This window comes from Notothenia rossii (assembly GCF_949606895.1).
Source record: "Notothenia rossii genome assembly, chromosome: 7".
Lineage (NCBI taxonomy): Eukaryota > Metazoa > Chordata > Actinopteri > Perciformes > Nototheniidae > Notothenia > Notothenia rossii.
This window is the reverse complement of record NC_136905.1, coordinates 34,545,076-34,617,164: the sequence shown is the minus strand read 5'-3', so window position 1 is coordinate 34,617,164 and position 72,089 is coordinate 34,545,076. Positions and strand designations below refer to the sequence as shown.

Below are 72,089 nucleotides of genomic sequence, written 5' to 3'. Positions count from 1 at the left end.
GGGGGCCTGGGAGTACGCTTATCCAGTCTACATGTGTTTTGTAGACTTGGAGAAGGCGTATGACCAGGTTCCCAGGGAGTCACTGTGGGAGGTGCTGCGGGAGTATGGGGTGAGGGGGTCTCTACTCAGGGCCATCCAATCTCTGTACTCCCAAAGCGAGAGCTGTGTCCGGGTTCTCGGCAGTAAGTCGGACCCATTTCAGGTGAGGGTTGGCCTCCGCCAGGGCTGCGCTTTGTCACCAATCCTGTTTGTAATATACATGGATCGGATTTCGAGGCGTAGTCGTGGGGGAGGGGGTCTGCAGTTCGGTGGACTAAGGATTGCACCACTGCTTTTTGCAGATGATTTGGTTCTAATGGCTTCCTCGGTTTGCGACCTTCAGCACTCACTGGATCGGTTCGCAACCGAGTGTGAAGCGGCTGGGATGAGGATCAGCACCTCCAAATCTGAGGTCATGGTTCTCAGCAGGAAACCGATGGACTGTCCACTCCAAGTAGGGAATGAGTCCTTACCCCAAGTGAAGGAGTTCAAGTATCTCGGGGTGTTGTTCTCGAGTGAGGGAACAATGGAGCGTAAGATGGGTCGGAGAATCGGAGCAGCGGGAGCGGTACTGCAGTCACTTTACCGCACCGTTGTGGCGAAAAGTGAGCTGAGCCAGAAGGCAAAGCTCTCTGTCTACCGGGCCATTTTCGTTCCTACCCTCACCTATGGTCATGAAGGATGGGTCATGACCGAAAGAACGAGATCGCGGGTACAAGCGGCCGAGATGGGTTTTCTACGCAGGGTGGCTGGTGTCTCCCTTAGGGATAAGGTGAGAAGTTCGGTCATCCGGGAGGGACTCGGAGTTGAACCGCTCCTCCTTCACGTCGAAAGGAGCCAGTTGAGGTGGTTCGGGCACCTAGTTAGGATGCCACCTGGGCGCCTCCCTAGGGAGGTGTTCCAGGCACGTCCAGCTGGGAAGAGACCAAGGGGTAGACCTAGAACCAGATGGAGGGATTATATCTCTTCGCTGGCCTGGGAGCGCCTTGGGATCCCCCAGTCAGAGCTGGTTGATGTGGCCAGGGAAAATAAAGTTTGGGGCTCTCTGCTGGAACTGCTACCTCCGCGACCCGACCACGGATAAGCGGGAGAAGATGGATGGATGGATGGATGCTTAGGGGGTGCTTTGGCAATCCTGGGGGGTGCTTCAGCTCCCCCCTGGCGCCGCCCCTGATTAGGGTCATGCAGAGTGAGATGAGATCGCTGTCCCTTTAAGAGAGAGAGAGAGAGGGGTGTGGCTTGTTCATGTGTGTTTCTGGATGGTAGAGCGACAGTGAGGGAACGTGTGTATGTTTCTGGAAGTGAAACGAGGAAGCAGAAAAACAGAGGTCTGTGCAGTAGCGTGGCGTGGGGAAAAAATTAGGGGAAGCCAATAATACGTCCTTTCTTTTGGGGGGGTGTGGTGGTCAATGTAATAACGTAACCAGATGAGTGATTACAGTGCCCGGTATCATTTTACACACATTTGTATCATACAGATGCAGGACTTACACACGCCTGTTATCTGACCGACAGGTCTGCACGTACTCTCCAGCCGAAACTCTAATAAGCATTCATTCACAAACTAATAGGGATGTAACGATACCAAAAACTCACGGCACGATAATATCGCGATAACAAGTCCACGGTACGGTATTTATCGCGATATTGAATAATAAAGGGAAGAAGAAAAAAAATTCTGATTTTTTTTTTTCAATAAAACATTTTTTTACTCGGAAAATGTTTTTTTATTACATAATAAATCTGATTTTTACAGCATTTTTGTAGGATAGCAGTATTTTAAAGTGTCAAAAACAAAGTGACAGTAACAGACTGGAACAAGAAAACCAGTGTTTTTGTACCTACTAGTAGCCTACTACCAAACAAAGTCAGCATTTTCTTTATGCCACTGCATCTCACAAATAAACAAGAACATTTAATAATCAGACCCTGCAATAAAATAAATCAAGTTTCACTTTAGTTTTTCAAGTAACTCAACTCAAACTCACTAGTCACTCACTCAGCATCATCAGACAGGTTTTTAGGCATATGAGAATGTCCACATTTCCAGGTATTTATAAGCTGGGATGTTTGGGCATTTACAATATCCCCTGCTCTGGGAAAAACTCTCTCGCTTGGTACTGATGTTGCTGGGACACCAGTGGTCGCGTTAACCGAATATTTTATTTAACAATGAAGGAAAAATCTGAAAGCAGTCTGTCATTTTGACAGATTAGAACAAACTCGGAACAGCCCCAACGTTTCCCCGCAGCCAGGCTCTGGTATTATGCTGTGTTATGCATGCCCTCCAAAAGGAAATGATATAGTTTCCAAACCGTACTTTGCCGTACAGATCAATGTCTGGGAGGTCTTGCTTTACGCTGTGCGCGTCCCGCGAGGTGCATGCACACACGGCATAACACCGCCCCCCCCCCCGTTGACAGTTCACGAGCATGCTCTATCGTGAACTTTTCAGACCCGACGGGTAATAAGGGATTATGACGGATATTTTACGATCCTGTCTGTCGAAATGACGGACAGCGAAAAAGTCTAACGCCAGGCTTATTGACATGACGAGATATAAATATATGGTTGGTACTTGTCAATGTCTCTAGGTGTGTAAATGTAGCCCTGTAAATACGATGTCCTTTTGTGTTATCTGTTGTTTTATTTTCATGTTGTAACCTACTTGCTGCCATGTTAGACAGGTCTCTCTTGAAAAAGAGATCGATGATCTCAATGGGACCACCTGGTTAAATAAAGGTTTAAAAAAAAAAAAAAAAAACTTTTTTTTAAAAATCGCGGTAGATTTTGTCAGTCTCACGACGGTATTGGGAAGTTTATTTACCACGATACCGCGATATTCGGTATATCGTTACATCCCTACAAACTAAATCAGGAGACCTTTAACGTTTTACCTCCGGTTCGCTGCTTTGTTCCTCACTGTACACAGCTACAGTTTGGGCATTGGCCTGTCATCAGAATGTATTTGTTGTTGCTGCTGCAGCGGAAGTTTAGTACAATTATTTTTGATTAAATACTCCAAATCTCCACCCTCCATAATTGCACTTGCTTCAGTTGTTTGCTACTTTCTAACGGCGGTGAGAGTGGTGCAGTGACAATATCTATCTTCTATCGATTAGATTTATGATTCGAAAATTATAAAAGTAGGGTAGACATGTGGATATTATCCGACTGAACAAAACGTGCATTTACCTAACAGGTTCGTTTTCCACTTACCTTTTTTTCGAGCTATTTTCTAAAATCCTATGGAGAAATCCCATTGCTATATTGTCGAGGGAAACCAAGCGCAGCTTACTTCCACTTTTTGGGACGCGTCACTGCACCACTAAGTTGATGCGATTTGATTGGATTGTGAGGCAAGGGAAGCCAGCCGCCTCTGGCTTCCCTTGGCATGGCCCTGACCAATCACAGGTTGGCAGGGACATGACGTGAGCCTCATCTGATTGGTCAATCCCTCCATTTTTTTTCACCAAGGGAAGCAAATTTCGGCTGGCCTCCTCTCGCAACAGAGAGTGCAATCTACTGTTTCACCCTAACATCTAGAGGGGCGCTGTTTCACTCTTTGTAAAATACTCAATGAGAATGGGGGAGAGACGGGCCGGCAGCAGCACATAACAAAGAATTTCCGAAACTAAACGAAGTGTTTTTATTTATTTATTAAAATTATAACTACAATCCGAAAAAACAGGGGAAGCCTGGCTTCCCTTGTCCTCCAGGAGAAAAAACGCCACTGGGTCTGTGATGTATTTTGTGAAACAGAAGAACAGCTAAATAAATGCAACGGCCTCACAAGAAGAGCTCGCCTCTCTCCAGTCATTTAAGATAAAGTGGGTTATTGAACCTGAAGCTTGTTGCTTCTGCCCTCCTCGACTACGGTCTGGGAGCCGACAGGAAAGTTCAACACACAGATGGCCAGTCCGCCCCTTTGTAGCATATTATTTCGATGAGAGATGAGCAGATCGCCACTGGGCTTTCAACTAAATACACAGCCACGCAAAAACTGCGGCATTTGTGCAGCTCCTTATGGGTACTGCAATTAGTGAAGTGCTTTCCTCCGTGGTGAAACGATCAGCACTGCACCACGGAGGAAAGCGGCAGAAAGTCGCCTGGAGATAAAGAGAGCGGGGCTGCGTTGCGTGCATGGCTTCCTTCTGCAGGTAACGGGGAGACGCGCCCTGGGGGCGGTCTCGTTCAGGATCCGAAAATACAATTGAAATATTTTTGCACACTTATTCCTAGTGTGCCAATGCTGGGCACGCGTGCCAGGGGTTGCCTACCCCTGGTCTAAATTAACATTGTCAACACTAATTAAACCAAAACACAGCTCCAACAGCATCATTAACTTTGCTGATGACACCAATGTCATCGGCCTGACCACGACAAGACGGCGTAGAGAGGGGAGGTCAGAGCCCCGACATCTGGGTGCCAAGTCAACAACCTCCAGGTCAATGTCAGCAAAACATAGGTAGCGACAGGGAGAAGCCCTCCTCATCACCATCAATGAGACTACAGTGGAGTCAGCAGCTGCAGGATTATATGGGTCCTCTAATGGCGCTTTTCCACTGCAGCACATAGAACGGTTTAGTGCGGCCCGGCCCGTTTTTTTGTGTTTTTCCACAAGGGGTAGTACCGGCTCACGGGTACGTTTTCACTTTTTTTCTGGCCCTCCAAAATCGAGGTTCTTACCGAGCCAACAACCGAGCTGAATATGCTAAACTAGTGACGTAAACACTCCCGACTGCTAATTGGTCAGAGAGAATCGTCACAATTCTTGGGCGAGTCAAGCACCATTTTTAAAACAGACGAGCTACCGTCAACAAACCCATAAAGAAATGGCAGCAACAACAAAAACACGCGGTGGTCGTTTGACGAGATACAAACGTTAATCCACCTCGTTGTGGATGAAAAAATACAGCGGTAACTTGACGGCGCAACGGACGCCTGGACTCGGCAACGGCCATGCAGGATGGTAAGTGTTTTGCTCACGCTCTGTTCTCTGCTTGAAAGCGTTGTGTCACTATCTATTGTACAGCTCACTTCTAACAAACAAGCCTATTTTATCCTTACATTTATGTTCGACAACCCATGCTTTTATTGAACCCTGAAGGGCTACGGTTAGCACAGATAGCATTAGCTAGAGCTATTGTTTGCTAACACCATATATTATTATTATTATTATTATATTATTGCCCTTGTGTTTCTCCTTCCCTGCCTGGCTGTTTCTCGTCTCGTGATTACCCCTCCCTGTATTTAATCTTGTCTCTTCCTGTGTTCGGTGTCGGTTCATTGGCTGTGTCTCAATTCAGGGGTTACGTCACTTCCGCCGAAAGAAGGCTGTCCCAATAAAAAAAAAAGACGAGACTCCTCCGAATGCGGCCCACGAATGCAGCCTACTTTTCCCCAATTTGACGGATACATCTGATGTACACTCCGCGGCCTACCATATCCCAGGGTGCAATGCGCGCAGGGAAGAGGGAGTTTTTTTCAAGTGAAATGGCTTCCCGTCTCCCCAGCAGAGTGGATTTAAAAGCAGCAGCGAGCGGAGGAATCACTAATAAATGTGAGTATTGGGTTTTAACTTACTTTAAATTAACTAACGTCACACACGTCAAACCCAAGGGGCATTACAACTTACATTTTTGTTAAATAATACGGATAAATATGTGACGCTAACTAGCTAGCTGGACGTACTACACTGTTGTTTACACTTATTTTTAATTCAATTCAGAAGTTTACTAAAGTCATACAGAGATCTTGGCTCTGTTATAGATAAGTTATACTTTATATTACATACATAGACCAAAGTGAAAACATTTAGACCGGCATAGCCTACAGTAGGCCTACGGTGGGATTTATAAAATGCTACCCTGAAGTGTAGCTGCTGTTTGCTTTATTTATTTCTCTGACAGTTTGCAATTTTTTACTGTTTATTAAACTTTGGGACAACATTACAACCTTTTTATTCAGCTCATACTGCTTTGAGGTAGGGCTAAAGGAAAAGCATATTTTAAATATTTCCACCAGATTTGATAATCTTTTATTTAGGTTAAATTGTATTTAATTTATCCTAATCCCATAATAATAAGACAATCACAAATAGACAGCATCCTTTAGCTTGGTGTTAGTTTGTGCTGTCAAAGGGATGCAGGTGTAATTTAATCTCTTTAGTTTTTTAAAAACCAGAACAGTAGGCTACATCATTTTTAAATGATCCTTTACGGATTGTTTGTCTGAAATGCTGAGTTACATTTTGCAATAATACTTTTGCAACCCTGTGTTTAATATGATTAATTCACTTTTTTCTTTTTCTCTTGTTTTTCTCTGTAATTAGGACAATTCTGGAGAAATGGATCTGCTGGAGAAGGATCCCTAATCTGAAAAGTGCACAGCAGATCATCAGAACAGAGCTGCCATCCACCTGGACCCCCCGAGGTGCTGGAGAAGGACCCCTAACCCCAGCGGATCATCAGGACAGAGCTGCCATCCACCTGGACACCCCGAGGTGCTGAAGAAAGCAAAACGGCGATCAGGAACATCCTCCACCCAGACCTCTGCTTACTGACGTCCTACAGACTTGTGTCTTAGTTTCAGAATTTGATTTTGTACGTGTCCTTTCTTTTAATAGATATTTAACGATTATAGCTTGAGTCTGTCCGATTCCCTAAACAGCTGCTTCTCTATAATTGCTGCATATATAATACAAATAAACAACTCCATAAACACACTTTTGCTTTTTTGATATTTGTGTTACTGCTGGTGATGTTAAATAACATGATTGATTTCCTCTGTCTCAATGATGAAAGTTATAACAATAGAAGACATGAAGCTGCAGAGAGAGGATGGATATATTCTTACCTCTACTTTGTGATAAGATCAAAATACAATATTACATTGTAATTGTTAAACACTTTGTTTATTTCATTTACAACATGTTTACGTAAGCAGTGGAATAATAGGGTATCTCTAGGTCATTAAACTTGATAGGTCATAGAAAATGTTTAATTGTGTATTTCAGCAGAGCGGGGGGGTTCACGTTGCTGCTGGACCTGGAGGGGCTGACCTGGGGACAGTGGGACATCATCTGGGCAGGTTTAGGGGAAGAAGGAGAATATAAATCACATATAATAATATAGTTATAATCACAGCTATTAAGATTAGAACACTATTATTGTTAACAATCAATCTATACAACATGATTTTGGTCATTTAAAAGAACATTGTTTTATTAGTACAGAAAAATTAAGACTTATTTTAAATATGAAATAATATGATTAAATTACATCAGCTATATATAATTTACTTATTAACTTACTAATGTAACATTACTGGGCGCTAAAGGAACAGCTTCATCTTATTTACCTGGCCATGGTCCTCTTTAATTCATCGCCGATGGTGATCTCCAAAAAAATGTAAAAGTAACGTTTCTGGATCCTTTTCAGCTGAGTTAGCTTGTAAGCTAATTTGCTAGAAGGCTGCTGGAGCAGCGCAACCGAACAGCGCATATCACGTGACGTGAATACGAAGCCCTCCGTAAGCTAGACCTTCTCATTTCGTAGGCCGCTCGGTCCAGCCTACCCGGTCTACGTGGGCTGGGTCCTCCGTGGACCGCGTAGGCTGCGTACTCCGAACGGTGCAACCCCTGAATTGAGACACGGCCATTGTTTTTCTCTCCCTTCATGTCACGCTCTATGTTTGTCCTTGAAGTTTTGGTCCTGGATTATTTACTCGTGCACCCCTGTTTTGGTAATGCTAAGTTTGTCTCTTGTTTTATTTTGTCATCGGCTTTTTTGTAAATTAAAGCTCGCTTTTTGTTAATACTGCATTTGGGTCCTACCTTTTCCACGCACCCTGACAGAATGAACCGACCAGTAATGGTCCAGTAATGGACTCAGCAGTTTCTTTGTCGTTGGCTCAACAAGCGGATCACCTCAAGTACGCCCGCCTAGAGTACATTTTTTATACTTGGTTGGCAGCCTCATCCAGACGGGCTAAAGAGGCTGCTTTGAAGGAGGCACGCCAGGAGGTTGTTCACAAGCCCCGGCTCAGGAGCTCGTTGCCTGAGTGGCTTAAAACTTTTACAAGCAGCCCTGAAAGCTTGTCTCGAGCCTCTGACCCTTTCTCTGGGTCTGGCCTGGCATTTGGAGGTCCCCGGAGCCTCCAAAGGACCTCTAAAAAACGCAAGGTCAGGAAGCCAGCTCGTACTTCTGTTTTGTGGCCAGCCGCCATGATCCCTGCTCCAGTACCGGTCCACACAGCCATGGTTCCGTGCTCCAGTGCCGGCCCACACAGCCATGGTACCGTGTTCCAGTACCATCCCACACAGCTATGGTTCCATGTTCCGGTTCCTTGCCCAGCAGCCATGGTTCCGGCTCCAGTCCTGGCTCCAGCAGCCATGGTCCCTGCTCCAAAACCGGACCTTACAGCCATGTTTCCGGCTCCAGAACTGGCCCACACAGCCAAGATCCAGGCTTCAGTTCCGGTTCCCACAGCCACATTCTTTTGTCATCTGCTTTTTTGTAAATTAAAGCTCGCTTTTTGTTAATACTGCATTTGGGTCCTACCTTTTCCAAGCACCCTGACACTTACATACTCAATACTGTGGACAATCCCCACAGGAGCAATTTGGGGTGAAGTGTTTTGCCCAGGGACAAAACGACATGCTGATTGCAGTGGGGTTTGAATCTGTGCTCCCCTTATTCCAACACCAAGGCTCTATCCACTGTGCCACTGTATATAATGGCTATTTTGCACATCCCTTTCAAGATTTTCTAAGGTTTATTCACATAATCATATACACAACTACGGTGTAGTTATGCAATGGATTAAAAACTTGGGCCGCAGGTTCCTCAACAGTGCATTACAAGATATCTATCAATATTACCTCCACCATTAAACTGTCATATTCTGCATATTTCTTCTCATACTATCTACATACATCTTATAAGAATATAATTCATATGTATAATATCAGTTAAAATAAGTGCTTCCACATAGTTAACATTGCAGGAAAGCAATATATTATACGTTAAGTACTTTGTCAGGCTTAATATTTATCTTTTGATACCCCCAAAGCTTTTTTGTTATTTAAAAGACAACCTTAACCTAAAGTATTCTTTAATGTTTAAATAAAGGTTAATTAGTTTGTCTGTTTTGCACCTCCTCCTATTAATATCTTTGTACATCCGGCACTAAACTGTTTTATTGTAGAGATCACTTACAGTATCTTCTTGATTTTTCATATTCTATATTTCTATCATTGACCTTCTACTTAATATTTTTTTCATCAAATATAACATATTAAAAAAATAATTCAATAACGTGCTTTAACCACTAGGCGGTGCACACAAGGTACACACAGCATACAATTCCATAATAACTTTTCCATGTATAACATCTGAAGATGTGTAGTTTTATTCATGTTTTCCCATAATTTTACAGGATATTGCTATACTATTTCACATGTTTTACTTCTACACATTAATATCTGATTTGTAAAACATCACAGACAGAGAGGTATATCCGTCATTTAATGGTAAGCTATTGAAATTGTGATTCCATAGATGTGTCTCCCATCACCCAAAACCCCTAACTATTCTATTACTATTCTAACCGTTATGGTGTAAATATAACCTATCTACGAATTGGAACAAATATAAAAGTCAGCCGAATTAATGTTGATACTGCAAGGAGACGTATTGTGTGAAGAGAAATTGAAGATTAATTGCTGATGTGTTTATGATCCACGTCACGTATTCAGTTTCGGCGGCAGTTCTTCCAGTTTGTCTAGAAGTCTTCTAATCAGGGCTCTATAAATAAAGAACAACGGCAGATGTGTAATATTTAATGAAGCCGAAGTGTATTACAATGCCGTTATGTGATGACTTTCAAAGAGAGAAGCAAGCACACTCGGAATAAAGTATTATTTTTTTTATTTTTTTGTATGTTTTTCGGATTTCATATCACATAAACATCATATCCCAACGTGCATTGCGGCTAAACAATCCAATCACCAAGCTTAAACCATAGCTGAGGATCTTGGGTAATCAGTTCAGTGGGTGTGTATCTGTTTCTGGTTATTTTATTTTGAAATTCAGTTCCTGACTGACGCCAAAAAAGCCAGAAATTATTGAAGTAAACCAATAAATAAAAACAAGGATAATTGTGTGTTATTATTGAGTAAATAACAGTGTGTTATTTAGAAAATAATAACAAATTAGAAGGAAAAAATATTTAAAAAATACAGATTTCAGTATTCTGAGGCTCTGAGCCCCATTTATTTTCCTCACAGAAGGCAAAAAAAGTCAGACATTATACAATTTAAAATAAAAACAATAATTGTGGCTTGATATTGAGTAAGACAATGTTTTTATGAACCACACAGCTTCCGGTCTTCCAAGACCCGACCGGACAAAAAGACGTGTTGCAGGCACGAAACATACTACCAATAGAAATAAATTGCTTTTAAAATCGTTCTGTGTGACACGAAAAAAAGAACACGAATCAATAGATTAAATGTCGTGACTATAACACGAAATGCCGTGTGAGGTAAAAAAATAGTCATGGCAAAACGACTGGAATTGTGACTTTTTTTAAACTTAAGATCATCGTCAGTAAGTAAAATAAGCAATACCACTGTGTGGAAATGCTCTGTTACAAGTAAAGTAACGTACCAAAAGTAAAAGTAGTAAGAATCACTATTTATGTTGTAGCTATTAAAATTATGTGTGACATCCTAATATATTCTTCATTGCATTGTTGGGCAAGTTACTTTTAAAAAGTAACTAGTAATAGTTATAGTTACTGCTCTCAATAAGTAACTAGTTACTGTATTAGTTACTAAATTATAAAAGTAACTAGTAAAAAGTTACTTTACTTTACTTTAAAAATAATAACAATAAAAATACAATTTTTTATGTTGTTCTGTGGCACAGTAAGAGAAAAGACAACTCCTCACATGTACATTAGGTGTTTCAGGAGATATGCATTGCTGTTATTCGATGTGGACAATGCTTTCTGGCCTGCACACACTTTACATTTTACCTTAATATTTTTTGCGTCCTTTAACCCCACAAATTGAAAATAGTGGTTATATTTCCAAGTTGCAAATGCGCTGCTGCTCTCGCTGATACTTGCATCTGCCATTGTGTGTGTGTGTGATGGTGGTGAGCGTTGCCATGTGTGTGTGTATTAGCATCAGTCTATGGTTAGCATTAGCAAGTGTTCGTGTGTGTGTATTTTCCCCATAAGGCAAGACCCGCCCAAATCTGTCTCTGATTGGCTTACCCTGAAATGTTATCCCGCGTTAACCAATCATCACTCCTCTCTGGTTACTTTCACTTTTCCATGGTGCTGTGAGAGGACATTGCTGTATTCGCCTGTAAATTACCTCCGCAGCGAGATTCGGTTCAGTCCCATCACATAATGTAACGCAGTAACGCATCCATTTAAATCACAGTAAATATAACGGCGTTACTTAATGGGAATAGGTAATTAGTAACGCTATTAGTTACCGAAAAAGTAGTGCGTTACAGTTACTTTGTAACGTCTTAGTCCCAACACTGTGCAGCAGACACCTGCACTGTGTTCCATTCATTTTGGACTGTGCTTTGTTTTAGATTGTTGCACTTTAAACGTATGGCTGTTGCTGCTATGACACCTGAATTTCCCGACGGTGATTAAAAAAGGTTTATCTTCTCTTATTGTCTTCCAGGCAAGAGGAAACGAGGACATCACAGTCCTGAGGGAGATGCACAGTGCAAATCTGGCCCAGCAGGAACGGCACCTGCAGCTGGCCATAGTGGCCTTTTACACTTGCATTTATGTATATAGTTTTGCTGTGTTTTACATTTTGGTATTTATGTTTATAGTTTGCTTTGTTATTTGCACTTGTTTGAGGATTAAACAGTTTGTTTGTAACAAGTATTTTTATCCTGATTTCATCTGTGTTAATAGTAGATCTTTACAAACAAAACAGACCACAAAACAACTTTCTTAATGTATTAGAAAGATTTTCTTTTCATGATCTGTTATTTTCTCAAATGTTCTCATTATGGGGCATTACTTAGAGGTGCTTGAAATTCAAATATTTACTAAATATTCAATTCTCTCTGGAGCAGAGAGAGGAGCTGTGGATTATTGTTATTGGTTAATGCATCAGTGAGGGTCAAAAACACTAAACTCCCAACTTAAAATGAAAGCATTTAGTTCATTTAATAAAAGAGCACATGTTCAATGTGAAAAGTGACAGTTGATATAGATTAGTTGCAATTTGGTGCTATATATATATATTACAAAAAAAATTATAATCTTTTTTCTTTTTTTTAAACATTGAATATCAGGGGGGTGCGGGGCTCCGTTGGCGGGAGACAATGGTAGGGGAAACACTGCACATGGTCTGCGGCGGCGACTTTGCAAATGGTATAACTTCTGAAATACACATAAAAAAGCATACATATTTTAATACATAAAAGTGGTAGCTAAAATTAATTAAATACTTGAAACACTCGCCATATAGTGAGCGTGACCCTACACACATTGCTAGTTAGCGAACGTTAGTAGCGTTGTCGTTTTGAAATGATCAGTCATCTTGTCGTCTCTTCTGCGTTGTAGGATTTCCCAAACTCTCCTGTTAGCTTCTTCTGTATTTTACGCAGCGTAGCTATGCTCGCCGAACAGCCGACCGCCCCGCCTACACTGCGTCGTTACAATAGTTACTACCCCAGTTACTAACTGTAATGGAAACGCAGCTTTAAGTGAGCCTGGCCTACCAAGGCCAAACCCGGCTGCTGCAGTGGAAAAGCGCCATTAGTCAGTGTTTTTCAACCTTTTTTGAGCTGCAATAGCATTTTTACATTAAAGAAATCCCGCTCCTTCTCAATCCCCATAAACTCCAAAACAAAACAATTATTTGGAATTCTTACTGTTGCAGCAAAAAAAGCAATAACTAGAAAATGGCTCAAAGCAGATATCCCTTCTCTTGACAACTGGTACGACAAAATCCATGAAATCTATGTTATGGAAAGAATTACCTTCTCAATGAGGCTTCAGGAAAACACATTTGAAGAAATATGGAAAAAGTGGAGAATTTACATATCCCAAAGACGACCATCCCTTGTTTGACTGTTTCTATACACCGATTGAATGTATATGTATAGATGTGTATGTATGGTCACATGTATGTGTTTATGTGTAATGAATGTATATATACAGTATATGTATGTTGATATGTATGCATATGTACATGTGTAGACATTTGCTATTTCAAACAACCCCTGTGTACTTTTTCGTTTTTATTATACTTTGACTAATTTTGTTTGCTATTTCATTTGTCACTTTCGGGTTTCTAAAAATATATGATTTGAAAAACTGTACTTGTACTATAATGGGACCCCAAATAAATAAAGAATTAAAAAGAAAAAAAAAAAATCCCGCGGCACACCAACAACCCCAAAACGTACAAAAAGACACAATGTAGCCTAATACAGTGTACAATATATAATGACAATTTAATAACAACTCTCTCAATCTGGCTATGAGTTCAGCACAAGTAGCTTTGAGAGATCTCTCAGACACCTTTGTGTTTTTTCTCATAACAGTTACCTGTTAATCAGTTTGTTTACTCAGGCAAATAAAAAAGTCCCTGTTTATTTATTTTGAAGTGAAGAATGTTTCGTTTGGAGATGATATTTAATCTAGCTTGGGTCCAAGGCACTGTTGGATTTAATTTGCAGCATTTCATAATATTAGTCATAGCAGCAGGTTTGATCTCTCAGTAATTGGATGGAGTATACAAGCCTGTGTCTATTTTCTCCCTATTTCCTAGAAATATACCGGGATTTATCATTCAACAGTTGCTCAAGTGAGTGGTGAAGATGGAAAAGCCAACCCTAAATGTGGACACCATTGAAAGATGGTCACAGCCATGTTAATACAGCAGCACCGCACACAGTGAGCAGAGTTCTAAGTAGCTAGCTTTGACAGCTCTCTCAGACACCTTTGTGTGTTTTTTCTCACAACAGTTAATCAGTTTATATACTCAGCAAACAAAAAAGTATGTGTTTTGTTTTGAAGTGAAGGGTGTTTCGTTTGGAGATGATATTTAAGGTAGCTTGGGACCAAGGCACTGTTGGATTTTATTTGCAGCACTTCATAATATTTGTTGGAATGATAAAGTTGGATTGGACAACTTCCCAAGGCACACCTGGCGATCTCTTGTGGCAAACTGGTGTTCCACGGCAGAGTGGTCTAAAATCACTGCTGTAAGTTAAAATGTTTACTTCTTCCATAGAGATATATTAACTTCTGCTGTACTTACCTGGTTGCTCACTAACACACGTTATGTCTGAGATAACATTTATTAAATTAGGTTTATGTCCTTTCTAAATCGTTTTTATATTTTATACATGAGTACTTCTAGAAGGAGCCTGAGATATTAGAATCTCATTTGGTCTTGGGCTCAAAGGCGATGGAGTTAAATGACAGTTTATTTTAAGGGGAGTCCTACAGACAGAGAAAAACAAGGTAGTCCTAGCACACAGAAGGCAGTCTATGTGGATGATCACTGTTTGCAGCTATAACCAATTTAACCTATAATACGCACATCAAAAACAGATATTTTTTGCATACCACAAAAAGCTGCTTTCCAAGTTACAAACTTTTCCTGTATATTACCTGCTGCTGAGGATCTGAATCACCACAGAGGAATCACCGCATCACATTTGTCCAACATATCTTAAGATGGAAACTTTGCAGGCTCCTGTCTCACCCACAGAAACTTGAAGAGTTTCCATTAAACACACACATAAAGCCAAATCATCTGCAGCCTTATTGAAATCTGCCTTTATGGCCACTGTTTGTATAAATATGTAAGGATATTAAGTGGTAAGATGACGTTAGAAACATGTCTTACCTATACTTTTGTGAAACTGTAAATTAATGGATGTAATATTTGTTTAACATTTTAAATTCTAAATTTCCCAGGTTTCCAAATGTCTCACCACGGGCTTATTACTCTTGCAACAGATTTTTCAGACCTTGGCATCCCTCTTTCTGAAGAGAACACATCTGGTACAAGTACCTCCACCACATATCTAGGTATGAGTTTGGACTCAATGTCCTTCCAGGCTTCTCTACCCTCATAGAAAATACAACACATCACTATGCCCAGGTCTATGCTGGCAGACTAAACCAAATACCAGCTACTAGCCCGCTTTGGACTTCTCAATTATACCATTTGTATAATTCCACAAGCAACATCTTTCCTGTCCAACCTTTGAATAATATCCCCCCTTTCTCCATGAGTTTTATAAAGGATGCATGGAAAACTTGGAAATGCGTCTTTGGCAAGATTTCCTGTCATCCTGGAAAGGCAACTCCTTCACTACGACTCTATCATCAAGTATGAAGATATTAAACTCTTCATGGATGAAGCTGGAATGGAGGGGGATGGTTTTCTTCATTGCAGCCACGTGTGATACTATAAGTAAAGTTGAACTTCCTACTGCAATGACCCTAACCAACAACCATGCTTCTGCAGTTTCCATTTCCTGTCATATTCGGTCTACATTTCCAGCAATAGTTAAGAAAAACACCAAAGGCTGGGTTAGTAATACACTTTACCATGGAACCTTTCAAAACATTGGCAGGTATACTTTGCTCACTTTAGAAAGATTGCTCTTGTGGTGTATTAAGGAGACGGACACCGCTATGTCGTTCACATCTTTACTCCAAGTTGAACTTCACCTTCAGACTGCGCATGCGCGCTACAACATGTTAACCAGGACCATATTCACCGAGGTCTAAAAAGTACCAGTTTGCCTTGTAACATGATAAACATTATATAGTCAATATACCACATTATAATAATAATACATTACATTTATAAAGCACTTTTCCTGGTGCTCAAAGCGCTTACAAGCAAGTAAAACAAAATAACAATAAAAGTAAAACGTGCTAAGCTAGGTGGAATAAGGGCGAGGGGTTAGTGAATTAGGAGTTGAAGGCAAGAGTGAAAAGATGAGTTTTGAGGGATTGTTTGAATGATGTCAGAGTGTTGGCAGATCTGACATGGCTGGGGAGGGATTCCAGAGTGTGGGGGAGGCTGCAGCGAAGGCCCTGTCACCCCAGGTCCAGAGCTTTGTCGTGATGGGCTGCAGTAGGTTAGCTTCAGCAGACCTGAGGTGACGAGTGGGGGTGTGTCGTTGGATGAGGTCACAGAGGTGTGGGGGGGGGGCAAGGTTGTTGAGGTGAAAAGTAAGATTTTAAAGTCAATACGGTGTTTGATGGGGAGCCAATGGAGGTCATGTAGGATAGGGGTGATGTGGTCGGAGCGTCGGGTGGAGGTGAGCAAGCGTGCAGCTGAGTTTTGGACATATTGACGTTTTTTTAGTATGAATGCAGGTGATCCAAAAAGTATGCTGTTGCAGTAATCCAGTCGGGATGTTATAAAGGCATGGATCAGAGTTTCAGCAGCGGTCGATGAGAGGGAGGGTCTGATGCGGGCGATGTTCTTTAAATGGAAGAAAGCGTTTGTTGTGACCTGGTTGACGTGAGGGAGGAAAGTGAGGGTGGGGTCGAGGATGATGCCAATGTTACGGATGTGAGTGGAGGGGTTGACAATGGAGCCATCGATGGTAAGAGAAAAATCTTGGGTTGAGCGGGTAAGTGGGTTTGGGCCGATGATTATAAGTTCCGATTTGTTACAGTTAAGTTTTAGAAAATTGTTTTGCATCCAAATGTTAATGTCAGTAAGGCAGGTGCTGAGCTGGGAGTGTGTGGTTGGAGAAATAGATTTTGTTGAGAGGTAGAGCTGCGTGTCATCAGCATATCAGTGGAACTGGAGTTGGTGTTGACGGAGGATTTGTCCAATTGGGAGGATGTAGATAATGAACAGAAGGGGAGCAAGTACAGAACCCTGAGGGAGGCCATGATTGACGGGTGCTGTGGGGGATTTGGAGTTGTTAATGGAGATGAATTGATGTCTGTCAGAGAGATAGGATTTAAACCAGGAGAGGGCAGTAACGGTTATGCCAATGGAAGACTGGAGGTGGTTGATAATGATGGAATGATTGATCGTTTCAAATGCGGCTGTTAGGTCAAGGAGAATGAGAATTGAGAGGGAACCAGAGTCAGCAGAGAGGAGAATGTCATTGGTGACCTTGAGTAAGGCAGATGCTGTGCTGTGGCGAGTATGGAAACCAGATTGAAAAGGTTCATGAAGGCTATTGCAGTCCAGATGGGTTTTGAGTTGGGAGGCAACAGTTCGCTCCAGAATTTTTGACAGGAATGGGAGGTTAGAGATGGGCCGGTAGTTATTGAGGGAATCAGGGTTGAGACCAGGTTTTTTGAGTATGGGAGTGATAGCAGCGAGTTTCAGAGCAGGGGGGACGAGTCCAATGGACAGAGAGGAGTTAATGACTGTGGTGATCAGATGAGTGAGTTGGGGGAGGCAGGCTTTGACAAGGGTGGAGGGCATGGGGTCCAGGATGGAAGTTGAGGTATTCATGCCGGTGACTTGGGCAACTATGTCCAGTGAGGTAATTTGTCTGAAGGCTGTAAAAGGGGGCCTTGAAGGAGGAGGGTAGGCAGGTTCCGGAAAAGGATGGGTGGTGGACGAGACGGAGGAGTTGGCTATGTTAGATATGGAGTGAATCCATTTCAATTTACTTCATACTATTCCAAGATAGTATATTTGTATTATTCCAATTAATTTTACACTATTCTAAGATAGTCCATTTTATTTGACTTTATTATTTTATACTATTCTAATATGGTAGATTTCATGTTGTATAAATCATTGCTATTCTAAAATAGTTTCATTTCATTTCATTTCAAACCTTTATTTAGACAGATTGGTCCCTTGAGATCATCGATCTCATTTACAAGGGAGACCTGCATCATTTTACTTACTGAATTGTTGTCTATGTTTTCTTCTGAAATCATATTAATGGGTGATTTAAATTGGGACTGGTTGAGTGATAAATCTTCACAGTTTAAGCAGGTTTGTGATTCTTTGAACTTAACTCAGCTTATTGATAGTCCCACTAGAATAAACCCTGCCAAACCCAATAACGATACCCTTATAGATGTCATTCTAACAAATGCAGCTCATAAGTATGTGTCTGTTGGTGTTTTTCCTAATGATATCAGTGACCATTGCACTATTGCTTGCGTTAGGAGCACTAAGTTGCCCAAAGCCAAGGGCCTTATTGTCCTCAGGCGCTGCTTCAAACACTTCTCTGAGCAGGCTTTCCTACACGATCTGGCGGAGGTTAAATGGCACTTCATAGCGTTAATTCCATCTGTTGCCGTCCAATTTTTTATTGATCACTTTTTATCGATTATTAATAGACATGCCCCCCTTAGAAAATTCAGAGTCAAGAATAGGAACACTCCATGGTTTACTAGAGAACTATCTGATCTAATTCATGATCGAAATAAGCGATGGTCTTTAGCTAGAAAGTCTAACACTAGTGATGACTGGCTTCTTTTTCGTGTCCTCAGAAATAAATGTTCAGCCCTTATTAAAAAAGCTAAAGCTGATTGCTATCTGAGCTTAACCACTGATTGTTTTAATGACCATTCTAAGTTCTGGAAAACAATTAAATCACTTCAGAACAAGAAAGTTTCTAGTTTCCCACAAAAACTGAAGGTCAGTGATTATTTTATTTCAGATTCAGATGGTATGTCTAATGCTTTCAATGCTCACTTCAAAAAGGCTGGTCACATTTTTGATGAGCAAAGTCATGACTCTCTAAATGGTCGTACTCACAGCCCTAGTCAAGAGATGAGCTCCCCTGTTTTTGATTTTGCTTCTTTCTCGGTCTCTGAAGTCTTACAGGGTTTGCACTCAATTGATCCTAAAAAGTCTGCCGGGCCTGACGGCCTCGACCCATTCTTTTTAAAAATTGCAGCTCAGATTATAGCACAACCAGTAACTGATATTTTTAATCTCTCCCTGTCCACTCCCACACTGCCAGCTCTGTGGAAGCAAGCTCTGGTATCGCCCCTCTTGAAAGCTGGTGATCCCACTGAGTTAAATAATTATCGTCCTATCTCAAATCTTTCTGTGTTATCAAAGATTCTTGAGTCCCTAGTTTCTACTCAGCTAAAACTTTTTTTAAATTCACACAACATCCTTAACCCTATGCAATCTGGATTCAGATCAAAGCACAGTACTGTGACTGCCAGTCTGAAAGTCTTAGATGATATCAAGGCTGCTTTGGATAACAAATCTGTTTGTGTTGCATTGTTTATTGACCTAGCCAAAGCATTTGATACTGTAGATCACCACATTATGTCTAATGTTATGTTGGTGTCTCGTTTCGGTCATAATGCCATTTGCTGGTTTCAGAGTTATCTAACCGACCGTACTCAATGCGTCAGGTTGGGTAGCACTGTCTCTGACCCTGTCACCTTGGAGAAGGGCGTTCCTCAGGGCTCTATTTTGGGGCCTTTGCTCTTTTTATTATATGTAAACAATATTTGTAATCAGATGCAATTTTCTACCTATCATATGTATGCTGATGACACTATTGTATATTCATGTGCTCCTTCTCTGGACATGGCCGTTTCCAATTTAAAATCTGATTTTATCACGCTGCAGCATGCACTTCTTGATTCCAAACTGCTTTTGAACAGTAAGAAAACCAAAGCAATGCTTTTTGCTCCCAAGTCAGCGTCCTCTTGCCTCTCCATTGACACCCTTGATGGCGTCTCTGTTGAGTTTGTTGATATCTACAAATATCTTGGCTTTTGGTTGGACAGTAATCTGAACTTCAAACACCATATCGAAGTTCTAACAAAGAAATTGAAATTCAGTCTTGGCTTCCTTTACAGACTTAAATGTTGTTTTTCAACTTCATCCCGTAAAAGGTTGGTCTCTGGCTTATTTCTGTCCCAGCTGGACTACGGTGACACCATTTATAGATTTGCCTGTCCCACTGTCTTGGCCAAACTTGACCCACTCTACCATGCTGCACTGCGTTATATATCAAATGCACCCTATAGGACTCATCATTGCACACTGTATAGCCTAACTGGATGGTCCTCACTCACTATGCGTAGGATGCAGCATTGGTTTTTATTAATGTATAAAGCCATTTTAGGAAATCTTCCACTCTACATATGTGCCAGATTTGCTCCAGTTCGTGACTTTTACAACCTCAGATCCAGTGCCTTGATACGGTTCCAGGTTCCTGCTGTGCGGACTGAGGCTGGAAAAAGGAGTCTCTTTTATTATGGTCCTTGGTCTTGGAATGACCTTCAATCACGCCTCAAACTGACGGCACTTGTTTCTATAGCCTGTTTTAAATTGAAGTTGTCAGAAGTCCTTACCACCAGCTGCTCTTGCAGTAATAAGTAGTGCCTTTCTTACTGTCCTAATGTGCACAATGTAGTAACTGCTTTTTTTCGTCTTTTGTTTTCTTAGTTATGTTCTCTGTATTTTATATGTTTGTGTTATGTGTGTTATGTGTAACGTTGCTGCGTTCTTGGCCAGGTCAGCATTGTAAATGAGATTTTATCTCAATGCTTTTTATCTGGTTAAATAAAGGTTAAATAAATACAAATGTAGTTCCACATGAAACATAAAAACAACAAACAAACAAACAACAGAGGATATCATATTTACATATTCAACATTTACAAATACCCAGAGTGTCAGAAAGCATTTCATTTAGACGTGCCTTAAATACATTCAGAGAAATAAAAATGCTCAATTTCAATTTTGCCTGTAGACTGTTCCAAGCAAGTGGAGCTGCGCACATAAAAGCTGTCTTCCCTAAGACAGTCCTTACTCTTGGCACATCTAACAAGACTATATCCTGTGATCGCAGACAATAGCTGCTTGCAACTTTCTGCTTTATCAATGAACAGATATAATACGGGAGTTTGCCCAACATAGCTTTATAGATAAAAGTGTACAGTACCAGTGACTGAGCCTCCGTACAGTGAGTGATGGTAAACCTGCCTTGGTATACAGTGTACAGTGATGAGTAAGTGCTTTACAATTTGTGACAAATCTCAGAGCACTATGATACGCAGCATCTAGTTTGCTCAGGTAGTTGGCAGGTGCATTCATATACATCAGATCACCATAGTCCAGCACAGGTAAAAAAGTCACAGTGACTAGCCTTTTCCTGGCCTCAAGCGAGAAACAGGACTTATTCCTGAAAAAAAAACCTAGCCTAACCCTCAGTTTTTTAAGCAGGTTATTGACATGAAGTTTAAAAGAGAGACAGTCATCAAGCAAGATACCAAGGTATTTGTAACAGGCAACAACTTCAAGTTTTGTTCCTTGCGTTGATACAATATCTAAAACAGGCTCTGGTGTCTTTTTTGCTTTTGAAAAAAGAGCATTATCTTGGTTTTATCCACATTTAAAAGAAGCTTTAGTTCAGAGAGCTGAGTCTGAATAATGTTAAAAACAGCCTGTAATTTAACAACCGCCTCCTGAATGGAGGGACCTGCACAGTACATCACCGTATCGTCCGCATAAAAATGTAAAGTAGCTTCATCCACATTTTCACCTAAACTGTTGATATATATGGAGAATAAAAGTGGACCTAAAACAGAACCTTGAGGAACACCATTAGCAATGGTTAACCACTCAGAAGACAGCCCATCAAAGTGAACACATTGGGACCTTTCAGAGAGGTAGTTCACAAACCACCCCACTGCATGGCTGGATATGCCAATACTGAGTAGCCTCTGTTTTAAAACGCGATGATCAACGGTGTCAAACGCTTTGGAAAGGTCAATAAACAGAGCTGCACAACTCTGTTTATTATCTAGCATACTAGTAATATCATGTACCACTTTCATTGTTGCAGTGATGGTGCTATGTTTCTTCCTGAAGCCTGACTGATGTTTAGAAATGATATCATTTATACATAAAAACTCCTTTACTTGTTCACTCACAAGTCGTTCGAGCACCTTAGCCAGAACTGACAATTTAGAGATTCGCCTATAGTTATTTAAAATAGTTGCCTCCCCTCCTTTCAGTAGAGGCAGGACATAAGCAGACTTCCATACTTTAGGAATTGTATTTGTGCTGAGGGAGAGGTTAAAAAGAGAAGTAAGAGGTGGAGCAATAAAATCTGCAGCTATCTTTAAAAAGAAAGGTTCTACGTTGTCCGGGGCAGCCGGTTTCCTAGGATCTAACTTGGATAAAGCTTCAATACCAACAGTTAAAGGAGTAAAACTGAAAGGGTTTTCCAGACCACATTGTTCAGAGTCAAGGACTGGAGCGCTCACAGAAGCAGAAGCACAGTCAGTGACAGAATCAAACAGAGAGCCAAAAGAGACAAAATGCTTATTAAAGCAATTTAGCATAGTAGCCCTGTCTGATATAATGCCAGATGCTGTGGTGAGGCACGGAGGTAGCTCATTTGGGATATCACTAGTGGAAATCGATTTTATGGCTTTCCAAAATGTCCTAGGATTATTCAGGTTTTCTGTGGTAACTGACAAATAGTACTTTGACTTAGCACTTTTGACATGTGAAGTAAAGCTATTCCTTAGCTGCCTAAAGCGTAGCCGTTCTACCTCTGAGCCGGATTTCCTAGCCTTTGCCCAGGCATTGTTTCTCTCATGAAGGAGACTGGACAGTTCAGCAGAAAACCAGGGATTGTTTCGTCCCTTCACTCTAAATTTACGCAGAGGTGCATGTTTATCTATAATTTTAATAAAACCAAGATAAAAATAAGACCATGCAGTTTCTACATCAGCACACAGATCGATTTTTCCCCAATCAAAATCAAACAGATCATGTAAAAAACCCTGCTCCACTAAGTGTTTTTTATCTCTCTTTGTGATGATGCGTGGTTTAACTTTTTGGACCTTAGTGTCCCTAATTGTGGCTACAACACAGTGGTCACTCACATCATTTGCAAATACTCCCACAGATGAGTATTTATATGGAACATTTGTTAAAATGAGATCAATTAAGGAGGATTTATTTGGGGACTTAATATTTGTTTGTTTCTTTTAACTTTGTAAAAACAAGTGCCTTAACACTGAGCGTGGTATGAGAACGGTTTCTGTGAAAGGAGGGAGGAAGAAATGTTCTAATACCAAGCCATTGCTGCTATTTTTAAGAATGATATTGAATGCAAACACTACAAGTTATACACAAGGGAACACTTTTATGTTTGAGCACAGGCAAATAATTTATTTTGTATTTTCATAAAGTTAAGCCTATTGAACCATTCCATTTAGATTGCATGTTTGTAATAGGAGATATGTACTATGCGAAGTTCAGATGAAGAACTGTTGTTACGTCCCCACTAAGGTCTAGGGGACCTGGAGACAATAACATACAACCAATAAAAATGAGGGGGTCAGTGTAACAGTTGACAAAAGGTTTATTTTGTGTAAACCCAGAATCGAACAGACATATAATTGAAACACTCTGTTGGTGAGGAGGAGGAGTCAAAGGATTGTGCCAAACAAAAGAAACAAGCATAACAAAACCAGGCCTATCTTTATCTTTTGAATTTGACAAAACAATATACAGGGGTGGCAACAATCCGCTAACCTAGTGTGTCTGAACATTAGTTAGCTACGTGGTGAGAAATGTACAGGGTACCCCAGACTTACCTAACTCCTCCACCTCTCAACACACACACTTTCAAAAAGGTCAGACAATACAAAGATCATGAGTTGCCAAACACTGCAGGCTCCTTCATCAGCAACAGGCCCAGAGTGAGAGAGAGAGAAGACTTCCTGGGTGCCTCGTTTATGGTCGGCCCTGGCTGCTGATAGGCCAGCTGAGGGTGAGGGGATCCAATCAGCCATCAGATTCAGGTGCATAGGCAGATTCCGATCAGCTGCTGATTAGCTGTGCAGAAGACAGGGAGAAGAGAGAAACACAGGAGGGAAAGAAAACCCCACAAGTACAGCCTGCCTGGCACGTAACACCCCCACACATATAAATCCAAACAGTATGTTTGGACCCGACAATATACATTTTCTATTTACATAGCACGAGATAGTGCATCGGCAAGAACATTATCGGCCCCCTTTAGTAGACAGAGCAGAACCAGGTACAGGCAATAGAACCAACACCTTGTCACCTGGCTGAAACAAGCGTGTTAGCGCCTTCTGGTCGTAGCGTTTCTTCATTTTCCCCCGGGTAGAGGTCAGAGCTTCCCTAGCCAAGGAGCAAGCACGATGTAGACGATCCTTAAGTTTGGCGACATACTCTGGGATACTGCAAACTTTTTTCATTGGCATGATCAAATGCTCTTTAAGAACTTTTAAAGGACCTCTGACTTCATGTCCAAACACTAGCTCAGCAGGACTAAAACCTAGTGACTCCTGAGCAGCTTCACGGGCGGCAAATAACACTACAGGAACACCGTCATCCCAATCTTTATGAAAATTGTGGCAATGTTTTCTTAACATGCACTTCATAGTCTGGTGAAACCTCTCTAATGCCCCCTGACTTTCAGGATGATATGGGCTGGATGTCACATGCTTGATCCCTAAGGTGGCAAGTACCTGGGCAAACACTTTAGACATGAAGTTAGTACCTTGGTCTGTTTGGACTACCTTTGGTCGACCAAACGTGGAGAAAAACTTCAGAAGTGCCTTGGTGATGACCGGGGCAGTGATTTTCCATAGTGGGATGGCTTCTGGGAACCTAGTGGAGGCACACATGACAGTTAAGAGAAACTGGTTTCCAGTTTTAGTTTTTGGCAAGGGTCCCACACAATCCACAATCACCCTTTCAAATGGCTCTCCCATTACTGGAATGGGAATGAGAGGAGCAGGGTGTATCACCTGATTTGGTTTACCAGCAACTTGGCACACATGACATGTTCGACAATAAAGAACTACATCAGACTTAAGTCCTGGCCAAAATAAGTGTTTTAAAACTCTTTCATACGTTTTTGTTACCCCCATGTGACCTGACCACGGATGATCATGAGCCAAGGACATCACCTGAGAACGATAGGCTGTTGGCACGACAACCTGATAAATTGCAAAGGAGTCTGACTCCTCACAGGCATCACTAATAGTAATCCAGCGACGCATCAATAGTCCATCTTCCATAATATAGGCCATCTTCTTTGACTTGGCCTCTTTCTGACTGATAACAGAAGAGAGACATTTAGAAAGTGTTTCATCACTTAACTGGGCTGCCATGAATTATTCCCGAGTGGCAGGCAGTTGTACAAGCTCTGAGCTGCTACTGGGTGATCCAGCATCAGCAGACCGGGCCTCCTCTGGCAGTCGGTCCGTCGCAGTCATGTCTTCAAGAAACTGCCCTGTAGCAAGAAAAGAATCAGACAAGTCCTCTCCATATTTCTTTGACTGGGCCCTTTTAACAACACAAGCAGGAAAGATTTCGGGAGGTACTTCAGCTGATTTATCTGCGTCTAAACTTAGATCAGGAGAATCAATGACCTCAGTTACTGGCTTAACTTTGCCTCCAGCCAAGTCATTACTGAGGATGAAATCAACAACTTTGATGGGCAAGGCAGGGAGAACAGCTACTTTAAAGAATCCTTTGACAAGGGACGAGTGAATATAAACATTGTGCAAAGGAGCCGCAACTAGTGTCATGTCTACCCCTTGAACAACAGCACTTGATCCACATGATGACCTGGAGGTTAAAGGTAAGATGCCTTCCCTAATAATAGACTGAGAACCTCCGGTGTCCCTAAGTACCTGTACTGGCAGCTGGTCTTTAGGATCCCCTGTTAAAGAAACAAAGCCCTTTGAAATAAAGGGTTTGAAGCAGGGATCAGGTACATCATCTTCCTGGGACATTTCTATGTCTGATAGGGAAACTCCTTTAATGAGTCCCATGCCTTTTGGCGTTTGAAAGCGTTGCGAAAATTGTTGTTTACGCTTTAAGAAATGACACCCTGAAATAAGGTGTCCTGTTTTATGGCAGTAGTTACACTCACGGGGCCCCCGTGGACGGGATGGTGGTCCTGTAGACCTTTCAAAAGTTGTATGGCCAAGATCAGTCCTTCCGGTTTGCGACTCTGTAGCTTTATCTAGGCGCAAGGGTGAAGAAAACACAGTCTTGTGAGTAATCATAAATTCATCCGCTAAAACAGCTGCCTTAGCCAGTGAAGTGACCTTCTGTTCATTTAAGAATATCACCATCCTTTCAGGCAAAGAATTCTTAAAATCTTCCAAGAGAAGTAACTGACGAAGACTCTCAAAATGATCCTTCACTTCATTAGCCGCACACCATTTATCAAAGAGAATGCCCTTCTCTCGCGCAAACTCAACAAATGTCTGAGTAGCAGACTTTTTATGGTGTCTGAACTTTTGTCTGTAGGCCTCCGGCACAAGCTCATAAGCACGCAAGATCGACTCTTTAAGCACTTCGTACTGCAAGCTTTCTTTCAAAGAAAGTGAAGATACCACTTCCTGAGCTTTACCTACTAATTTGCACTGTAGTAGGATTGGCCACATGTCTTTAGGCCAGACTAGTGCGGTAGCAATCCTCTCAAAAGCACAAAAATATGAGTCAACTTCTGACTCTCTAAAAGTTGGCACCAAAGCAATATTTTTACTAACATCAAAACTTTTTGTATGAGAGACTGTATGCGAAGGTATTGACCTCTCAAATGTCTGCTCTGAAGAGATTCTCAGGGCATCAACTTCAAGCCGTTTTAACGTGATTTCTTTCTCAGCTTCTATCTCTAACTTGCGAATCTGCAGTTTGTATTCATATTCCGCTCTACGCACCATTTCCTTCTCCTGGGCCTCCAACTGAAGACGGGCAAGACGAACCTTCAGTTTGGCATCACTACTTGCACCAACGCTACCCGGAGAGAAAGCCTCAAACCTAGGAAGCGTTGAGGAGGAGCCTCAGGATTTACCTTGTCAATTCTAGGTGTAGCTAATACAGCCAGACTCTTCTGTTCTATAAAGAAAGCACCAAAAACACGTTCCCTATCATCATCATCATCAATAGATACATCAGCCTTAGGCTGAATTGACATGCTTGGGATTACAAGAATCTTTAACTCCTCTAGTTTTTGCATGATTTTCTCTCTTATCTCTTTTTTTACTTTATACTTGTCTACTGAAATGTTAAAGTGAGCTGCAATACATAACATGTCATCTTTGCGACAGGAATACAACTTATCAATACTTGGACTTTCAATAAAGTCCTGTAAGTCAAAACCCATTTTTCAGCCAATGTACAACACCTACAATGACTTCTCAATTATTGGTTGTTTTTTGTTTAGCTCAGGAAAATAGATATCCCGGACGATGCCCCATTTCTTAAGCATAATATTGAATGTGGAAAGTACCAATCCTCTGTTTAAATGCAACAACGGACATGAGAGACGAGGCGAGCTGGCTGGCGGGGAGGAGCCAGATCACAGCTGTTTTCTGCCGGAACAATATTCTGTCTGTAACACTACCGCGCCTTTTTTAATTAAAGTATCCCATTTGAATCTTCTCAGAGACTCCATTTAGTCTCATTTTAAAGCTTCTCTCGTGGACGCGAGAATAAAGAACATATTTAACACTATGCAGGGCATGCAAGCGAGCAAACAAGAGCAAACAAACAAGTGAAATGAAGAATAACATTGACATTTTACAATATAATATTGTGGTGGTTCATCTTATAATTCAGTCTAGAGAAGGCACCAGACAGCATCTACAGTAAGACCTGGACAAATCTTAATGTTCTAGGGGGAGGCCCCCCAAACCCTTCGTGCCATTTCGTCCGCACGCATTTTTCAGGGCAATCTCTATTGGGCTCAGGGCCATCTGTAAATTAGCTTAGATGGCCCACAGGGCCATCTCCCAAAATCCTTAATGTCATGCACTGGTCCTACATGTGCAAGTCATGAGCAAGTCTCAAGTCTTGACCTACAAGTATCAAGCAAGTCCCAAATCACTATGGTGAGAGTCAAGCAAGTCAAGTCAAACGAAATTCTGATGAATAAGCCCAGTTTCCGCATTTAAATCAGTTAAAAGACAGTGGTTATGAAAATGGATTCAACCCACACTATGATCTTCATTACATACACAGTTAATCACTTGAAATCTAATTTAGACCGATGACAATCATATTAGATTCATATTAACCCCAGAACTGTAGACAATATAGCTAGGACTCAAAAAGTCTGTTCAAAAAGGCAGAATTCCAGGTTAGAAAATCTTATATGGCATTTTCCATTACACATATTTAATTAAAATGTCTGTTAACAATAGAACCGCCAACAGCGTCAGCACCTACATAGATATCATTTTCAAACCATTTAATTTGTTCCTCTTCATAATTTCCTTATAAACTAAGCAGGACGATTTAAAACTCACTTAATTGGGTTCATTTAGAAATGGCTTCAGTTTATCATCATAACAGATCAAAAAGTTCAGATTCATTTTACAATAAATCAAGGAATGATGCACTTCTACAAACAAAAACAACATAATTAAAACATTTAAACAAACTACTAAAAGTAGATGAACTACATTATTCAAAAGTTTCCAGTAACTTCTGATAATAACACAGGGGAAATAAACGAGGCATCTCTTTTCCTCTCTCTCTCTCTCCTGACAGCCGTCAGTATAAGGGTTAGTCAAAATTAATCCCTTGGCGGTTCTAGTGTCCATTTACCCCGTTTTGTCTTCTCTGCTTAATCGATTTGAAACAAAGTCTAACGTAGCTTAAACTTAACGTTAGCTTTCTAGCTAACACAACACAGTCACGTAGCCTACCTTTCTCTGTGGGTTTTTTTTGTAGTGACGAATGAAGTTGGATGTTGTGGTGGTCCTGTCACTGATCTTTATGCTGCAGACCCTGCATACCGCTGTTCTCTTCTTATTAGCGTCATCGACAACATAATCCTTGAATCCAAACTTAACTATTTTTGGAGTAAAGCTAGCCGCTGCCATGTTAACTGACACTCCTGCCGTCTAGTGGGTTGCCAGGTTTGTGCGCATGGCGTTATAATCACGTTTTTCAACGTAATATTCCACTACAAAAACAAACGTAAATATTTAATTTTAAACAGTCAAGTCCTTTCAAGTCATCTGTCTCAAACTTAAGTCAAGTCTCAAGTCATGAATACCAAGTCAAAGTCAAGTCAAGTACTTTATCAATGTTAGTCAAGCAAGTCTCAAGTCAAAAAATATGCGACTCGAGTCAAGTCATGTGACTTGAGTCCCCACCTCTGGCGTTTTTTATTTGGGGGTTCATCGGAGCGGTTTTCCCCTCCTGAATGATCATCCTGCAAACCGGGGCCTAATCGCCAAACATCATTTCATTCACTTGTAGTAATCCGTCGATCACCATTCCCTCATATCAGGCGTCCCGGTAATAAACATGTATTTCATACATCACGTCTCTCCTGATTGAAATGAGGCTTAGTGCAAGTTCAATGAGGAAGACCAATCCTCTGGTGTTACACGTCATTTCAATACTCTCTCCCAATAAGTTATCGGGGGCGTTACTCCCCAGCTAGCCAATCATCGCACCCGCTACCCCTTTAAATCTGCTCTTCCCTCTCTGTCAGTCGTCATTTCAGACGTCAACGCACAACCCTCCTCCACCCCTTCGCCTCCTGTCTCCTAATACAGGGCCAAGCTAAAAACTTCTCCCTTCAGACCAGACCGAACCACTTATCACCACCACCAGTGTCTAGACTCCGGGGGGTTCATCGGAGCGGTTTTCCCCTCCTGAATGATCATCCTGCAAAACGGCGCCTAATCGCCAAACATCATTTCATTCACTTGTAGTAATCCGTCAATCACCATTCCCTCATATCAGGCGTCCCGGTAATAAACATGTATTTCATACATCACGTCTCTCCTGATTGAACTGCTGTTGGTGCAGTCTACACATGTATTTGTGGATAGATAGACCAGTTCGTTTGGCATGTCTTTCGAGCTGGCGACCTTTAGTTTTGAGGCAACGGAGAAGATCTACCAGGGGGCCGAGTGAGTGAAAGAGACATACTTGGTTTTTATTGGAGCGAGTTGGTTGAGACAGGAGGAGAGAGCATTGTTGTAGGTGTTGAGCAGGTCAGTAGGGGAAATATTCTGGGTGACGGTGGAGTCAGGGATGGTGTCAGCCAGTAGGCAGGAGAGGGAGGAGGGGTGTATGGACTTGATATTCCGGAATTGCCGCCTTCTTTCATCTACGTAAAATTGCAAAAATCTAGCATATCTTGCCTCAAAACGATTCAGAGAAACTAGTCCATGCATTTGTTACTTCAAGGCTGGATTATTGTAACTCTTTATTATCAGGGTGTACCAAAAAGTCAGTTAAGTCGCTTCAGCTAATTCAAAATGCTGCAGCACGTGTACTAACTAGCCTTAATGGGCAGGCGCCATATTATGTTAAAGAAATCATTATACCCTGCTTTCCAACAGGGGCGGATCTAGACAAATGTTCATGGGGTGGCAAGAGAATTTGAGGGGTGGCATCCCCTGGCAGAAGTATATGCTGATTTAATCGCAGTCATATCAATCAATGTTAACTTGGAAAGCCACAATATTAATATTTTAACTCAATAACATAGGTGACATTATTGTGGCACATCAGTAAAGCCTTACATATAAATATATAAGGTGGCATACATAATTTAATGAATTTTAACTGAACAATAACTGAATGAGTTTGTCTCACTCTTAGATCAGCAGGGGTACCAAATCTATGAAGACTGCTGCAATAAGTACATTAAGTAACTGTCTCATCGATGTTGTCTAAATTAATATGATATTAACAATCATATTATTCCTATCAGCTGTCAATCACTGTTATGATTTACATATTCATTTATTATTGAATAAACTATATTTTTTGGAGGGGTTAATGATGAATGTTCCTCAAGATGCTTGCTCAACCTCCTTTAAATTTGAAAGAAAAGTACAAGTAAGAAGTAAGGAACAGAGGTGGGGACCCAGATAGCAAAAGATGTTAAATCAACGTTGAATTATGGTAAATTGATTTTGGTTAAGGTTGAAGATTGATGGTGGATCAACCTTAAATGTTGAAAAGATGTCATTGAATCAACGTTGTATTGTGGTCGAATTTAATGATTGAAATGCCAACATTGAATCAATGTTGAATCTATGCTGTTTGCCTTTTCTTTTTTTCTTGATGGGGGAGGGAGGGGGGTACTCTGTAGGGGGGGGGGTGTATTCTGTGTGTGGTGGTGGGGGGTGTGGGGGGGGAGAAATATCCCCCATAAATCCGAAAAATTCATTAAGTGTTGAGGCCAAAATTGACCACCCAAAAAACAGTTAGGAGCACGTTTCAGGCAATTTGGATTGGTAGTACTTTGTAGTGGCACTATTGTGGGTCCCTAACATTACAAACTAACGACAGGGAGGAACAACACAGAGAGAGGGACCAGACAATACACAACGAGGAAAACATGACAGAGAACCGAACAGGAAAATACACCCAAACCTAGACATACAAAACTAAAAACGTGACATTCAGATCTCCGCAAATCTCCTCCGAATCTCGCATGTCATGTGTTAGCCCTGGAAAATAACTAATGAAGTTTGTTTATCACATTCTCTAGCTGGGGGAGACCGGTGAGTCATGTTCCTATATATATATATACACGTAATAAAAATGCCTGGGAATAACTTGTGGAATGATGTGCATCTAGAAACAGATGTTTGAAATGTTACCTATGACTGCATCAGTTATTAATATTCCTAATATTTGCAACATATACAATATCTCTGTCAGCCCTCTTTTTTTTAAGAAATGGTACCTTCCAATGGGAACCGCGAAAAGGGTCCGTTAAAGAGCAACTTCCAGGTTAAAGACACCTGTGAATAAATGTGTAGGAAAATGATGAATACACTAGATTTTCCAAAAAATATACAGAAATATACACTACAGTGACATCTGGCGTCGTTTTTGTAAGAAATGTTCACTTCCGCATAAAAAAGCCTCGGCACGTGACCTCCTGCGTGTGACGTAACACGGGGGACACAAGGGGGAGAGCGTCCGGTGTAACGTATTTATAAACATGGATCCCAATGCTAGTTTCGACACAGAAGAAGATGAACATGAATATTCGAATGCATATGACGGACCACAACCTTATAATTATGAGCCTGCTAGGCGTCGAAGAGACCAGGAGCAGCCAAGGATTAGAAGAAGTAACGGCCATCGGAGAGAAATTGAGCTGTGGTGTGAGGAGAACCAGTGGAGAACTGGGCAGCTATCTTGGTGAGTGACCGGCGTTAGCTACAGAATGTTAGCTAACGTCACATCACAACATTGTAAAGTTAGCTATCATATATCAGGTTATAACTAAAGTAGCATTGATAATATAGTAACGTTACTGGCAGGACTGTTGATACTGATCCATAACAGAAACTAATGCGCAAGTATCAGCCGTATCTCGCGTTACCTAATGCAACTCCACACTACGGTGCTGTGTACCGGAGGAGAGACGCGAGATACGGCTGATACTTGACGATCTGGCGGAGAAAGGTTGTGGAGCCTGCGTTGATATGTCGTTGTAAATGGCTTGATGGAAAGCAGGTGTGTAGTCGGGGAGGGTGCAAAGTTGATTGCAGCAGGTGAGTGGAGGTTGAGCCGGGAGCCAGGAGTGACACAAACAACACAGACAGGGGGAAACAAACAAACACAAAGGAGACGGCTTGAGCAGTACAGCCACCACAGCGTTACCTAATGCAATGTTTTACGGTGCCGTGTACCGGAGGGGAGAGAGAGAGAGCAGCGAAGGGGGGGGGGGGGGGAGAGAGAAGTAATACGGTTTCCTGATAAAGCTGTGGTGTTGCAGGGAGGTGGATGCACAACGCACCCAGGAACGAACGCTAGCTCCGGTCCTTTTTACTGTGAGCTCGATGTCCTGACAGGCTGGTATTTGTGCAACCTGCACAAACACAATACTGCACCATGATTAAAAATTGTGAAATACAATGTAAAACTACCGAAAAATACCAGCTCCTTAAAACACAACCGCTCTACTCAACGCAACTCCACTATACCCACGGTCAGAGAGCGGAGATGTGTCCCCTGCGTGATTTAATATGACGCGTTTGACGTATGACCTTACAAAAAAGCAGTTTTTAGGAGCAGAGCTCAAAATTGCTCCTTTCCCTCTGAATTCCTGCCCTTATGTCTCGTAAAACATATCAAATCCTGCATTCACTTTTTTAATTGTAATTTTCAAGCAAGTTTAAGCATAAATGTAGAATAAATAAAAACCTGCAAGATGCTCTTTAAGGGCGTGTGTTAGGTCAGGTGCACCACTGCACCTAGCTTCAGGGTTGCCGTCTAGCTTTCCTTCAGGCAGAAGATTGAACCTCTGTGATTTCACATTTAACTACGCCATCCATGAAAATGAAAGAGATATTGTTAGAGATTAAAATCAATGTTTTGATGGTATAATGTAGCTTAAACATACCGTCAGTTTAAACGCTCTTTTATACTGAAAAACCAGAAATTCTTGTGCACAAGCAGTTAAGCTTTTATTCTGAAAATCCTTCATCTACGGTTAGCATGTAGCATGTGGCTAATATACGATTTCCTAAAGAGGTGAATTGAGAAGCGAAATGACTTGGTGTGGTGAAAACCGAAACCTACTGATTTAACACTACAACGATAGATGTCGAGATACTACCATGTTGAATATTAAATGAAAGTACAGTTTATTTGAATACATTATTGTTTACAGACGAGAGTAGCATGTGACAACATCCGGAATGACCGGAAACCAAACGAGCCGAGAAGTATTGTTTAGAGTATTGATTACAGCGTTTAGAATGTGTTAAATGAAAAGTGATGAAAGAGAATATGAGGAGAAACGGCGTGTTAAGCATATATTGAATGTGAAAAGAACCTATCCTCTGTTTAAATGCAATAACGGACATTGGAGACGAGGTGAGCCGGCTGGCGGGGAGGAGCCAGCAGAGGATATATATAGCAGCGCCGGAGGAGAGATCCGCTGTCTTCTTCTTGCTCAGGAGAACCAGATCACAGCTGTTTTCTGCCGGAACAATATTCTGTCTGTAACACTACCGCGCCTTTTTTAATTAAAGTATCCCATTTGAATCTTTTCAGAGACTCCATTTAGTCTCATTTTAAAGCTTCTCTCCTGGACGCGAGAATAAAGAACATATTTAACAATTGGCGAGCTAGCCAGGATCTCGCAAAACCGGGAGAGACTACAGCAGGCTGCTTGCTGGACCCGCTGGCATCCGTTCAACACACAGAGAGCTCAAATCAACTAGGTAAGGAGAAACCTGTTATATCGAATTCTTCAATAGTTAATGTAGGACAATGTTAGTTCTGTGTGTTTGACGGCGGCCAGCGGATCCTGAAAATAGCTGTGCAATTTAAGTTAAAACAAGCCTAAATTGATAAATATTAGTATCATACGACGTGGCGTTGCTTTGTTACAGGCAGGGTGAGTTCAATTTCTTTTTTTCTATTTAACCCTGCATGCTATTCGTTTGTCTGTTAGTACATGTCGGCTAGAGGCCAATCACTATATGTGTCTTTTGTTGCGTTTTACGTTTTACGTGAATGGTTTTAGGCCATTAAGCAGTCGGGACTGCTTGAGGCAAAGACACAGCCAAAGTTTGAAGCTAAGGTTATTGGAGTGAGTGTTTTGTGTAACAACAGTGTGAGGCTGTTTTAAAAAAGTCCTTTTTCAAGGAAAAGGCCTGAGGAGTTTGAAGCTTTCAGTGGTTACTCTATTTCTGTTTTTCAAGACATTGCGTTGTGGATTACGGCAGGAAGTGCGACATTCGTGCGTTAGATAGACGATATTCTTCTGATTGTGTTTGCTTAGCGTCCTATTTGTCCCATAAATAGCGTGTTTAAACAGAAGAGATGACCATACTGGCTCTTAAAGTCAAAACATTTACGTACATGGGTAGAGGGCTATGACGTAAGGGCAGGGCTCTCGACTAACTTTTTTCACCATCCTCCCGGAACCGTCCCGAAATACAATCTAAGCCGTCCCGAAATTAAAATATTAGTTTTTCTACTACTTATCATTAGTTAAAATCATTCAAAGTGACCTTTAACATAAATAAAACCTCATACAAATCATTAGATGATAATTCATCAACCTTATTATTTGAGTAAATCAGTCAATCACATGACAAAGGCCAAATATATTTAAACAAACACACAAACGAGAAAATTACTAATATTGAATCAAATCAAGTCCCATCCAATTAACAAAAAAAATCCAACACTCTGTCCTGAAGACAGAACCCAGAGTAACCACTAACCAGGAGGACAGTCTGTAACACAGTCAGGAGACCTTTACAAACTGCCCCGCCCCCTCGCACACAGACGGGAGAGAGAGATCTCGTCTGGATTGGAAAGCTCGAAAATACATCATAGACGCATGTTGTAGTCTTATTGCATATTAGAAACGGAGTTGGATAAACTAAAACTGCGATATAATGTTTATGTAGCAATACTACATATGACATATATTTTTTAAATGTCTCCAGTACCGATAAAAAGTCAGATAACGTCGGAGCTTAACGTTACCACTGTCTTTAATAATTCCGGCCCGGGCGGAGCCCGTTTAATACCGGGGCTCGGTACCCATCCATACATGGGGAGAGGCGCAGCATATTGCTAAGGACTAAATACGATGGAGGGTTCTCCTCTCAGCCTTATTACCCATAGGGGATGAAGTGGAGTAAGTAAATAAAGAGGCCGGCGCTCCAGGGTCTGGTTCTGCTGTGCGTTTTTGTGATGTAAAGGTAAAACATTTCAGAATTCCTCCACGGGATACCATTGTCATTTTACATCACTCAACCCGCGAAATACACACACTCAGTACATAGCCTACTGTAGATAGACCCGCGAATTTGCGGGCCAGGAATTCGCGGGCACAGCCAGCTGTGCGGCTGGCTGACAGCACATGGACACAGTTTGTGTGTGTGTGTGTGTGTGTGTGTGTGTGTGTGTGTGTGTGTGTGTGTGTGTGTGTGTGTGTGTGTGTGTGTGTGTGTGTGTGTGTGTGTGTGTGTGTGTGTGTGTGTGTGTGTGTGTGTGTGTGTGTGTGTGTGTGTGTGTGTGTGTGTGTGTGTGTGTGTGTGTGTGTGTGTGTGTGTGTGTGTGTGTGTGTGTGTGTGTGTGTGTGTGTGTGTGTGTGTGTGTGTGTGTGTGTGTGTGTGTGTGTGTGTGTGTGTGTGTGTGTCTAGCATATCTTGCCTCAAAACGATTCAGAGAAACTAGTCCATGCATTTGTTACTTCAAGGCTGGATTATTGTAACTCTTTATTATCAGGGTGTACCAAAAAGTCAGTTAAGTCGCTTCAGCTAATTCAAAATGCTGCAGCACGTGTACTAACTAGCCTTAATGGGCAGGCGCCATATTATGTTAAAGAAATCATTATACCCTGCTTTCCAACAGGGGCGGATCTAGACAAATGTTCATGGGGTGGCAAGAGAATTTGAGGGGTGGCATCCCCTGGCAGAAGTATATGCTGATTTAATCGCAGTCATATCAATCAATGTTAACTTGGAAAGCCACAATATTAATATTTTAACTCAATAACATAGGTGACATTATTGTGGCACATCAGTAAAGCCTTACATATAAATATATAAGGTGGCATACATAATTTAATGAATTTTAACTGAACAATAACTGAATGAGTTTGTCTCACTCTTAGATCAGCAGGGGTACCAAATCTATGAAGACTGCTGCAATAAGTACATTAAGTAACTGTCTCATCGATGTTGTCTAAATTAATATGATATTAACAATCATATTATTCCTATCAGCTGTCAATCACTGTTATGATTTACATATTCATTTATTATTGAATAAACTATATTTTTTGGTCTCCAGTACCGATAAAAAGTCAGATAACGTCGGAGCTTAACGTTACCACTGTCTTTAATAATTCCGGCCCGGGCGGAGCCCGTTTAATACCGGGGCTCGGTACCCATCCATACATGGGGAGAGGCGCAGCATATTGCTAAGGACTAAATACGATGGAGGGTTCTCCTCTCAGCCTTATTACCCATAGGGGATGAAGTGGAGTAAGTAAATAAAGAGGCCGGCGCTCCAGGGTCTGGTTCTGCTGTGCGTTTTTGTGATGTAAAGGTAAAACATTTCAGAATTCCTCCACGGGATACCATTGTCATTTTACATCACTCAACCCGCGAAATACACACACTCAGTACATAGCCTACTGTAGATAGACCCGCGAATTTGCGGGCCAGGAATTCGCGGGCACAGCCAGCTGTGCGGCTGGCTGACAGCACATGGACACAGTTTGTGTGTGTGTGTGTGTGTGTGTGTGTGTGTGTGTGTGTGTGTGTGTGTGTGTGTGTGTGTGTGTGTGTGTGTGTGTGTGTGTGTGTGTGTGTGTGTGTGTGTGTGTGTGTGTGTGTGTGTGTGTGTGTGTGTGTGTGTGTGTGTGTGTGTGTGTGTGTGTGTGTGTGTGTGTGTGTGTGTGTGTGTGTGTGTGTGTCGGGTTGCTAAATGTTTTGTGTGTTTATGTTGACAAGGATGTTTAATAATTGTGTGCTACACACAACGTGCAGTCGATTTCATTTTCATCGCCGTTTGTAGTAGAGTTAGCAGGGTATATTTATTTTAACTCTCGTCCCAAATTCGTCCCAAAATTATTTTTTATCCTCCCTGACACTATTTTTTTCGGCCCCGGGACGACGGGAGGTCCTTAAACTCGAGCCCTGGTAAGGGTATGAGGCCCATTTAAACAGACTCTTAAAGTCAAAACATTTACGTACATGGGTAGAGGGCTATGACGTAAGGGTATGAGGCCCATTTAAACAGACTCTTAAAGTCAAAACATTTACGTACATGGGTAGAGGGCTATGACGTAAGGGTATGAGGCCCATTTATCATTGTAAACTAAATAGAAATGTTATTTTAAACTACAGTGTTGTGTGTTGAATTTACTAGACAAAATATCACCTCACCAATTTCAACTCCAGGTGTTTTCTCAAATCCCTTTGTTCTTCAGGTCAAAGGTTGGAAAACCAGTTGCCATCTTGTCTTGACCTCATGTTCACGGTGAGCCACACGGCAGTCACCATTTCATGAAATGCTAATTGAAGTACTCTGTTTGCTTTAACACACTGAGGCTAGGCATTCCATCTTCTAAAGAACATCATACTTCTTGTTAGAGTTAGAACTATTGGAAGTACTTCTGCTGGTAAATGTGTATTGGCGGTTTTGTGAATATTCTTCTTTGCAAATGTGTTTTGGCGGTTATGTGCTGTGTTGTTTAACCATAGTGTAAATTCCTATTTTAAAGATATTTTTGAGGAAACTAAGTTTCTCCTTGTTAAAAACGAGTCAGTTTTGAAACAGCTATTCCCTAGTGGATTAAGCTGGAATTTAAAATAGCGCACTCTGGTGGTAGTACAGAATTATTACCCAAATAGCGGAAACACCATAACATTGTGAATTTGAACCAAATTCATATTTCAAAGTCAAAACCATACACGGTACAACTTTATTTTAACATTTCATATTTTAATTTTGCATATTTTTTATATATTAATTAACTTTATTAATATTTTACCTTAAACTTAAAAAAAAAAAAAAATCTATAAAAATAATAAAACCTTGAGCAAGAAAAAAAAAAAAAAAAAAAAAAGTTAAAGTTCGGACGAACAGCAACGAAGGTGCTAGTCAGAAGATTAGTGCTTCATCTTTGATAAGTTCATAAATAATTAGAGAACATGTCACCAAAACAAACTAAGTTGAGACTAGACGCAGGGCCAGGCTCAACTGCAGATATCAAGGAAAGGGTAAAAATCAGATCCGATGCTTTAACAGTTTCAAGTAAAAGACAGAGGACATGGAACCAAATGGAGAAACTGTTAGAACAGTGGCAAACGAGAGGATTGATTCCAGCAGATGATCAACCTGGACCAACGGAAGCCCATAGAAAAGCTGTAGTTGAACATGAGAATGCTGAATATCTACAACAGGAAAACGCATGGATCAAAGCCGGACAACCCTCTTGGTATGGACCTGTAAACATTGCTATGAACAGAGCTGAAAAAAGAAAAGCTATGGTTGCAAGTCTGGTACTCCATCTGGAAGATGCCAGCCAAGGATTGACAAACAGCTTACATGTGGAAGAACTCGGCAGAATAAGGAAAAAGGAACTCAACAGAGGAATGGAAGAGAGACGAAAGGCAGTTGAAGCCCATAATGACATTGTTGCAGATAGACAACAGAGAGAACAAGAAGAACGAAGTTTTGGTGCATATACCTCCATGCCATTGATAGCGGCTGGAAGAGGAGGATTTCGATACAAATCATGGACTCAAAAGGGACATGAAAGCATTAGTGTCAAAGCTACCTCCACTCACGAAAGGAGGTCAGAAGTGGGTGAATGATCTGAAGAGATACACAGCCCAGGACCACCTGTGCTTGGGAGACATGAGGGCCCTGCTCGGACGGATTGAAAGACGACTTGAAGTGAGAGCAATAGATTCCGAGGCCAATTGCACAAATGACCCAGATGAAACTCCATTCAACTACATCAGGTCGAATTATTGGGCTGCTATTCGTCACATCTACCCAACAACACGGAGTTTACATGCCCTCAACAGCCTGAGAAAAGAACCGGGGGAAGACATGTATGCCTTCCTGAAGAGATGTGAAGGAGTGTGGGAGGACTCCACTGCAGAACGACATGACGTTTCACCGTCTGTCGTAATGCTGTGGAAGAACGCGGTCATTAACGCCCTTCCCCAATCAGTGCAGGCAAGCCTGGGAGATGTGGTGGCATTAGACGCTATACCCATTGAAGAATGGAGACAACATCTCATTTACAATGATATGAAATACCAAGCAACCCAGAGATGTCAAAGACGTACAGAATTTCCAAACATGAACCAAATGCCGCAGACAGCCTGGTATCAACCACAACAATGAGGAAGCTTAGAGGACCAGACCATCAGGTGATGCATCTTCAGCACTAGATTATTTGGAAATCCAGCTACATAGAGCCACATATGTCACCACAGGAGGGAGAGGTTGAATGTTATTTAAAAGATAGTGAGTAGAATATTGCATTTACACAGAGCATCCACAGATTAGAAGTAGCAGAGTAGAACATTTAGCAGACTATTTTTGTAATTATGAGAAGGAAAATACATTACGAGTGATGTTGTTCCCCCACACAGAAAACTATTGTGTCCACACAACTAGTGAGGTCAAGAAGACGGGCTTCCACCCAAAATATGCAAGGGGCGGCGATACACCTGACGTGAAGCTGTCCAGACCTGAAAACAGAAACTCGATTCTGTGGTGGTGAAGTCTGGCTACAAAGGGAGGTGTCCGATAGGGTCGCTTGTCTCAAACCAGTGAAGAAGTCAACAAGAACCCAGCTGAACTAGAGAGTGACTGTTAACGGGAGAACAGTGACGGAGCCTGGCCAAACATTTTCCAGCCAGTACATAGATGGACCCCGTCAGAAGACCGGGGCTGTGTTTAAAGGGGAACTTCATTTATTGTTAGCCAGAAGTGCAGTTTTTAATCAAACAATTATTTGATTTATGGAGTCAGATTACATTTTTCTCATAAACACAATTTTATAATCGGTCTGAAGTATCTGTTTTAAGGCGTGAGCCGCAGATTAAATAACATAACACTGATGAAGAAGTTGTAGGGTTTTTACAACAGTTTCAAGAATCAGTCTTTATTTATTTATTCTTGAGTAACTTTACTGATTTGTGGTGTTGTGCGTAAGGCAATATTTCATTTGAGTGAGGGGCACCAGCCCTTCATGCAGGTCGCTCTCTGAGAGAATAGTTCATATTTTCCCTCCAGTTTGGAGAAATATTATTTTATCATATGTTAGTTCAGCAGTGTCAACCAATCCTCTAATCCTAGAATTATTGAGACGCATTAGCGACACCAGGGGTATTGTTTTTCGCAGCAACGATGATGCATAATACCATTACAAAAGCCATTATTGAAACAAGTAAACTATTAGAAGTGCTAATTGCTGATTTTTTTTTATAGTGAATATGCATTTATACCATCAGAAAACCATAAATCATACGATATTTTTGTACCCCTTGTGGGTACACGGAGAAGTTATATTTCTTTAATGCAACGTTATGGGATTTACATGTCCTGTTCAGAATAGGGTAATCATTGCAATATTAATTGAGCATTTTATGCTCAAAGGAGGGAGTGTCATGATTATACAGATATGTTGATTTCAGTGACGTTGTAGTTAATAAATAATAACATGTAGTCAACAAGAGGTATGCCGAAGCTCGGGCCTTCTCCAAGGAGGGAGTGGTCCAGTTTTAGATATTAGACAAATAGAAGTGGATGAATATGTCAGAACTCTGAGTAATATTATGCAAGTTTTGTCTACACAGCAGGCTAGGAAAACTACAGAGATACCAGACGAGACACCAGAAGAGACTCCTGTTCGGCCAGGTGATTGGGTGAGGGTGAAAGTTCACAAAAGACAGTGGGCTGATCCCCGGTGGACGGAAGCGTGAAAAGTTGTAACGAACTTCAAACGCGCTCCGGTTTAAAGGTAAAGAAAAAGGAGCAAATTGACACCACCTCACACATTGTCACCCTTCACTGGCAACTTCCAGAACATTATTGGGAGTTAGGACTGATTTGGCAGAGCTGGAACAAAACAATAAATAGAAATAAGATAAAGATAGAAACAGCTCAAAAGACAAATTGTCTATAGATTGTACATTAATGTGAAAACCTATTTTTTGTTTTACATCTGTAAAAAGAGTCCAATTTGTTATGTTGTTTTTGTACTCATTATTTAAATTCTGTAACGGACACAACCAGGGATAAAATAGAGATGATGACGAGAACAAAGCCAAACCAATTGTGGGGTCCCCTAGGGATAAGAGTCAGAATAGCATTGTTGATTGTGCTCATTACACTTGGCACCTTTCTGGTTGGAAGGGGAGTACAATATTATGTAAGACATGGATCCATTAGTTCACTCATAGAATGCCCACATCACTAAAAAGACTCCAGCTGGGTTTCAGAGACTTTCACTTATCCCCAGAGCCAAAAGATCAGCTGAGCAACAAGAGGAGGAGTTAGAAATACTCGGTCCCAAACAAGAGGCGGTTATAATCAAGATTATTCACCCCCTTATATGCAGTTCTTGTATCAAATGATGAGATGGGTTTAAGTGATTGGGATATGTAAGTGATGGGGATTTACAGATTAGGGGAATCTCTAAATACACTGGATCCATGTTTTAGTCTGTACCAGAAACACCCCCTGTTAAGCTATGAACAACCGATCGGTGACCTGAGCACAATTATTGAAAATGATTGTTAGACACAGGCTACTAACCCACAAGTACAGCTTTGTACGTACAAACTCTATGAACAAGATTCCCCAGCAGATAGTGGCGACATTGCAGATATGTCCAGTCACAAAAGTTACTACGGTTCTAAATAACAGTGAGATTTAAAGTGATGGAGAAAATATGGAGACGTTCTTTTATAGTGTGTGAAATATGTGGTGCTTGAAACATGTAGGTATTTAAATGTATAGAAGAAAATGGTTTCCTGAAAGAGTTAATTGGAATAAACATGTTACAGTGGGTGAAGGCAATGTTTAGGGATATGGTAAAATTATTAGTAGACATGAATTGTGTTTAGATGACATTTAACAACTAAGATGGATAGTAAGATTAGGAAAATAGAGTGGAAAAGGTTGGATTTATTTTACCTCAGTGTGTTAGAATTAACTATAGATAATGCGTCCCGAGATCTCTCTCTCTCTCTCTCTCCACCTGTCAGAACGCTACGACCCCATCGTCCAAGCAGACAAAAGACCTCACCACGGAAGACTCCTCCTCCTCCATAGAACAGACAGAGAACCAGAGCTGAACCAACAACTCCAACGCTGCATCCAGAACTATCTCCACCTGAGGCATCCAGAACCAAAACCAGGTGACATAAAAAGGCACACTCTCATCGGTCCCCCACAGGACATGAAGTTCCAAGCTGAGCCACAAGATTTGGGCACAAGAGCAGAGTGTGGGACATGAGAGCGGAATACGCCCTCCAAGCAACCAGTAGAGACTGTAAAGGAGGAGATGAAAAGCAAAGCAGATGGGACACTGAAAAGAGTTACAGCGGAAGGTTCCAAGAGCAGATGGACTGAGGAGAAGGTGGACGGAGGAGAGGAAAGAACGGAGGAGTTGGCATGGTCCGGCAGAATGTGAGGGGGTCGTGGCTTGACAACCAGAGGGGGAGAGAAGGAAAACGGGAGTTTGTGAGTTTACACATAAACACACTTATTCACCAACGAGAAATACGTAAAGAAAAAGATTTATTAGCCATGAATTAATCAATTGGTGAATTTATAAAGAAAGAAAGAGGAAACTATTAAATAACCCTAAAAACACACTGAGGGTAGAACATATTATTCAATCTTTTCATCATATGAACAAATTATTCTTTAAGAGTTTTTTATTCATGTGTGAATTTGGGTAAGATTTAATTTGTTACAGTATAGACCTACAGTTTAAAGGGATGGTTTTAGTAACCACTCTATAAAAGCAGACAAATCTTTATTTGTATGGAAAATGTTAAAGGTAGAGCTAGTACCAAGCCAAAGATGGTATTCCAATCTAGAGTATTGATTTCTCCATTGTAGCATGGTTATTACCTCAGGAGGGAAGATTAAGGTGGAAATAACATTTGTTTTTCGTCCAAGATGTAGAGTTTTAAAATGACACTGGGCAAAGAGCGAAAGCAAAGTTTAATTTAAAAAAAAACTAATGTAGTTGGGAGCAATACATGCAGGGCCTTGGAGCACTCATTGTGATGGTGCATATTTGTTACAACAAACATCGTTTAGGGAGAAGGGGTCGCTCAACCCACCCTGCAGATGTTTTAAATCTTACTTGCAGCTTCAGAGGGAGCGCACGGCACCAGAGTATGAGTTTTAAAAGACAAGCGCCACCAGCTCCTAAAGGTCATCCATTCACCAGATGACCTGACATTTAGAGATGTTATTTAAAGGAGAAACATATCTGCCATTAATGTAAATTCCTGAATTAAACTACAAACCATTAATGAAATGACTTCTGTTTTTAAAATCCTTGTTAAAGGAGGGAGTAATTATCACATGCTCGGGCACCCAAGGTTCCACACACTGTAAAAGGGGTTAGCATAGGCTATTTAAGTAGAACAGAATTGAAAATAAATTGGTATAATGAGTTATTGATATTCCACAAGTTTTCACACCATTTCAGGGACTTTATCACAGCATTAGAACAGACCACCCAAAGGTAATGAGAAGGAACTTTTAAGTGATGAAACTCTACAACTGTTGTAACTGACCAAAATCTTCTCCCAGAAATGACTGTCTAGAATGCCGTACCCCAGAGTAGAACGTACAACGGCCCCTTCTAGAGAACATATTACTTTCATACCTTAAATGGTATGAAAGGAGGGAGGGTAAATTTCTCAGGAGGAGACAGTTACAAATGCTAGCAGAACAAGACGACCCACCCCGTATACAGATGTGGATGACAATGATGAGTTAGTTTAAATGATATGGATGTTCGGAGATGAGATTGATCAATGAATGTCCAGCCGATGTGATTCTTTAAATGATGAAATCATGTGAAGAAGTGAGCAAAATTAAAATGGAGTGAATCCATTTCAATTTACTTCATACTATTCCAAGATAGTATATTTTTATTATTCCAATTAATTTTACACGATTCTAAGATAGTCCATTTTATTTGACTTTATTATTTTATACTATTCTAATATGGTAGATTTCATGTTGTATAAATCATTGCTATTCTAAAATGGTTTGTTTCTTTTCACTTTGTAAAAACAAGTGCCTTAACACTGAGTGTGGTATGAGAACGGTTTCTGTGAAAGGAGGGAGGAAGAAATGTTCTGATACCAAGCCATTGCTGCTATTTTGAAGAATGATATTGAATGCAAACACTAGAAGTTATACACAAGGGACAACTTTTAGGTTTGAACCAGGCAAATAATTTATTTTGTATTTTTGTAAAGTTAAGCCTATTGAACCATTCCATTTAGATTGTATGTTTGTAATATGAGATATGTACTATGCGAAGTTCAGATGAAGAACTCATTGATTTCAGTATTATACACACCTTTTAGGTGTGTAAGGAGGGACTGTTAGAAATTAAAATCAATGTTTTGATGGTATAATGTAGCTTAAACATACTGTCAGTTTAAACGCTCTTTTATACTGAAAAACCAGAAATTCTTGTGCACAAGCAGTTAAGCTTTTATTCTGAAAATCCTTCATCTACGGGTAGCATGTGGCTAATATACGATTTCCTAAAGAGGTGAATTGAGAAGCGAAATGACGTGGTGTGGTGAAAACCGAAACCTACTGATTTAACACTACAACGATAGATGTCGAGATACTACCATGTTGAATATTAAATGAAAGTACAGTTTATTTGAATACATTATTGTTTACAGACGAGAGTAGCATGTGACAACATCCGGAATGACCGGAAACCAAACGAGCCGAGAAGTATTGTTTAGAGTATTGATTACAGCGTTTAGAATGTGTTAAATGAAAAGTGATGAAAGAGAATATGAGGAGAAACGGCGTGTTAAGCATATATTGAATGTGAAAATAACCTATCCTCTGTTTAAATGCAATAACGGACATTGGAGACGAGGTGAGCCGGCTGGCGGGGAGGAGCCAGCAGAGGATATACAGGACTGTCTCAGAAAATTAGAATATTGTGATAAAGTTCTTTATTTTCTGTAATGCAATTTAAAAAAAAAAAAAAAAAAAGTCATACATTCTGGATTCATTACAAATCAACTGAAATATTGCAAGCCTTTTATTGTTTTAATATTGCTGATTATGGCATACAGCTTAAGAAAACTCAAATATCCTATCTCTAAATATTAGAATATCATGAAAAAGTATACTAGTAGGGTGTTCAACGAATCACTTGAATCGTCTAATTAACTCGAAACACCTGCAAGGGTTTCCTGAGCCTTGAAAAACACTCAGCTTGGTTCAGTAAACTAAATCACAAGTATGGGGAAGACTGCTGATCTGACTGCTGTCCAGAGGACCGTCATTGACACCCTCCATCAGGAGGGTAAGACACAAAAAGAAATTTCTCAAAGAGCAAGCTGTTCACAGAGTGCAGTTTCAAAGCACATCCACAAAAAGTCTGTTGGAAGGGGGAAATGTGGCAGGAAACGCTGCACAACCAAGAGAGATGACCGCAGCCTTAACAGCATTGTGAAGAAGAGTCGCTTCCAGAATTTGGGGGAGCTTCAAAGACAGTGGACTGAAGCTGGAGTCCAGGTATCAAAAGTCACTGTTCACAGACGTGTGCGGGAAATGGGCTACAATAGCCGTATTCCCATGGTCAAGCCACTTCTGAACTCAAGACAACGGAAGAGGCGTCTGACTTGGGCTAAGGAAAAGAAGCACTGGACAGTTGCACAGTGGTCCAAAGTCCTCTTTTCAGACGAAAGCAAGTTTTGTATTTCATTTGGAAGTCAAGGCGCCAGAGTCTGGAGAAAGGCTGGAGAGGAGCAAAATCCAAGTTGCTTGAAATCCAGTGTGAAGTTCCCACAGTCAGCGATGGTTTGGGGAGCCATGTCAGCTGCTGGTGTTGGTCCACTGTGTTTCATCAAGCCCAGAGTAAATGCAGCTGTGTACCAAGAGATTTTAGAGCACTACATGCTTCCGTCTGCTGAAAAGCTCTATGGAGATGAGGAATTCATTTTCCAGCATGATCTGGCACCTGCCCACAGTGCCAAAACCACCAGTAACTGGTGTACTGACCATGGCATTACTGTCCTCGATTGGCCTGCAAATTCCCCTGACCTGAACCCCATAGAGAATATGTGGGGTATTGTGAAGAAGAAGCTGAAAGACACCAGACCCAACAATGCTAATGAGCTAAAGGCCGCTATTGAAGCATCCTGGGCATCCATAACACCTCAGCAATGCCACAGGCTGATTGCCTCCATGCCACGCCGCATTGATGCAGTAATCCGTGCAAAAGGATTCCCTACCAAGTACTGAGTGCATTAATGGACATTTTCAAATGTTTGATTGTGTTTTGCTGTTATAAATCTATTTTTTTTTACTTGGTCTGAGGAACTATTCTAATTTTTTGAGATAGGATTTTTGAGTTTTCTTAAGCTGTATGCCATAATCAGCAATATTAAAATAATAAAAGGCTTGCAATATTTCAGTTGATTTGTAATGAATCCAGAATGTATGACATTTTTGTTTTTTTAATTGCATTACAGAAAATAAAGAACTTTATCACAATATTCTAATTTTCTGAGACAGTCCTGTATATAGCAGCGCCGGAGGAGAGATCCGCGGTCTTCTTCTTGCTCAGGAGAACCAGATCACAGCTGTTTTCTGCCGGAACAATATTCTGTCTCTAACACTACCGCGCCTTTTTTAATTAAAGTATCCCATTTGAATCTTTTCAGAGACTCCATTTAGTCTCATTTTAAAGCTTCTCTCCTGGACGCGAGAATAAAGAACATATTTAACAATATCACATATCCGGACATGGATGCTATAGCAACTGCAGCATTAAAAGGTAATGTAATTGTGTATTTTATGCTGCACCTCTCCAGCAAGCTTTACATTATTTGAATCGGTTGGACAACAAGTTAGCATGCAAAGTTAGCAATCTAGCTGGCTACATATCTAGTGTTAACATAGCTAATATCTACTGTAAGCTGTTAATAACTGCACAAATGACAAATCGTGGTTAACATTTTAATTTATACTGTATTATTGCCAGAAATAATGTCAAGAAGCAAATGAGCCTTCCACAACTGACAGTAAAGTATTTAGCATAGCCATCTTTGGCGCCCTTTTTTGTTGTAGACAGCATTTCACGATGCGTTGTTGAATGATAGTGCGGGCTATTGTAACAGCAATTTTTTTTAATTTAAATTGTAAGTAAGTGCAATTCATGTTTTAATGTTAAATAAAATCTTGTGAAGCCAGCCAGAAATGTACATTACTCTTTCATTTTATGTATTTAGATAAATATGTTATTAGTTGCTTTTTACCTTATTATTAACTGTGTGGTTAAATCTGTTTTCAGCTGCTAATATAAGCAGAGACATGCTGCCCAGCCTATCTATGGAGGACTTGCGTGATCTCGTTCCCGGGCCTGAGCACTTCAGAAGAAGAAGAACCATTTGGAGACTCACTCATGATGATAATGAGGTAATTCCAGATTCTCACATTTGAGGGACTTTAAACCTGTTACCAAGTAAGCCTTTCCTAGTCATCATGCAGCTATTTGAAGAAGTGGAGTTTTTTGGTTGTGTTGATTTTTTTTTTGTCACAGTGTAGTGCTCTTTTCATTGTAAATACCATTATTTATATATATATATATATATATGCATCTTTTATACAGGGCCAGGAGAGAGGCCTGTGTAGACCGAGTACCTCTCATGGGACTTGTGATTTCAGCCCTATTCCCACCCCCCAACCTTCCTTGTTTCCCTCCTGCCAACCCCTCTCTATCCCCTGTCTTTTCTCCACCCTCCTTCCCCTCTCAAAGCCCACAACCCCAACATGGTGCCAGCAGAACCGTACAGCTTCCTAGTCCACTGTATGTCTTATACACAGACGCAGAATTGGAGCAATCACAAAGCACCTTTTCTGAAAAGCACCGTGCTGGAGAAGAAGGAGACTACGTCCTTTCCAAAGATCTTCGCTGTCGATTGATCAGGAATACAGTCACAAGCATGATTTCCATTAAAAGAGCAGCCGTGAACTCACTGTAATGGCGAAGCGTCTAATCGAGTACTACCCGACAGAGTCCTGCACGGGTCTGATTTTCAAGACCCGCTCCCGCCCCGCACCCGCGGCGTGCAATACCGAACCCGCCCCGCTACCCGCACATATTGCCAATTAGTTCCGCAACCCGACCCGACCCGCCGGCACAAGATCCGCAACCCGACCCGAACCCGCATATATATAAGCAGTGAAAACGTGCAATTATTAACACACGCAGTTGCATATTTGGCTCAAAAAGCCTGGGATGTTGGTTATTTTCTCCATCTAGGACGACACCAAAAGCCTCCCAGACGTTGGATTTCGCTCTTGAGGAAGAGTTATTGAAAATGCTGTATTCTCAGCTAGAGAGCTTCACCTCAGCCATTTCGAATGTGGCGCGCTCAGCAGCAGATAGATGCGCTGCAGAGGTTATGATTATGCTCGGTCCCGCGGGGGAGAGGTCTGAGGATTGAAACATTAAACTAAATTATTATAATTTAAATATATTTATTATGCAACACCCGCAACCCGACCCGCATCATCTTTGTTTTACCCAGAACCGAACCCGGAAAAAAGCGTTTGAAAAAATACCACCCGCAAATCACCTTTTTTGCGGGTCACCCGTCGGGTACCCGCGGATACCCGACCCGATGCAGGACTCTGCTACCCGATGCTTCGGGACAGATCTCAAACCAGTAGAGCTGAGTGGGTATGTCACTATTCAAGTTTTCAACTCATGGTTCAGACAAAGCACTGTAATCATTTGCCTATCAAACTGGGAGTGATGTGTTTTATCCAGTTCCATAAGAGCTCTGTGCAACTGCTTGTGTGGTGTATTTAGTTTGATACAAGTTTGTTTAATGTGAGTTATAACACAACCTGTTGTGTGTGTGTCTTGTAAGGAAACTGTGAAAAAGCAGCTTTTGAAAAGGATCCAGAATGTGACAACCCCCAAAAAGAAGCAGGGTTCAACTCCTTCAAGAAAGAGGCCTAGGAGTTTAAGCTTTCAGAGCAGCCATGAGACGTCCACTGATGAGACTGATGAATCCATCGCATCAACCTTGATCTTGGAGAGATCACCACCATCTCGATGCAGCGCCCTGGAGGCTGAACAGTTATGTGGTAAGTACAGAAAGATCAAACAAGATGGATGTTGCTCAGCTCCTGGACCTCGAAATCCAAGCGAGAAGGGCCTTCATTGACTCTGATGTTACAAAGGAGCAGGACAGGCCTTCCAAGATTCGTAAAGCTTATCCTTGCTTTGGAGAACTGGATCATGGAAGCAAATGTTTTCGTTTTATGTACAACTATGCTTCCTAATTCGGTTAACGTTAGACCAAATTTGAAATGAGAAATGGTATGACAATTAAATCAGATCTGTCTCATTATTCATAAATAAATGACTAAAATATGCTGATTGAATACACATATTTATTCTGAATAGATATATAAAAACCCTCCACTTATTTAAAAATAACAAATTTCACAAATGTGCTTCTGATACACACAACATTATTTTGTTCGTAGTATTGGTCCACAATACGTATTTAAAAATAGTGTGTGCATCAGACATACGTATTTCTATGTGCACTGTAATATTTTTTTTAAGTGACCATTTCAATCACATTATACCCATATGAATCTTTTTTTGGAAATTAAATTATGAGACGAATTACTAACCCTTGGAAGGTAGATTTGAAAGTTTCTCCTATATATTTTCTCTCTCGTTGTCTTAGCTAATGGATGAACTATGGCGGGTCCTCAATCAAGGCAACTCCCACTTCTTAATGGAACTTAAAGTGCCCGTGAAGTGCATGTTTTTGCGCCAAAATCAAATGGCAGTTTCGTTCCTTACATATCGTTTTGCCTGTTCATGGCTAAAATAATTTTTGATTATTTATTTATTTATTAATTATTAATTTTAATAATAACGGCCGTCTGAGCCAACCGGAAATTGCAGACGATAGTGGCTGTGACGTCACAAGATGGGCCCAGTTGTGATTGTAAACATGGCGGAGACTTTGGAAAGTGATACAAGTGCGAGAGAAATGATTGATTTTGACAGCTTTTTGGACAGGATAGATGAAGAAAGTGGCACAGAAGATGGAAGTGACGATGAGGAAGCGCAGGACATCATTGAACCCTACAGATTTGAGCCGTCTGGGACATCAAGTGGCGAGGATGATGGCGACGACATGGGCGATGGGGAAGACATTGACCGGCTACAGAACACTGAATGGTTAGCAGGTTAGCAGTGACTGTGCTGTCACTGTCGATTTGAAAATAGGGGGGAGGGGGGGGGGGGGGGGGGTGGATTTGCCTTGTTTAAAATCTCTGCTTGGGCGCAGCCTCTGGGAAATAATTAGCTTATGTACATGTCATGTGCTAGAGTATTATTAAACTATAATTAGAACTTTCTCATATACACATATGAAACGCTCGCACACACATGAAATCCAAAGTCATTCACATATACATGTCAAACGCAGTCATATACACATGTGATACGCACTCACACACACACCTGAAACGCTCTCACACACACACATATAAAACACACTATCCCATATTTGTGGGAGAGCGTTTCGTGTGTGTGTGTGTGTGTGTGTGTGTGTGTGTGTGTGTGTGTGTGTGTGTGTGTGTGTGTGTGTGTGTGTGTGTGTGTGTGTGTGTGTGTGTGTGTGTGTGTGTGTGTGTGTGTGTGTGTGTGTGTGTGTGTGTGTGTGTGTGTGTGTGTGCGCGTATCACATGTGTATATGAGTGCGTTTGACATGTACTGTATATGTGAATAAGTTTGGATTTCATGTGTGTGTGAGAGCGTTTCATATGTGTATATGAGAGATTTTTACATATGTTTGTAAATTATGTTGGTTTTAGTTGTGTGTGTGAGAGTGTTTCACATGTGTATGTGAACGGTATTTCTGAATAATGTCCATAGCGGCCCCTCATACTTGTAGTCCTATTCAAAATTGTTCACTGAGTCAAAAGTGTCATGAGAATTTCACTTGCGTTGCATTTTACAGTGAAATAATGTTCTCTTTTTCTCTAAAGACATATCTGATGACTGACCTTTACTACGCTGTTTGAAAACAATAAAGTCCTCGCTGTACGCGTCCGGATATCGCCATCATAACCTCAACCTCACACACTGGTACTGAATGTGCATCAAAGTCTTCCTACCGAGCCAAATATACCAAAAGATAAATGTAAACGACAGAAGAAGCGATCGAAATGTGTATTTCAGTCGAAGGCCACCCCCCCGACACATTTGATCATAAACCAGTTGATCTAAAAAAATAGTTAAACTGGAACACCGGCAGTAGGATCTCACCTTTTAGCTGAGAACTTCAGAATAAAATGGTTCAATATAACACTGAAATATCAATGACCATCTTTCCTTAATTCAACACAACTGTAGTTATTAACCAGCACAAAATATGGTCTCAGTTTTTTAGCTCAAATATTTTCCATAACACAAATATACTCCTTTAAGGCAAGACACTACAGGTGAATAGGGTAATTTTTTTAACTTAAAGATATCAGCTATAAATGTTTCCATTTAATTACTTTCATTAAGATAATTGTTTTTTGTATTACAGGTTCTCTGAAATAGCATGTTTAAATATGCAAATGAGCCATAACACATTAAATATGCACATATTTTTATACATTTCAGGAACACAAATCTAAACATTCGATAAAGCCAGGTTAAAAATTCTTGTTTCATATTGTACTCCTACTAGAATCTAAAGTTTTTACAGATGGGATTTTGGATATCTTTTTATCACTCCATAAATCAGAAAATACTGTCAACAGCCCTAAAATATCAATCTTCGCCATGTTTTTAGGTATAAGATGTTATATAATTCAGGCTATGAATGATATATGAACAAACCCTTCTGTGAGAACCTGGAGCGGTTCATTGCTGGTGTGAACGCAGTCCGCACCAAAATATAGGAAGCGCAGTATTTACGTGTCACAAGAACGCGGATATCTTCAAAAATCTTTAGCGAAAGAGTCTTTCAAGACATCCGCGGTTGTTTAGTTAAAGAATAAAGCAGAATTAAGTGTTGAACAGTGTCGTGTAAAGTAAAATTTTTCCGTCAGCTACATAAAAGTAAGAACACCTGTCGTCAGTGAAACGCCCCTCCTTACTGCAGAATGTCTCTCATGGATAATGTGCAGCGGTGCAGCATTGCTTTTCAGCCAAACTGTTACAGTTAAATCGAACTGACTTCTTTGTGCAGATGTGAGCGTCCTTAACAACGGTCAATAAATCCTTGATAAATCCTTGGTCTGTCTGTTCCAGTCTGTTCTGGATTAACAACGTGTCACGTGTTCTGAATTTACCAATCAGAATCGAGTATTCAACAAAGCCATGTAATAATGTTTTTTAACGGACGTTGTCTGATTATATAATCATATGCTCGGGTCGCTAGTGTCTGTTGATCTCCAGATTAACAGCAGCATGAGAATAACCTGCCGAAAGTGCCGATGCTCCATGGCGGAGGCTCCGCTAGAAATTGCCGGGATTTGCGTTTTTACCCCCTTAATGTCTGACCAATGGTTGAACAGCATTTCCGAGCACATGACTTGTGTTTAAAGTTTATAGTCCATTTGAGTTTTGCCCGTGTGAACGCAAACCGAACCTTCTGAAAAATGAATCAATGTAACAAACTGTGGTCTGGTGCGCACCAGAGAGCGGACTATTAGGTGTAAATGCACCCTTAGATTGCTGTGTGGCACTACCATAGACTATATATATAAATGGACGTAGTGTCCATGACGTCACCCATAGGATTCTGCAGAGTTGCTGAGAAATTAAATTACATTTAAGACATATACAACTGCAACGAAAGTAACAAAAACAATGTAATATCCTTTTCAGTTTCACAGAACACAAATTGGGTTATTTACAATCGTTAGGTAACTCTTTTTATTGCACTTGGTAACAGCAACAATAGGCTGTAGCATTCAAACTTGCTCATGGACTTGCAGTAGTCCTCGCTTTTTTTATGTCTCTCCAACGAGTTACGCAGGTACTTCCAGTCTACATATCCATCCCTCGTAAATGCACCTTCAGCTCCTGGGCTGGGAAAATGTCTGCACATTTTACAGAAAAGCGCGTCCTTACTTGCGCTGTATTCCACCCAGGGAAAATCTTCATACCACCTCGATGAGAAGCACCTTGCTTTTCCATGATTAATAGTGTAGGGGAACTTCTTCAGTTTTGGTTGTGTATCAAGTGCAGACAGATCAGCGGGTAGGCCTACACCTGCTTCATGCTGACGACCGGGAGCACTGCTAGCGCCGTGGAGCAAGGTCTCCGGAGTCGGAGAGCCTGGCCCTGGATCGCTGCTAGATGAGAGCATCATTTGCAGGGAGCTCTCTCACGTTACTAATTGGGCGCGCACCGGAACCAACAACCAGTTTTTACCGGGAATGAGTTCCGTTCAGAGGATAAAACACACAACATTAATTCTACTCGATATTTGTTCACTTCAATTTCACTTTGAACACTTGGATATTCTCAATGGGTGGACAAAAAACTGTATAATAATACAAAAAGATGGGTGGGAAGGGGGAGGGACGGGATGGCATGGGAAAGGGATTCCCTATATATATATATATATTTTTTTTTTGTCTTTTTTTTTGTATTATTGTCTATATTTAGTGTGAATGCTGTTTACAGCATTCACACTATAGTTCCACTATAGTTCTTCAAATCTTTATTCTTCCCCTTAAACTTAAACTTATTTCAGCCAATACTTTGGCACTCCATAACTTCAGCTTATTTTCAGCTACAGAAACCATTGAAATATTAAACTATTCCGCCTGTTCAGGATGGGAAACCTTCAACTTTTAAAAAATATTTTATACTTATTGAAATATTCAGCTTTTTAAACTCTTTTTTTAACATTGAAGTCAATGGGAGATGCCTTCAAATCCTGTTTTCCTACACCTTGCGCCAAAAGCTACTCATTCCACATACTTTCAGCTAGACACTTCATTCCAGCTTTCAAATGATCACAAGACCTTCAGCTATTCAATTCTTATTCAGATGTTTGATATCTTTTAAACTTTTTGAGATATTGAATTTAGTTTGGAGCTTGGTAGAGAGGCCTTTTTCAGATTTTAACATTAGAGTGGATGGAGCAGCTCGTTAAGTCTAGAATGCTTTGATCTCAAAACAGAGTGCAGCAGTGCCTGAAATTCTCCCCCAAAAATATTTTAAACTTGCCATAATTCCCAAACCCTACACTCCTCAGACATATTTTTTCATGAAAAACGTAGGAAAACCTCTCCTAGGTTGGAAAATAAAATAAAAATAAGAAAAACTATTAAACAAAATGCCTCTTGAGGGCATGAAGAGAGAAAAAGTCCAGCTAGCTCCCAATTGATTCCCATGTTAAATTGTTCCGGATCTTTTTTCAGAGCAGGGAGAAGCACACTTTAGACAAACTGCTCCCATCTCCACATTTCAAACCCAAAACCCCATAAAACAACATATTTCAGTTCATTGGGGTTCCCTGATGCTCACGGTCTGGTAATTTTTTTATAGGAGCAATAGTTTTTGAACAGGTGGCAAAACACACACACACACACACACACACACACACACACACACACACACACACACACACACACACACACACACACACACACACACACACACACACACACACACACACACACACACACACACACACACCCCTACAGTTTTTTATGCAATAGACGGACTTTTCCACTAAACCGGCCCGGTGGTGGTTTAGATGGGCTACCCTTTCCTGAGGTCCTACAGCTATGGGAGTTGGGTCAAAAATCAGCTCACTTTGGATAGCTGATTGCTTTAATAAGCATTTTGTGTCTTGTGGCTCTCTGTTTGATTCTTTCACTGACTGTGCTTCTGTGAACACTCCAATCCCTGACTCTGAACAATGTGGTCTGGAAAACCCTTTCAGTTTTACTCCTTTTACTGTTGGTGTTGTTCATGAAGCATTATCCAAGTTAGATCCTAGGAAACCGGCTGGCCCGGACAACGTAGAATCTTTCTTTTTAAAGATAGCTGCAGATTTTATTGCTCCATCTCTTACTTCTCTTTTTAACCTCTCCCTCAGCACAAATACAATTCCAAAAGTATGGAAGTCTGCTTATGTCTTGCCTTTACTGAAAGGAGGGGAGGCAACTATTTTAAATAACTATAGGCCAATCTCTAAATTGTCAGTTCTGGCTAAAGTGCTCGAACGACTAGTGAGTGAGCAAGTAAAGGACTTTTTATGTAAAAATGATATCCTGTCTAAACATCAGTCAGGCTTCAGAAAGAAACATAGCACCATCACTGCGGACAATGAAAGTGGTGAATGACATTACTAGTATTTTAGATAATAAGCAGAGTGGTGCAGCTCTGTTTATTGACCTTTCCAAAGCGTTTGACACCGTTGATCATCGCATCTTGAAGCAGAGGCTACTCAGTATTGGCATATCCAGCCATGCAGTGGGGTGGTTTGTAAACTACCTTTCTGAAAGGTCCCAATGTGTTAATTTTGATGGGCTGTCTTCTGAGTGGTTAAACATTGCTAATGGTGTACCACAAGGTTCTGTTTTAGGTCCACTTTTATTCTCCATATATATCAACAGCTTAGGTGATAATGTGGATGAAGCTACTTTACATTTGTATGCGGATGATACCGTGATGTACTGTGCAGGTCCCTCCATTAAGGAGGCGGTTGTTAAATTACAGGCTGTTTTTAACACTGTTCAGACTCAGCTCTCTGAACTAAAGCTTCTTTTAAATGTGGATAAAACCAAGGTAATGCTCTTTTCAAAAGCTAAAAAGACACCAGAGCCTGTTTTAGATATTGTAACTACACAAGGAATAAAACTTGAAGTGGTAACCTGTTACAAATACCTTGGTATCTGGCTTGATGACTGTCTCTCTTTGAAACTGCATGTCAATAACCTGCTAAAAAAACTGAGGGTTAGGCTAGGCTTCTTCTACAGAAACAAGTCCTGTTTCTCACTTGAGGCCAGGAAAAGGCTAGTCACTGTGACCTTTTTACCTGTGCTGGACTATGGTGATCTGTTTTATATGAACGCACCGGCCAATTACCTGATCAAGTTAGATGCCGCCTATCACAGTGCACTGAGATTTGCGACAAACTGTAAAGCATTAACCCATCATTGTACCCTGTATGCAAGGGCAGGTTTGCTTTCACTAACTGTACGGCGGCTCAATCACTGGTATCTTTTTATTTACAAAGCAATGTTAGGGAAACTTCCATCCTACATCTGCTCCCTGATCTCACGGCGTATTGTAAATGGCTACTGCCTGAGATCGAATGCTGTGGTTGTATTAAATGTGCCAACTACTAGGACTGTCTTAGGGAATACAGCTTTTAGATGCGCAGCTCTGCTAACTTGGAACAGTCTGCAAAAGGAATGGAAGTTGAGCAGTTTGGTTCTATTACATGTTTTTAAAGCAAGGATAGATGCTATCCAATCGGAAACTGTTGGTATCTGTAAATGCTACTAGCTATACAAACTGTAGTCAATGTAAATATGCCATATAATGTCCTCTTTGTTTTTCTGTCATGTTTGTATTCATGTTGGAACCTACTTGCAGCAGGTCACCATTGAAAAAGAGGTCAATGATCTCAATGGGTTTTCACCTGAATAAATAAAGGTATTGAATTGAATTGATACACCCTTTAGAACGGTTACACACACCACCTACTTATATTGTGGTATACACAGACATTTGTCTTTTGACAAAAGTGTGACTTATAAGGACCAAAAAAACACTATGGGGTCTTTAAAGGGACGATAAGGCCACTCCCACAACCCTCCAAATGTACATACATACACAACCTGACAGGACAGCATTATGGGAGCAGTCATTTTAATTATAAAATAAAGTAGTATTAACTCTTATCAAACCAATACATTTGTTTAAACACATTAAAGTCAAACAGCAACACAGGCAGAGACATACAGATCGACAGACAGACAATTTACAGACAGACAAACAGCTACACAGACAGAGACATACAGATCGACAGACAGAAAGACAGCTTACAGACAGCTACACAGACGGAGAGACACAGATCAACAGACAGAGAGACAGCTTACAGACAGACAAACAGTTACACAGACAGATAGACATTTTGTGCTGTTCGTTCATCAAGCACTTTGCCTTCAACCAGTTTGCAGTGCTGGCACTCGGTTTTGGTTGCCAGATTTCCTTTGGCAATATGACGCTTAAAATGCCGCATTACTGCGGCAACCTCATCCTTGGCCCACAGTATTTTGATTGTTCTTCTGGCATTTTCATGATCCTTTCCTGAAAGATATACAAGTAAAACAAAAATCAGTAGAATCAAATGTGAAATGTACTAGGCAGTCATATTTTAGTTGGAAATAACTGTAATAACATCTGCTTTTTATCTGAAAATTGGATACGAGTAGCACATACATGCCATCCTCTTCCTGCCTGCCTTCTGGCCTTAACTTTAGGACAGCAATCCAATAAGTAAAGTGACTATTGAGAAATCTTTATAAAGGTCTTGCACATGTGCTGTATTTGTTATATCAGAAAAAAGGTTACTGTTCCAAACAGAAGTGCTACCCTTTTTTTGCCACTGTCTTTTAATAAATTAATTAAGGGTCATATATTCATACCTCCTATCTTTTTGGACAGCAGGGGTAGAATGATGGGTTGGGGTCTGCAACCTTTTTGACCAAAAGAGCCATTTTGCTCCTTTTTCCCAAACATCTTTTTGTCTGGAGCCGCAAAACATATTTCATAGCTTGATAGCTAATAAAGTTGTATTTATTGTTATATCAGACAAAAACTACAGTTTTTTTGCATTTATTAGGCTATTTATTACATTATATAAAACTGTTAACCTCTAATAAGAAACAAAGAACTCCTATAAGGAGAATTAAAAATAATACACAGGCCTACTTTAAAATAAATTAAACACAGAACTTGGGGAGTCCTCTGCACATTTGAAGGAAAAAAAATATGATTAAAATGGGCCCACTTTGAAATAAATAAAACATATAGCTGCACCCTAAAAATAGTTAAAGGTAGGGAAGAGGTAAGAATGGAGAAACCAGCTCGAGTGCGCTAGAATTTGAAAATACACAACCGGAAAAAATATGCCTCTTCCTTCAGACTTCCTCACAGAGCCCCTCCTCCAATACACACGAACACGCACATGAACAATGAGGGCACGAGATAAATGTGTGCACAGATGGAAGGCTGACAGGCTGACAGGCAGGTAGGCCATCCGGTTATTTTAGCCGGGCCGGCTCAGATGACTGATCGTGCTTTTTACAGCGCTACGGCTTCCAGAGATGAATTTTTGTATGTATTTATTGTCAAAGCATTTAATATATTCATTGCTATCGGGATGTTAAGAGCATTCCATGGAATATAACAAAAAGTGTTTTCTGAAATAAATTACATACCCCATTGAATTATGACTGAAGATCGTCAGCTGTCTTCCTCTCCCTTGTTGTTCCTCGATACGTAAAGGCTGCAGCACCTTTGACAACTTCTCTCCACATATCAAACATACCGGTAAACCAGCATCGTTTGCTGTGAAAGCATATAACTCTGTCCACACAGAATTAAATCCTGTGTTCCTCCGGTACTTTTCTTTGATTTATCCATAGTTCGCTCATCGAGCCGGGGGTCAGGTTATAGAGAGCCGCAGTGACGCGTCCTTAAACCCGGAAGTAAACTCCTTCCGGTTCCTTCGTCTAAAACGCAATGCAATTTCTCCATAGGATTTTGGAAAATAGCTCGAAATAAGGTCTGTGGTTGACACATATTTAAGAGATGGATCAAGTTTTGTTCAGCCGGATAATATCCACATGTCAACCCTACTTTTATCATTTTTGAATAATAAATCTAGTCGCCAGAAGCAAAATGCTAACGTTATGCTATAAACGAACTACAAAAAAGTACAGCAGCAGGGTCGCACGACTTCAACGTCACACCAACTTAAGATCGTTTCAACTGACTTTCGCGCACTTGCATATTTTAACAAAGCTTTTCATTTGAGCCACACTGAATTTCACTAGAAGTCATGGCTGTGTCAATTACCAGTCTGATATCATTTTACAAAGATGACAAGAAGAGTGTAGATAGAGGAGAGAACCACTACAAGTCAGGACACATACAACAGTGCAGCCTAGATGAAGGTGTGCTTACCGGTGTTGTCAGGGCTAGCATGAGGGACAAGGTTTATAGTGTCGGTGAGTAGTGATAGCGAGAGTACCATTAACCTAGAGTTAATTTATTCACATTAGTGGCATTAATTCCCATCAACAAATCCATTTTATGTGTCACATGAAATCTATATTACAAATATTACACACCAAAAAACACAGAAATATTCATGAAATAAACATACAGTAGGCTATAAACAATTAAAGGGATAATTGGGAAGGCATTACAAATGTAAATATATTTTAAATAATAAAACAATCCCACCACCACAGGTGTCTACAGGAGAAGAGGGAATTCTCTCCACAAAATGTGAATGCCCACGTGGAGAATGGAAATGCAGTCATGCGGCTGCATTATCCATCTTTGCCATCCACGATTTCAGCTGCACTGACACCCCCTGTCAGTGGAAGAAACCAAAGGCAGCTAAACGTACACATTCAGTGGAGGAGCTATATCCTCCAACCAATAACTCATTCAACCTACTGACAAGAGAGCCCACCTCCAAAGATCGTGACTGGCTGAGGGACAGACTCGGGGGCAGGTTCTCAGGAATTTCTTGGCTTCTCTCCCCTGAGCCAGAAGAGGAACACTACAGCTTGGAAAAACTTACTGTTCCCGAAATTCTCAAATCTGTTGGGCATCAAGGACCTGAGGCAATTGTGGCAAGCATGGCATTGTCTGAGGAGCAACAGAGGGCAATTCAGGTGGCTACCACTGGTCAGCGAACCAACCCAAACTGGCATTTGTTCAGGAAAGGAAGGTTGACTGCCAGCAACTTTGGAGCTGTCCTGAGGTCAAAGCGTGTGACTGCTTCCCTTAATTGCCTAGGGCAACAACAGGCCCTTGATGGTGTTTTGTCTGTACAGTGGGGGAAAATGAATGAATGTGAGGGCGTCAGGGCATTCACCACTGCAACCCAGATGCAGGTCCATGAGTCAGGTTTGTGGCTCTCCCAATCAGGAGTGTTGGGGGCATCTCCAGATGGTCTGGTAGGGTCTTCCGCTGTGCTGGAGGTAAAGTGTCCCTACGGAGCCAGGGAAATGACAATTAGTGAAGCATTGCAAATCAAGGGCTTCTGTGTCAGTAAGGAAGGAGAAACATTCAGCCTGCGTGAGGAACATCCTTACTGGCACCAAGTGCAAGGTCAGCTTCACCTCACTGCAAGAGAGACTTGCTACTTTGTGGTCTGGACTACGAAAGACAGTGTCATCATTCCGATAGCCCGAGATGACAATTGGCAGCCTAACCTGTTGGCTCTTGAGGACTTTTTCAAGGCCCACATGCTTCCAAAGCTGGCAATGCCGGAATAATCACCGTTGTCACTGTTGTGGTTATTTTCTGAAAAAGACAGAAAAACAAAAAGGCATATTAATTTACTTGTTCTGAGTTCAGAGAGCACTGCTGTTAAAATTAAAAAAAATCTTTTAGAGAAAACTCAGCTTCAGGATGTTATGGTTCCCCTTTGAAGATCTTTCTTGTAGCTGCTGCGATCCTTGTTTGAGTCGTTCATATGTTCGATGAAAAAGATCATAAATCTATCATTTTCAAATATAGTAATTTTAAGAAATTGTGAATAGTTTTTAAATGTACATTTACTCACCTTTGTAATGTTGTGGTTGTTAGAGTGTTAGGTTTCTGACTACAGAGAATAACATATTTACAAAATAATATTTCTTAATAAAAAAAGGCAGTCCATGCAGAAAACTATTGTGGTTTCTTGATTCAAGCCTGCCTCTGAATCCCAAATCACAAACCATTCTTTGGAGTAACGTTTTTGATAGAGAAAGACAGAAAACAAACATGAGCCTACCCCGAGAGGCCAGACTTTTAAAGGTAAAAAGACAGTTTAAAGATTTATATTTGCAGATATTATCAGCACATCTGAGTCAAATTAACATGTGTATTAAACAGAACCTAAATAAAAGAAATACAATGCACCCAGTTTAAAGACATTGTTTGAGTTTAATGATGAACTCAAAATGTAAAACAAAGTATGAAACATGTTTCTGGATTGATTAAACAGCAGAATCTAAATAAAAGAAATAAAATGCACCCAATGAAAGGACAGTTTGAGTGTAATGATGAACTCAAAATGTAAAACAAAGTATAATAATAATACATTTTATTTATATAGCGCTTTTCTACAACTCAAAGACGCTTTACAGTATGAGGGAGGGTAGACAAACAAGGACAGGCAAACACATAAATATAGTAAAATAAAATAAACAGAAAAGTCAGTCAAGAGGAAGTTGATTGAGAGGGGGGGAGGGGGGCTTACAGATTTGAAAAGATGTGTATGAAACATATGTGTTTACATGTGAAAAGACACTATTTTTCTGCCACCTCTTTTATGAGAGGACGTTGGAAGTTCACTCGTGCGCAACATACCTGCACCAGTTTATCTGCGAAGGGCCTCAGGTGAGATGGAATGAACTTTAGGATCTTAAATTCTTTCAAACGAGCATTTGCTCTCTCGACGTGAATCCTATTTTGTGCGAAAAGCTTTGTAGCCTGTGTTTCGCTGCGTGTCAGTTGGCCGTGACAGAGGAATGGGGGAATGTTGACAGTGACTCCTTCAGGAAGAATGTTCTGGATTAAGAATCCCTTGTCAGCCAATATCGGATCTCCAGGTTTGAAATGCTGAAGAACACCAGAATCCCCTACTATCTCTTTGTCACTTGTTGATCCTGGGTATAGTTTGCTGCAGTATGTGATCACAGCATTTGGTGCTACCCCGAGCAGTAGTTTGAAGGAGTGCATGCCACGGTAAGCAGAGTAGGTCTCTTTCTGGATATCCATTTGCTTGGGGATAGCAATTTTGATGTCCGTACAATCCACTATCATTCTGCAGTTTTGGATGTGCCGAAATGAAGAAGGCAAGCTGGTTTTATTTTTCTCCCGGCTGGGACAGTACTCATTATGTCCTTAAAAAGTAATTTGTGGAGAACTTCTATAAATGTTACAATCACATTTCTGACAGTGCTTTCACCACAGTGAAAGAGTGCAGCCAGATGAAGGTGTGTGTAATTATGAAGCAGTTTCATGAGGGTCATGAAAACTTGGTCTTCAAGACTCAGTGCTTTGGGGAACCAACCTTCTGGGTATGTAATGGAACCCTCAAAACGAGCAACATACTCACACACAGCACTGAATGTGTCTCTATCTGGCAATCCTGTCTCCATCCGAAGAACCTTTTCACTCAGCTGAGAGGCAGAATACTTGTCACGGCAGTAACTCTGCTTTGCCTTGGACTCCTCTAGCTGGATCTCTAGTTGCATTATGTGTCTTTGCTGAGATTGAAGTTTTTCTTCTACCGTGGTTGCTTGCTCCTCGGCATTCTCAGATAGTGGTTGAGGATCTTCATTAGCAGCCGCCTGTGTTGATGGACCTGCTTCCTCCTCAGTCATTAGACACGTAGCTTCTTCCTCCATTCCATCAATTATCCCTCTCAGACAGTAGGAATGCTCTTCTACATTCTGTGCTTCAAATGAAACAGGCCTTTTTCTCTTTTGTAAAAGAAAATGACAGCTGCAGATGCGGGAACAGGCATTGGGCTTCCTGTCAGCTCGTCTGTCGGGAAGATATAAAATATTAGTTTCATCGAAGTCACACCGTCACATATAAGAGCATTAAGACATACAGTACATAGTCTAAAGCAAAACACCTAAATATATAACCTTGCACTTTGAAGTCTCGTGAACATTTTCACTATTTTGACATTTTTATAGACCAAAATTGAACTAAAGAAATAAATGGTAGATTAATCCATACTGAAAATATGTGTCAGCTGCTACACTAATTATAATATTTATATTTCTTAATTAAGATAATATATTACTTTATTGATCCCAATTTGGGAAATGTTTGTGTTGCAGCAGCATAAAAAGAAAAAGAAAATATAAGTTATTATTAGGGCCGGGACTTTAACGCGTTAATTAAGATTAATTAATTACACAAAAATGAACGCGTTAAAAAAATTAACGCATTTTAATCGCACTTATTTTTGCACCGCGGAACGTTTCTCACTGGATGAGTTTCAGGGGTACCGATTATACTGGAGCACCAACTAACGTTCATGACTTCAAACAACAACAAACCACAGTGAACAATAGTCAAACGTGAACGAAGAAGCTGATGAGACCGCTTTGGTTGGCCCCGTGGATGGGACATTTTGTTTTAAAAAACGGACGGATGGAAGCATCGATAAGAGCACGGTTGTTTGCAAATTATGCAAAAAGGAATTTGCATATCACCGCAGCACATCAAGCCTCAAGTATCACCTCAATGCAAAACATATAGCAGCTAGCGTGGACGTTAGCCCGACTCGGAGTACAAGGACCCACACCCAATTCGCGTTGATCAAACAGTGGCCTATGCAACAGAGAGATTTTATTTTTCATCAGGATATTGGAAGAATAGGAGGGATTGAGGTCAATCACTGGCACTTTTTTATTTGATTTTAAATGGTACACTTTATGTTGAACTATTTATTACGTTGTTGGTGCAAATGGCACTTTATGTTGAACTGTTTATTGTTTTGGCCAAGGTTATTGAGAGAGTTGGACTGAAATTGATTAGATTTTTTAAATCAACTGTTGGTAAATCAACAAAGTCTGTTATGGCCTCTGAAGCAACAGAGAGATGTTTTCTAATAGTCAGGGTTTCCAATGTTCTGAATGTACTTGAAAGTATTGTGTTTTACTTAAAAAACAAAGTGTTATAGTTTACAGAAGGTCTACCTACCTATAGGCCACCTGAATCTCTGAAATGTACTATATTCCTAAATATGCTATTGCTACACTTTATGGCAAAAATTGCACTTTTCTGTTGGTCTTTGTTAAGGACCACATTGAAAAAAATAAACAATGTTTTGTTGCTTAAGCTTATGTATTCAGTCATTATTCAATGGTATACTAAAATCCATGTGAAAAGAATTGCTTCTCACTGTTCTCAGGTCAAATATTTATATGTGATTAAAAATGCGATTAATTGCGATTAATTAATTACAAAGCCTGTAATTAATTAGATTAATTTTTTTAATCGAGTCCCGGCCCTAGTTATTATATATACAAAAGTATGTGAGGGATGGAATATTAAATATTAAATCAAATATAAATGTAAAATGTACTCATGATTTTACGTCCAAGAGAAGCTAAGGAGCAGAGAGTTCTCTGCCAGCCAGAGGTGATTTGTTATTAGTTCAATATGTCAAACTGATTTCCCTGACTACAATCTATAGTTACATGGTGAAACGTTATGCTGCTTGTACTAATTAGACTTATCATATAAGCCACACAGGTTTTAATAGGATTTATTCATTATCTTTACTTATGTTGCGGTCTTTTCAGCAGCGCCATCTCTAAAACGGCGATACAGTCACTACCCATCATTTACATTTCACAGTGACATGGACAAAAATGTAACGTCAGCTTACCTCATAGCACGAATCCAGACTCTCCTTTGGAAAACATTGGCCGGGAAACGATAGAACGAGCACGTTTCATGCGAAGACCTGTGGCTGCAACCCGGAGCAAAGCAACAAACCATTGCGTAGCTAATTAGTAGCGCTAGCTTTAGCTAACGTTAGCTAACGAAACGAACTGCCGAGTAAAATTGGAAAACACTGGTAATTAATTATTCTATAATTTGTAAAACTATGGTGTTAAAAACGACAATTTCAAAAATACAGATTCTAATGGTCAGATATAGATATACAGATACTAAAGGTACTTGCTTTCAAGCAGAACACAGGAAAACAAACTTAGCTGGAGTGTTTACGTGTTCGGCGTAATGACGTACAACGGCCTCGACAATTTCTGTAGTCCTATTCAGCCACTCGGTAACAACCATCGTTTTTCAGACACGTAAACTCTTCAAAGATCCCCAGTGGGGTCACTGCTGATGTATTTAATGTCGTAGAACAAAACGTGATTTATCTCTTAAATTTGTGTCAACCACAGACCTTATTTCGAGCTATTTTCCATAACCCTATGGAAAAAATGCATTGCTTTTTGAGGAAGGAACCGGAAGTGCTAAAAATGCTAACTTATTTCCGGGTTTTACGACGCGTCACTGCGGTTCTCTATTCACCCGCAGGAAAAGGCGCTCACGCGGGACCGTAGCAGGATGTGACGCATATTTTAGTTGACCTATTTAAAACCGTTTTGTTTTTTATTAATGTGTCACAGTATCACCTCAAAATACAAGATACGAAACATTTTCAACCATGCAACAAAATATAAATAGTCCTACAAATACTTTTATTTTATTTCCTTCTTATTTTTGTCTCAGCTCAAGGGAGCCAGAGCAGAGGGCTTAAAGGGCCGCATGCGGCCCGTGGGCCGCGGGTTGCCGACCCCTGGGTTAGACATTTAAAAAGTCCTAGGCTGGAAATGCATTATAGTAATAATAATTGACCACTCCCAAAAAGTGAACTAATCAATCAATTTTCGAAGGTCAAAACTGTCTCGGCTAGGTCTTAACACTGTTTTGTATCTTATTTATAAGCTTATTTCAATGCCTTTTCCGAGTTCAACAACCAAACTGGCCTTACCTTCATAGGGAGGAGCAGTCTCACTCACTGTGGATGACACCGTTTCTGCTTAACACACAAATGTTTTTGTTGTTAAATATATAATGTATATTATATCTTGTCATAAATTACATTTACCATTACTTACTGAACAACTTAACATACAGATCACATGCAGGCAGTGCACGTATGAGTTACAGTCATGACTTACACTTTGAAAAGCGTTTGAAGACAATGTCCTCACATACCATTGTCTCTATAAACCATATGATATTCAGACTACTGCATACACACACACAGCCCAAAGAAAGATGTCGGTATGTAAATAGATCAAATCAAGTAGTATTTAAATGTAAAGTACCTTTTCAGCTGCGCTGAGGGGAGAAAGCACTGGACTCTATAAATAGAGAACTACGGCAGATATGTAATATTTAATGCAGCCGAACCGTGTATTACAATGCCGTTATGTGACGACTTTCAAAGAGAAAAGCAAGCACACTCGGAATAAAGTATTATTTTAATTTTTTTAAATGTTTTCGGATTTCACATGGCATAAACACCATATCCCAATGTGCATTGCGGCTAAACCATACAAATCACCGAGCTGAGGATCTTGCCTAGGCCTGTTTCCGGTATTTGTTTATGACGATGTGATGTGAGATGTGAGATGTGAGACTGGGTTGGAGAATTGCACAGGGGAAAATAACGTATCTATGCCACAATTTTAGATGCAGATTTTGTTAAACTAATACGTTTGCGCTGTGGACCAACACTATAAATTGACGGGGAAGGGGGTAGCAATAAAGATAACACCATTAAACAGTTACACAACATAACAGAAATAATATCGATAGCAGCGTCCCTAGCAACCACCTTGGTAACAATGAAAACGTTGTATGGACACAATTTCCTGACGTAATCTTCGTAATAACTAGCAAACTAAAGATCATGTACATCCACTGCACACATAATCTGAAATAACTCATATTTCTTCAAAACGCATTTTAATGGCCAAACTAACCTTAAAATAGACATTTTACACCGAGAATAAAACGAAGGTCGGCCATATTTTCTTTTTCCTGCATGGTCAACAAGACGGGCAGCGTGTTACAAGGAGATTCGGGTTGTTTCCCCCTACCCACTGTTTACAGTCCCCTCTCCGGAGCGGCGTGGTCCGAGTGCGGGTTGCTGCAGAGCAGAGATACACCTTCAACCACATAACTATAGCGGTCCCGGAGCTTTAATAACGGCTCGCCAAAAGTATAAACATCTCTAACGCTGGTTGGGATCTGGCTGTTAGTGTATTTAATATGCTGCAGTGTTTTTTATGAGCGAAGCACGCATTTTAAATGCATTTTTTAATGAAGACATGCGATGCTGATTAAGTTAGCGTTGTACTATGTGCTCTGTTTAGCCCCCGACGGCCCCAGCCCCTGTTCATAAACAAATTGAATTAAAGACTCTCGTTTTACTCCAAAGGCCCATGCCACTCAGTTATATGCATTTCAGTCACCAAATTCATAAAGTCTTTTCAGGGACCTTTACTTTCTTCTCCCCACTTTGCCTCACCTGCCAGCTCTGCGTGCGTGTGTGTGTGTGTCGGAGCACACCAGCCCGTCCGGGACATCATCAGACCACACCCAGAGCAGACTGGCTGACTTTTCTCGTCAACCGGTATATATATAACGTATATATAAAAATAAATAACGTTCGCAAAAATTCAACCTTTCGACTAGTCAAACTGACACAACAGAAGTTCACCCCATGCATGATACATTTATGAAAATGACCTGGTTAGCTTAAAAACTAGCTAACACGTAGCTAAACTTGCTAAACCATAGCCCCATATAAAATACCTTATGTGAAACCAATATAACATTTGCGACTATTTCAACTTTTCACTAGTCAAACCGACACAACAAAAAATCGCCACTTGCATGATAAATGTATGAAAATTATCTGGTTAAGCCATCCTTAAAAGAAACTGTTACACGTGGTTAGACTTTGCTAACACATAGCCAAATACAAAGACATATGGTAAATTAGTTGTTTATCTTGACACAACACTAAATAGATAAACATTTAAACATAGCTTAAAACAAAAAAAACAACCATTTCAAATCCTTACATTATTTAAAAGAGTTTTTGGGTCAGACACATACTTGCCAACCTTGAGACCCCAGAAATCGGGTGCATTTCAAAACCGGGGGGAGGGGGGGGGGGGGTGCTAGTGGATCGCCGGAGCTGTATTAGATTAACATTAAATCAAATTAAGTTTTATTTATACAACACATTTATAAAAGATTTTTGGTCGAGCCAAAGTGCTGTACATATAATAAAAATAGCCTACAGTAGAGACACTTTACAGCTAATACAGCAGCACGGATTGTTCAGAATATCAGTATGAGAAAAAACGACACCCTCTATCCTTAGATAGACATCCTTATTAACATGCTTATTGTAGTTGTAAGTGCACTGCCTTGCGGCCTGTAGCACCATCCTTGATGGAATATATGTGTGGGCTGGACGTGTATTTTACAGGAAAGGAGTGAGCAGAGGGTAGAGTCGTCGATTCTTGTTCAGTTTTCTGTGACTATCTGCCTCACCCTCTCAGACTTTCAGTTGTGCGCGCTACTAAAGAGACGCACTACCATGGAAACCAAGCAATGGTGTAGCTGTATTAAAGTCCGAGTGGAAACAGCCCTGAGTAAATCTGATTTTGTCAGAAATCGGGAGAAATGCGGGAGAAATATGACCCCGGGAGAGGGCAGTGAAATCGGGAGTCTCCCGTGAAAATCGGGAGGGTTGGCAAGTATGGTCAGACACTCTCACAGACAGTGGGTAGCGGTGTAATGGCGGCTGCAGCAAATCTTGAAGTCATCTTGCTTTGTACGTCACATGGTCATGTGACATGCTTTGAAGTGAAAATAACGATTTAGGTTAAATATTGTTTTTAAGTTATTTCAGGCGGGGGGGGGGGGGTGTTTTGCTTCTGGGCAAACAGAAATAATCATGTCAAAAACGGAAACCATGATTCTTAATTAGACCAATTTAAAAATGTACTTTGATTAAATGACACAATCGTTGCAGTTTATTCAGTGTACTTGAAAAGAGTGGAATGCAAGAGCTTCCAGTGATCATGATGTTACTCGTCGTCACAGCTAACGCCGGACAGAAAGTCGGAACACTCATCGACTTAGCATCTGACACAAATTACATCACTCAAAGAGCGGCGAGCCGCCTGGATCTCAATGGTGAAGATATCATGCTCGTTGTACACGGAGTTGGCGGAATGAAGCGTCATATTGCCAAAGGAAATCTGGCAACCGAATCCGAGTGCCAGCACTGCAAGCTGGTTGAAGGCAAAGTGCTTGATGAACGAACAGCAGAAAATGTAAGAGACTTTGTTCGCAATCGTGGAATTGCTCGAAAGAGGCAGTCATAGTCACAGTGAAACCATCAGTTTTGTTTTGTATTATGTTGTGGTTATCCTGATAACTTAACGTTTTTAAGACAAAGCGCTATCTCCTCAAAATTCCGTGTATCCACCCCCAAGGGCACACTGAGAGCACATCAATTGGTTTGCTATGGGCTTGACAACATTGCAGACGTCCACAAAAGTGTGACACCTGAGCAACTGCAGCCATTCTTCCCAGACATACCTCTTGATGAGCTTGAGAGGCCCAAAGAAGTCGAGCTTCTCATTAGCTACAGAGAGGGCCAGCTAGCTCCTCAGAGGATCAGAGTTATGGGAGACCTCGTACTGTGGGACGGACCACTCGGGAAAACAGTTGGAGGAACCCACCCCAAACTGTTTGAGGAGGTTGAAGTGTCAGCCCACATGTCAAAGACGCACTTTGCAAGATCAATGAGAGCAGCAGCTGTGAAATAAGAAGAGCTCACTAACCCCATTCCAGAACAAAACCCCTCAAGCAAGGAAGCAGCTGAAATACAGGGATCTACTGCTTCGACCAGCAAAGAGAGTTTTCTGAAATGGTGGCAATGGGACAGCATTGGTGCAGCATGCAAGCCCAGATGTAGAGGCTGCCGGTGCGGAAACTGCCAGCCCGGTGGTAAAGAAATGACCCTTGCAGAGGAAAGGGAGCTTGAGGTGGTAAAGGATGGACTCACCTATGTCATGAGTGATGATCACAGCAGAGAACCACATTGGCATGCAAAGTATCCCTGGCTAGAGGATCTGGCCTCACTGCGAACAACAGAGGTGCAGTTGAAGCAACATTCCTAAGAACAGAGAAGCAGCTAGCCAAAGCACCAGAGTGGAAGTCTGCCTACAAAGCTCAAGTGCATGACATGGTCGATAGAGGAGCTGCAATCAAGTTGACTAAAGAGCAGATCATGACCTTGAAAGGACCAGTATGGTTCGTGAGTCACCTTATTGCACCAAAGCCACACTCTACAACAACCGCAGTAAGATTCGTCTGGAACAGCAGTCAAAAGTTCAGAAGCACCAGCATGAACAACTTGCTGATGAAAGGGCCAGACGTCCTTAACCAGATACGTGCTGTCCTCCTGAGGTTCAGAGGGGGAACCAACACTGCCTTAGGCGACATCAGGAAAATGTACAATACAGAATTGTACATTTTCCTGGTTGGAAGATAGAGAGATGCACCTCCACAGGTTCCTCTGGCGGGATTCTGAGGACAAAGAGTTGGAGGAGTACGCAATCACCAATATTGGTGACAAGCCTGCAGGATGCATTGCACAGCTCGCAATGCGAGAAACAGCCAACCTCCTTTCGCCCACCTTGAAGAGGAGCGAGGGGTACTACAAAATGATAGCTACGTTGACGACATCCTCACGTCTCACAACAACTTCAAGAAGCTGAAAACCATCACAGCAAACGTGGAGCAAATCCTGAAAGCTGGAGGTTTCCTGTTGAAGCCTTGGGTCTTCTCATAACAAAGTGGGAGGAAGGGGAACAACAACAAACCAATGAAGACCAAAGTTAATTACATGGTCCTCCCGAATCAAATGAGGGATGAAGATAACAAAGCGCTTGGCCTAGGCTACCTTGTGGAAGAAGACAAGATTCATGCCATCCATTAACTTCTCAAAGAGAAAGAAGAAGATGCGACTTAGCCAAGACCTTCTACTAGACCAAGTAAGAGCGCAAACCCTTTGACAAGAAGGAACCTCCTGAGTCAAGTCTCAGGGTTATATGATCCAGTTGGCCTGGTAACTCCTGCCAAGCAGAAGGGTGCCATCCTTTTGCGGAGAGCATTCCAGGAGGCAAAGAGCGACAACTGCCCTGTCAAAGAGACCTGGGATACAGCATTGTCAGACAGCCTCAGAGAAGATGCAATCCGACTCTTTGAAGAGTATGTGCAACTCGGGCAGGTTACATTCACCAGGGCCATAACGCCTCCAAGCTTCATTGGAAAACCTTGGGCAATAACATTCTCCGATGGAAGCGAGCATGCCTACGGCGCTGTGATGTACCTCCGGTGGAACACCGACCAGGGCCCATTCATCACTTTGGTGGAGTCCAAGGCAAAACT

The 72,089-nt window shown here is 41.0% G+C and overlaps 2 protein-coding genes and 1 long non-coding RNA gene across 8 annotated transcripts; 2 read left to right on the top strand and 1 right to left on the bottom strand.

Moving 5' to 3' along the window:
* The first annotated feature begins 5,354 nt into the window (after window positions 1-5,354).
* On the top strand, window positions 5,355-6,766 carry LOC307047506. Its single transcript, XR_013810453.1, has 2 exons — window positions 5,355-5,602; window positions 6,374-6,766. It is a non-coding gene; the product is annotated as an uncharacterized lncRNA (long non-coding RNA).
* Window positions 6,767-23,524: 16,758 nt separating this feature from the next.
* LOC307013393 (uncharacterized protein) lies at window positions 23,525-29,139 on the bottom strand. Of its 3 annotated transcripts, XR_013800971.1 has the most exons (5): window positions 28,747-29,139; window positions 25,959-26,051; window positions 25,717-25,764; window positions 25,181-25,313; window positions 23,526-24,685 (listed from the first exon to the last, which is right to left on the bottom strand). XR_013800971.1 is itself a non-coding variant. In XM_079640783.1 (4 exons), exons 1-4 carry the CDS (start codon window positions 28,921-28,923, stop codon window positions 25,293-25,295), a joined length of 339 nt encoding a protein of 112 aa, XP_079496909.1. In that variant the 5' UTR covers window positions 28,924-29,139; the 3' UTR covers window positions 23,525-25,292. The 3 variants fall into 3 exon arrangements, 1 of the variants encoding a protein (XP_079496909.1); XM_079640783.1 differs by having other exon boundaries at window positions 23,525-25,313; XR_013800972.1 differs by lacking the exon at window positions 25,717-25,764 and having other exon boundaries at window positions 23,526-25,313.
* Window positions 29,140-47,352: 18,213 nt separating this feature from the next.
* On the top strand, window positions 47,353-60,524 carry LOC307013002 (uncharacterized protein; the record flags this gene model as incomplete). 4 transcript variants are annotated; one of them, XM_079640229.1, is made up of 5 exons in its annotated part: window positions 47,353-47,600; window positions 48,117-48,241; window positions 49,702-49,921; window positions 50,882-51,038; window positions 60,311-60,524. In XM_079640229.1, exons 1-5 carry the CDS (start codon window positions 47,570-47,572, stop codon window positions 60,522-60,524), a joined length of 747 nt encoding a protein of 248 aa, XP_079496355.1. In that variant the 5' UTR covers window positions 47,353-47,569. The 4 variants fall into 4 exon arrangements, 2 of the variants coding, with proteins under 2 accessions (XP_079496355.1, XP_079496356.1); XR_013800800.1 differs by adding an exon at window positions 48,582-49,508 and having other exon boundaries at window positions 47,357-48,241; window positions 50,877-51,038; window positions 60,311-60,448; XR_013800801.1 differs by lacking the exons at window positions 47,353-47,600; window positions 48,117-48,241 and adding an exon at window positions 48,330-49,508 and having other exon boundaries at window positions 50,865-51,038; window positions 60,311-60,448.
* Between the last annotated feature and the right edge of the window lie 11,565 nt (window positions 60,525-72,089).

Excerpts from the sequence above, each read along its gene's own strand:
- LOC307013393 (XM_079640783.1), bottom strand. The coding sequence starts at position 28,923 with ATGGCAGCGGCTAGCTTTACTCCAAAAATAGTTAAGTTTGGATTCAAG. Across the intron at positions 25,765-25,958 it reads ATCCCGTCCACGGGGGCCCC|GGCTTTGTTTCTTTAACAGG; the intron begins GTGAGTGTAACT and ends TTTATTTCAAAG. Across the intron at positions 25,314-25,716 it reads AAGACCAGCTGCCAGTACAG|GGCAGTTTCTTGAAGACATG; the intron begins GTACTTAGGGAC and ends TTCTTGCTACAG.